This window comes from Kryptolebias marmoratus, linkage group LG11 (assembly GCF_001649575.2).
Source record: "Kryptolebias marmoratus isolate JLee-2015 linkage group LG11, ASM164957v2, whole genome shotgun sequence".
In the NCBI taxonomy this organism is placed as follows: domain Eukaryota; kingdom Metazoa; phylum Chordata; class Actinopteri; order Cyprinodontiformes; family Rivulidae; genus Kryptolebias; species Kryptolebias marmoratus.
In genome coordinates, this window is record NC_051440.1 from 17,025,575 (window position 1) to 17,095,637 (window position 70,063).

The window sequence follows — 70,063 nt, forward strand, 5'->3', positions numbered from 1 at the left end:
ATACACTATGGACAGGTCGCCATTACACAATACTAACCACCTCATCACCATGCAGCCCAACTACTGCCATCACTACCCCAGTAATAGAAAGAAATACCATCCATACCTGAGAGGATGATGGATTGCACTTGTGTTTGATCATCAATGAAAAGTGAACAAAAAGCCCTCTGTCTTTCACCTCTCCTACCTGATTCTTGTACAAGTACAAGCACCAATTACTTCAACCTGCCATCCAGATAATCTAATCTTGTACCTGCCAACAATGGCACAAAACAAAATTGTATAGCTTAGATGAGGCTGTAGTTCAATATTTACCTAAATGTTGTAGTTATACGTCACTGAGGGATTTCTGAGAAAGTCTTTAGATAAGTTAGTTATTCATCCGTCTCCTCAACCTGTTATCATCTGTCAAGACTGCTCTTCTGAATGTGTTTTGTGTGCATGTGTGTGATGTGTGGGTGTGAGCATTCAACTGATAAAACATGACTTTAAACTGGTAGCAGTAATAAGTATGCAAGCATAGTTCAAACAGGACAATGAGGCTGTGTTCTTTATTAAAACCGTAAAATCAATCATATATTCATAAAATGTCAGTACATGTATTCTAGTAGCCTCAGAAAGCCTCAGACCAGTTAGATACCATGGTCTGGAAACAATCCACAGCCATTTGCAAAAGACAGACAGTTGAGAATTGTCAGGATTTGGGTTTTCTTTGTGTTTTTGTATTCAGGTTATTGCTTTTGTTGTCTTCATGTTTGAGTTTATTGTTTATTTTATTCAGTTATCTTTGTTTGTCTTGTCTTTGTCCAGTTCTTGTTCCTCGTGTCTTTGTTTCCTGTCATCATTCACTTCTCCTCAGGAAGTGTCTTGTTTTCCTGCCACACCCATCTTCACCTGATCCTAATTGTTATCACTCACCTGTGCCCACTTCACCTAATTACCTTCTGTTTTAAAACCTGGTCATCTCCTCCACTTACTCGCTGGTTCGTTTGTCTACTTTGCCTGATGTCTGGTTCTGCTGATCTTCTGCCCTTGTTCATTCGGTTCTTGGATTTAGTTTGTTTTGTACTTAGTTTTCTTCTTGCTGCCTCGTCAGCCTTTGTTTTTGATTATCTTTTATTTTAATAAATTAGTTTATTTTTTATCATGAGTCTGCGCTCTGGGTTCACCTCCTTTTCCACCAACCATGACAAGAATGATGGCATGTTCAAATGTGTCATGGGATAGCTTTGGCTATATAACTGCTCTGTGTTTCTTTAGAAGTAAAAGTTAGTGGGCCGTTGAGTGCTGAACACAAGTCTGGGTTTAGTCATTTTACTCTGGGAAAGAAAGATGACATTTCAGGATTGGCAGCCGCAATATAGATGATTGACAATACACTTCTTGGCACATATCAAACATTCTTTTGTGTTGGTTGGACAGATATTCCACACTGAATAAACAAAGTCTGCTGTTTCATAGCATGCTAATATTTGTTTTAAATTTCCAATTTTGTCACACTCCCAACACTAAAAGAACCGCAAAAAACTGCATTTGCTGAAATAACCTTCTGTTTTTTTCTGATGGATTGGTTGATCTTCATGTTTGTTAGGTTATACACAGTTGCAACTTGCTTTTACAACACAAGTTAAGTTAGGCCCTGGAGTTGTTGTGATCGTCAATATAAATTAATGTACAACCTGTTGGACAGAAGCAGAATGGTTATTTGTTACCCAGACACCCAAACCTAATCAGAGGTGTACCTATGAGAAACACCATTGATATAAGTGACAGCTTGCTTTTATACTTGGAACATTTTACCTACAGAACTAAGAAACTTAATATCTTGCTGTTTGTTGGCCAAATTCGTTAGATTGTTACTGCTAACTAGTTAAATGTGATTATGTAACTTAGATTACCTTGTGTCTTCCTGTGTTTGGAAAGTTTTTTTCAATCCTTCCTAAATTTAATTTAGTATCTCCAGCTACCTTAACATGAATGTTTTTGGACTGTAAGAGAAAACCAGAGTATCTGTAGAAAACCTATGCGTGGATGAGGGGAGCATGCAGTCTCCACAAAGACAGTTTGTTGATTTACTGGCAAATGTTTCTGTGCTTTGAGCTAAATCTGACTAATTTTGATGCATTCTGTGATAAACTAAATAACTTTTTTTAAATAAAATAATAATAATAATATGTAATATCCAGTATGGCATTAATAACCTCATCACCAGGTTGGAATAATGTTAATTATATTTGATGAAGATGTGATCCTGTTGGAGTGCTCTTTGTAATCCTTCACTACTGAGTCTCTAGCTGCCTACCACAATGGGATGCCATCTTGAATCTCAGGGCTCTAAAGGCAAGTTAGACTGTTAATGAGAAAGACTGAGCTCCATGGGATTTTAAGGGGAAGCTGGTAAGCCACTAGCAATCCCACAACTTTGAGCATGAGGAAGACTGCCAAAGGTTTAGAAATTTTGATTTCCAAAAGCTGATTGCTTAGACTTGTGTCAGAGAATTTAGTTTAAATGTGCTATATAACACATAGACATGCATGTACAAACAAATAAAACCTACTAAACATGTACAGTGTGATAGTTTGTCCATGGATCATGCATTGTTTTTGTGTGTGAATGTTTTTCAGCTGTTACAAAGGTTTGCATTTGCACAGCATTTTCTTGGAGTAACTGGTTGTCAGCCAACTAGTGTTTTTATGTATTTTACGATTTATATCAGTAGTTGTTTTTTTTTCATTGAAAAAAGAATCTTAAATCATTCAGATAATGTAATTGTTTGAGCTTCAGCTTCTGCCTTATTATGAGGTTTCTTTATTGGATCTAAAGTTTCTTTTTTCTTTTTAACTTTTATTTCTTGAAAAGATGGTTCAGATCTTTTGAAGTGGTGTTCTGTTAGTAGATGAATATTTTATCTGTTTTTGATATTGTAGCTCTTTGTGTAACCTCAGAAATAAATTTCATTTCTGACTTGATTGACAAGCTAATAGTTAGTCCAAGTGGGGCTACTGAAAAGAAAAAGCGATCAATTTAAAATATACATTCATGTGTTGAAAACATCACTAAATGGTTTATATTTTAGTCACCTTCCTTCAGTCTATCCAAGCTTCATTTGATGTCCAACAAAGATCTATGGACATGTAGCTCTGTGAAGGAGAGTGACAGAGGGCAGAGGAAAATACAAAACATATATTTACAATTTATAAACTTATTATTGATCATCAAACTGCAGATCTTGTTATTTCCTACATATCACCTTGGTTAACAGACCTTGAGTGGACCACTTAATGTTTCCTCATGAATCTATTTATGAGAACACAATGCCAGAAACCCAATGAGTTTCACTGTTAAAACAGTCACCACTTTGGCTTCTGCTAATTAGCATGCTGCATATTTAGCATACCCAATTTACTATTTAATATTTATCATCTAGGTGTCAGCTGTCAAGGCTGCAGGTGTTTTTGATTACAAGCCCTCAGTCTGTGCACATGCACGTTTGGGTGTGTGTGTGGCCAAAACACATCATCAAGCACCACCTGTTAGGGCGAAAGGTAGCAATGTGTGGCCTGTCACTCATCACTGAGCCATTTGGAGGATGGGAATGGATCCAGAATGAAGTGAAAATGTCTTGACAGTCAAGACCTCTGTGATAAATGCTTGAAGAATTACTGTATGAATGGTTTTACAGAACAGCCTCCATTCAACCCATTTAAGGACGAAACTGTATTATGGCATTTTATATCTTCTCTTCCTCAAGGACAAAAACATATTTATCCTTTAAGGATGGCTTCAACACAAAGATTGCCTACTCTGTCTTGCCGCGATGCATTCCTAACCCTATTTTCATTTCTTCAAGCAAAACCTTTCCATCAATCAAACGCACACACATTTGTCCCTACTCACAAAGGTGTCATAAACAGTTTTTGCCTGTTGGTGTGGGATGAAATCTCTTTGTTTTATACAAGACAGGGATTTATAACAATTCCCAGTGCTTCTCCACACACTCCTCCTCTCCCTCCACATACTTTATGCACCATCACCATCTGTGTCAGTTTGAAATGAAGTGTCTTGACTAGCCAGTGATCTGTTGTGTCCATTCTAAATCTGTGCCCAACATGTTGGCCCCAGTGAACGTCTCAGTGGGAGCGCCGGTGTGTGTGCAAGCTTTCATGTGTGTTAGTGATGCGGCAGTGTGTATCATGAAAAGGGCTGTATCTCTGCTGCCTCACACAGGACAAGGGTTGCAACTGCAGATGGTCTCATGTCCTCTATCACACCCAGCACATGCAAGAGTGAATCTTACACAAGCAGTCCTTTGGTTTTCCTCCCCATCCCTCGAGAAGGCTGATAACAGTAGGACAACAGCTGTGTTTTCACTTACGCATGACATGCATGGACACTTCTGTGAACACACACACATACACAAACACACTAACAGACCCCAGACTCCCCGTTAAGAAGGTGGAGAATGAGAAGATCACACTGACAATTTCTCCCCATGCAGTCCCAGCTAGGTCACTGCTGCAGTACACAGCATAAGGGGAGAAAACAAGTAAAAAAAGAAAAGAAAAGAAAAACAATGACAGGAAATGTGTTTGTGCTGAATAAACTAAGAAATGGGAAGCTTTTTAAAGTTTTTGGCCATGAGAGTTTTCAAAAATCTTTAGTAACAAGAAACTCACCATATAAAATATATGAAAGATAACTTTCTTTGCACTAAATCCTGAATACCGTAGATGCAAGTGCCTTGTGCCTAAAAGAGTACTGCAGTGAGCAGCAGCCTATCATAAAGCTTAACATTCTGCTGTTCGTGCCTCTTGTGGTGGGCTGACAGCAGAGGCTTAGCTTTATAGACTTGGGTAAATATATACAGCAGCTACAAATTATTTTGGGATTCTGAATTGATTTCAGATTCAACATCTATAGAGAGATGTTTTGTTCTCTGATGCAATGATAAAATGTTGTAAATAGACTATCCAGTGGCTCGTTACTGTAGCACTGTGCCTGGTCAAGCTCTAACTATAGGTTTAGTGGGGTTTAGAGTTATTCTGTTGGAAAAAATTATCTTTTCTCTGCAGTGAAGTTGCAATGTTTTGAGAAAGTTCCTTGGTGTCATCATAGAGTTATCTTAGAAGTAAAAACAGAAGTGACATTTATATAACTGCTTTGCTCTGCTAATGACCTCCAGTTACCCATTACAGGGTAACACAAATCATCTGAATTTAAAAACTGAATTTAAACCACTTTATGTGTGGTAGCTTCTAATACAAATCAACTGAGTAAAGATCTCATTATTAAGATTCATATTTAAGGTTCACAGTTTACTGATGTGATAGGTCGGTGTTTTTAGTCAAAAGGCCTACAGTCATAACTTCATCCCATAGGCTAATAGAAGTGATTTGTGTGTCATAACACAAATCTTAAACTCAATTTTACGTTTGGCCACAGAGACTGACCAATCATATAGCAGTGCACCATTTTAAGATGTGTCCCTGCTGCAATACACCTGATTCAAAATAAATATTTATTCCAACAACTTGTCAAGAATTACAGAAGCCTTTTAATGACATATCATTTAAACCAGGTGTAGTAAAAAAGGAAAACAGCTTAAAACACACAGAACTGTTTTCCATAAGAAGCATAAGCCATGAGAAAGTCTTTGTAAAACAGATAATGCTGCATTCCCAAATATCCCTGCTATATTTTTACCTGCACCCCAAACTCATATCTTTTTTTTTCAGTGATCTCATATTCCCCACGATAAAAAGTTTGACTTCTTTTACTTTGCTCCTGCCCTAAATCTGTGATGTCTCCTCTTCTGCCAGGATTTTCAGTCTCACTCCAAATAGTAGATCTTTCAAGAACCACTCCAGCAGTTGTCAACAATGTTGCTGTTACCATGGTTTCTAATAAAAACAGATGTTGAAAAGTTCCAAAAGTACCTGCAGATGTAAATTAGGCATGACAGCATCCACACCAGTGAGAAAAATACTTCTACAGTTCACCGTCTATGTAATATGTGAAGACAATACATCACATACTCATTCTAACATATGGGTTTTATCACCGATATCAAAGAAAGTGCAAAATAAAAGCAAATACTTGATCTACACACAAACACAATATATAGGAGTGGTTTCCAGGGAGCAACACTTCTGACAGAAGTATGCTGCCGTTTTCTTTCTATTAATATGAGCAGGCATATTCTCAATAGCTTTACAGAAAAACAAACAAACAGTTTTGAGAGAATATCAATTTCCCCTTTCTCCCTCTACAGTTACCATCCTTTGGGTGTTCCAGCCTCGTTTGCTGTTTTCCATTTGTACACTTTTGCTTTTCAGGCCAGCGTTTCATCATCTATCACCCTGCTAGAAAGAATATAAAATCATTCCATCCTCTGCTTGACAGAAATCTTCCTCCCTTTTCCTCTGAGTGATGCAACTTTATCAATATTTGCAGAACAGTGGGACAGTGAATGCTCTTACAAGGGATGATATATGATATTGCCATAATATTGCTGAGAAGTGATTTACGCTGCCTAAGTGGATCCTGTTTTTTTTCTAATCTACTCAGCAGGTAGGCAGTGTAGATAATTCAGACAGAACCAAGGTGCTGGAAAAAAATCTTGATATGTGTGCCTCCATATTTCACCATCCTATTGTTTTTTTGATTGTTTGTTTTTGTTTTGTATTTGTTTTTTAGTAAATCTAAGTGATTCCCTAGATATTTTTAATGCTGCACAAGTCATCTCTATAATTCTCTCACAGAGAAAAAGCTCTACTTTTTTAATTTGTTTAGGATGAATCACTGGGACAAAGTAACCTGTGGTGATACGGTTCCATCTCACCTGTTTGAAAAAGTAAAATGACAATTGGTATAATTGTTAACATATCAAAGAAGACTTCAAATCCAAACAATACTGTGAAAAAAAACTTTAACTGTTATAATAGCAACGTTAAGGAAAATATTGCTGATGCTTAAGTGTGTCACTTTTTTCTTCTTTTTCTTATTTTTTCTTATTTTAAGTATTGTGTTTGTGTGGTTTAATCCCTCAAACAGAGTGTAATGTGCATTTTTTTTACCAATGAGCAGACTAGTCATCTTTTGTGAAATTGCATTTTTGTTTTTATTTAACAATATGAATCTATTCTAGTTTACCCCAGAATTCACAGTAGGAACTTGTAAATAAGCCAATTACAAGGTTTATTAATACAGCTGCAATCCCCTTCCTGCTCCCAACCTCCCGCAACATCTACAGCATATTTTGGTATTCCTGTTCTCAGTATATTTGTAGGAGCAGATTTGTACTTTGTCGGGAACCACAAATTTAAATAGAGTGCATCGTCAAGTTGTGTTAAGCAAACAGTCTGCAGACAGGAAGGTATTTTATGGTTAAATTTATCTTTTCTTCATGATTGAAGTTCTTGAGGCTGAGGAGCTTGAGGTCATCTTTCCCATTTTTTTCAACATTTACATGGTAGTTGTTGCTTTCAACTGACAAAGCCTCAGAATATCTTGTCAACTCACTGACATTTTACAAATTTAATATGAGGATATGAGCAAAGGTTTTCTGAAAAGTATCTCAAATGTAACCCAACTTATCTAAATTCATTACAGTTATGTTTACACTTATTTTTATATATACATTCAAGTTTAAAGTAAAATGGCGGTATTCTGGAAGATTCTAAACTCACCATTTGCATTCATCCTTCCCATATCTGCAGAACAGTTTGAGTATTTCTGCAGACTCTGAGCTGTACTCTGAGCCTGAAGTGTACTGATGTTTTACCAATAAAATAAAAAGTTTGACCTGATGCACCAAAAAATGTTAGTGAATTAAAAGTCCAGCATTCCTTGAAAGAATCCATATCATCTGTCGCCTTTTATGCCAGAGCATTAAACTAAGGTCATCTTATAATGAGAAAGGATGGAGTTATAGCTGTTTTGGTCAAACTTTGCAAATGACAGCATGTGCAATTTCATGCAATATTATGAGCATTTTGTTATTGTTAGCATTTTGAGTATGTATTGAGGATAACAATTAGCTACCACTACTATCTGTTTTTGAGCAAAATAATAGCTTTTGTGTTGGCTGAGGTCTATTAGCTGTAGTGGCCATACTAAATTAACTTGATTCCAAAAGCTAATCAGTGATTACTTTCTGACAGTTTCATTAAAAACTGTCCATTAGTTCATGGGACATTTGCCCAACAGGCAGAGGCAAACTTTTAAGAACAAATTTTACATAATCAATTTTCTCTCAGAGTATAAGCTGGGGATGCATATCAGCTAATACCACACCAAATATTATCTCAGTATCTATAAAATTATAAAATTAAGTTATAGCCAATTTTGCGTTTTAAATGGTCGGTTAGCCTTGAATTAGACTGACTACAAAGATTAATCAGTTGTAGCTATTTAAATAAAATCCGTCAAGTGGTTCATTAGAAAATTTAGCACAACAAACTTCTTCGGTAGTGGGCATAGATAAGGATGCATATACATAAGATTTATCTCAATATGTTTAAATCCCTCAGAATAACACTCGCCATTGTTTATTGGTCATATGTTTAAACTTTAACCAAAATAATCACGTCGGTAATGTGACCAATATAAACTGTAAACCTTTCATCATTTCCTGCAGCTTGTGCCACCCCTACTGGCTGAGCTATTTTTAAATAATCATTTTTTTGCTAGTCTACACTGTGGAACTGTAGGGCCTCTACAGGGTTTTCTTGTCAGTTTATGTGTTCAGTATCTCATATCTGAGTCTGCAGGGAGGAGCTCCTTTCTGTGTGCTGTGGATGTTTGATTGTGTTCCCATTGAATCTGTAATGTGCAGAAACAAATGCACAAAGCTAAACAAAGACCCACCAAATGCAATTGCTAAACCACTGTGGCAAGTGTTTCCCAAACTCAACACCCTGTAGTTTGAAGTTTCTATCAAGATGAAGCTGGTCGGTGTGTGTTGGTGCCAGTTTGTTGAAAACACTGCAAACTCAGCAGATCCCAGCCTTCACAGGCTATTGGTTTGTACAACAACATTACCCTCTTCTTTAATATCTTCAGTTAATGTGAGTCTCAGGCTAATTGAAAATGAACCAGTGTATGCCTCCCTGCAGAGTCTTTACAAAGCTGTTAAAGAGACACACACACACCCTTTTGATGCAGGACAAGCATCAGAGACCCCCCAACAGTATGTAAAGAAAACTTACTTTACTGAATGACTTTTGCACAGAGCCACTCCACAAAATGAAGCTGATGGGGCACTAATTTTTCTCTCCCAAAAAAAGAAAGTACCACTGATAAATCAGGAATATGTGGAGATGAAACCACACAAAAAGCCAGTGCAGAGCCCATGTCTACGGTGGCAGTGATTTACAGCAGGCTGAGCTAAACTGCTTACCGTCAGGAGCTGTAATGGATGCCAGCGTCTGCTCTTAATTTCTGAGACTGGGGATAGATTTGCGGCTGTTATTTTCTCCCATGGCGTATTCACTGAAGCCTCCCAAAGTCCCCTGCTGAGTTCTATTTGAACCATATGGAAGCAAAATGGTGCAATTAAAATGCAAACCCCTGAAATTGATAACTAAGAAAGGCAATTTGAGGAACATAAACACTGTAATATACACAAAGTTCACTATTTCTGCTATTGCAGGGTTTCACAATGAGTCTGCAGGGATAAACTTCCGTAAAAGACAGAGGAAAAAAATGTCCAGAAACTATTCATAGAGGTTGCATTTTAGTTATTAACAAATGAACTTTCTTGAGATAAAACAACACATATGGTCTCACAAGGGTAGTGTGTGTCTTCCTGTTTTTATGTTGTACATAATGGAATGCTTTCTATGTCAGACTACAAAGAGATATATATCATTGTATAAATTTCATGAGGATTAGGGCTACAATAACCTCAAATATTCACAGACTTATTTACCAATTGCAGGGACTGAAGGTTTGGCAGTAGAATAAAGTCTTACATAAGTCACATTATGGATGTGCTGCAACAGGTTGGCCTTCAGATTATGTTCCCTCCTGCCACCTGCTGTTTATGAAGCCAACTGCAACTCCTTCAAGTGATTCTTAATCCCAAATGATCTGATTCTCCTCTACTTACATTATTTGTATTTTTTCTGGTAGATCATTTAATTTGCTAATGCTTTGTGTACGTATGTGTGTGTGTATGTGTGTGTGTTTAATCGACAGAAGGTAAGTGGAAGATCATGTCTCTAGTTCAGTAATTCTAACACACCAAATCCCAGTGTGTTACCAAACTGCACCTGCTGATCTGGAAGTGAAAAAGGCCTCTCTACCTGCACTGCCTATAGTGTTGATGCAAGGATGATGCAACCATATTTTCTCCTTCGTGCAATTCTGTTAAACAACCAGTAGATGGCATCATATGTTTAGGATTAAAATTAGTGGGCTAAACACATCAAACAGGAAAAATAAAAACTATTATATTTTACTATATTTTTATCAATATATTTAAGTGACAAAAGGGGGGGGCATGTTTTCTTAATATGTTTTATGTTTTAAAAGGGATGAATTGTAGCTGATATTTGCAGGTTTTAACAACACGTTTTTGTTAATAGAAGGGAGAAAGTAACAATCCATCTCACCTCTCATTCAGTAATCTGTGATCTGAAGGGTCAAATAAGATGATCAGGAGGATCATGATGATGATCATCATCATCACGATGATTTAGTGGCCAGATGCCATATTTGTAATTCAATATGCAAATGATGGAGGCCTTGTATCAAAATGATCCCATGATGTTCAGCAAAATTACTATTATCATTTGTAACCTCTGACTGACAAGCCGGTCCTCCTATTTTAGAGGCTGTTGAGTTTTTTCTTTTTTTTTTCGTGGCCGTTAACTAGGTTCAGGGTCTTGCCTCTCCTCCCACACCCCCACTGCTGGCTGACCGCTCTTATTGCTATTTTTATCCCCGTGGTGCTGTTTCTGTTTCCTAGCCAGCCAACAGAGAGGAGAGCAGAGGTGCGGGCGTCTTTCATCACACCCACCTCTCTCTCTCTCTCTCTCTCTCTCTCTCTCTCTCTCTCCACCCCCCCCCCCCCCCTTTCCTCTCCCTCTCTTTCCAAAAATAGCCGTGAGTCGTGATCGGCTCGTCCTTGAGAGTGTTGAGAGTGAAGCAGTGAGAGGGAGGACTGTATTATTGCTTAGAATCAGAGGAGGGGTTATGGATTGATACAAATAGTCGCCCCCGCCAAGCCAACCCCAGCGCAGGCTGAATTAATGTGTTGCTATTTTTGGGAGCCCCGTGTTTCCAGGGGAGACCTAATGACGCAATGACGTCAATGCGGGTCAGTCGCAGACTGGAGGAATTGAGTGGCTTCCATTTGGAGCTTTTGCAGTATTTCCTACAGAAAGGATGGAAACGAGTGCAAAAACCGAAGCATGTTTCCTGACCAAAAGAAAACAAAATGCATCGAAAACAGAAAATGAAAATGCAGAAGTGAAAATGATCCTGGTGCCATCACGTCGCCCCAACCCTTCGAGCATCAGCGATAGTAAGGGAGGTGTGTATGTATGGATGCTTCTTTTTTTTTTTTTTTTTTTTTTTTCTCAACCACAACACATCTGTGGGAGGATTTCTAGCAGTGATTGTGGAATAACATTTTGGAGATCATTTCTGTGTTGATTTGATGCAGGCTTCACAGTAACCGACTGTTTGCTCTCCGTGTGTGATCTTTATGTGCGTGTGTGTGTGTGTTGTTTTTTTCCTGCTACTCTCTGCCATCAGATACATGTAATAATAATGTTCTGTTTAATTTGCGTTTTCTCTCTATTTTTTCTTCTCCCCTCCCCGCCTTCCAAGGGCTTTACACAACCCCGACCTTATTGCAAGTGCTCGCATCCAGAACGCACAGAGGTAACGATCACCTTCGCCCCTCATCTCATTAAATCACAGTTTTTCTTTATTTTGCCTATTTCTGCTTAGATGTACTCTTATTTATCCATGCGCCAGATTTCATTTTTCTTTCCAGTCCTGCTAATTGTTGATTAGGTATGTGTACGGTGTGGTGACAGACAGGAGTATCAGCTATTGTAGCTGGAAAATTTGTGCGCGTCATGGTTGCTTACAGCTTGGCGACCTGCCGACGCACACAGCCAAATTTTCTCTTTTGCAAAACTTTCAATTCGCCCTTAGGTCCGTCTCTTTCTACAAGGGGGGTGGGGTGGGGGAGTTTAAAGTGTCTATCAGGTGTTCATTTTCTGCCAGTTTGTTTCGTAGTTTTTAGGAGCACTGGATCAGTGGCGGTGGCGGGTGGGGGGTTCGTTGGTTGGTTGGTTGGTAGTAAAGCAGGCTTCTGGCCAGGTGACGTGGGTGTAAACAGAAGGAATTGACAGTGCAATCCCCCCCCCCTACAAGAAAAAGCCCAAGAGAGATGCTTGTTGAATGTAGACTTTGAATATTTTTCACCAGGACAAAAGATTTCCAGCCACACTTGCACTTGCACAGTGTCGTGAGAGGGGTGTGGGGTGGTGGTGTTGGCGGCGGTGGGGTGCTTAGGGCGTTTACCGGATTTCAGCACCACGGACAGCTCACGTGAAGCTCCAGCCAGTGTTGTCTTTCCTTTCTTCTGTCCTCACTGACTGCATCAGCAGGAGCAGACATGCCTCCCAAAATCACCCTGCTTTTCACTGCAAAGCATGTTTTACATTTTCATTTATTTTATTCTTTTACTCTTGTTCATATATACACCCAAACGCAACATCATTTTTTTCACCTTTTCCTGCAGACGTCACGTTTTTGCCAAATTGGTGTAAGATGATGTCAGCAGCTGTGCAATATTTTAGTACTAGGTGTACTAAGAGAGGAGGGGGGAAAGATTTTAATCATTACTCATATTATATTCATTAGATGACTAGCATCTCTGTGGTGATTTTATTCAGAAAAGCACCTTTATTGTCAACTTGAAACGTGTGGCCACATTTAATGTTCCACAATCCCTTCAAGCTGTACTCCTATATTTGCTTTAACATACAATTTCACCAATAGTTTTTTTTCTACCATTTTCAGCTTTCCAGTCCACTGACAAAATGTCTTTTTTCTTTTTCTTTTTTTTTTTTTTTTGTAAGAGGGTTTTAAATGACTTCTGGTTTCAGTGGGATTTGACAGTGATTTTATGGAAACTCCAACTGAAATCTGTTTAGAATGAAATAAATTCTAAAATGCTTTCCCAATTATCACCACTGATACTGCAGTGCATAGATCCTGCTTGTTTTATACTGTGGAAATAAATTACAAAAAATGTTTTTTACACAACTTACACCCATAATTTACTTGCAGGTATTTTTGTTTATGAGATGGTGTTTTTTTTTTTTTAAATGGACGAGATGTAAGATATTAGGTGGGTTTTGTTATGTTTTTTTCTGTCATGTGTACTCATGGTAATTTAAAAGAAATGTTATTACAAAGGTACATTTAACGTCTCTGTTTATATTAAAAACTAAGAAGATCATTACCTCAGCTTTCACATGTTTCACTTTCCATTGGACTATTCATTAACGATTTAGATGTATTCCTTCTTAATATTCAAACTTCCATTAAAAATCAGACAATCACATACATATTTCTGTCAAATTTACAATTTCCCATGTCTTCATAAGTCAGATTTATTTTTTTTAATTGACAGTTTTTTAACTCATAACTTTGAATGTTTTAAGTAGAAGAACTGTGTTCTAGAGACAGAAATTGTCATGATGTAATGACTGATAACAGAACATTTTGGATGATTTCAAGCTGGCTCTGATCTGGTGGGGCACTTAATAAAAAATACAGTAAAAAAAACTATAAGCAAAATTTATGTATGTTGCCCTTTTTTGTCTCTGACATCCGACATCCCGCCTGTACTGTTACATCTAGAGGATTTAGGACAGAAAATGAATAAACCTGTTTGGGCAATAAATAATTAAATACATTTCCTCTATTTTTATTATTTCTAGCTTCAGTGAACATTTATCTAAACAAATTAAACAGATTCATACTTGTGAAAGTCATATTTTTTGTAGAAAAACTTACAGTTCACGGCTATTGTTTTTAATGAAAAAACAAAACAGTCAGAAAAAGATGAAATTCAAGCACTTGATGATTCTTACGTTTCCACCTGATTTTAGCTAATGAATGTGTATCTGTATGTTTCAGATTCTGGACCAACTGATTTTGGTGATGGCCATAATTTCCTCTGAGGAATCTTGTTCTTTTCAGATCTTTTTGCGGTCTGGGCTTGCTGTCAGTTGACTATCCAGGAAGCCCTTACCCCAAAAAGCATCTGCAAGGGATCCTTACAACTTTAGTGATGTACAGTTCCTTTTTAACACATTATGGACGTCAAGATCATTTAGTTGTGAAATAGTATGTTTTCCTTTGTCCTGTTGAACACAGAAACTGTGTGGCATAAAACAGTCATTTGGCAACAGAGTTGTGTAATGCATGATATGAATAATAAAGGTCATGCTTGGCTTTGACTTAGAAGTTTCCAACCTGTTTAAAATGACCAAAAGAAATGCTAGAGTTAAAGTCAGTTAAAGTGATTAATTCAAACATTTATGTAATATTGAAATCAGTTAGTATGATAGAAATCCATAACTATTTATGCTCTTAGCAAACTTTTTCCACTTGAACATATATATACAGCAGTACAAACTTTCTCCAGAAGGTGGTAGCAATCCTAAAGATTTCTGTTTTTAAACTGATTTCATTGCTGTCTGTGTTTGTAGTAAACCCAGTTTTATACATTAGAAATCAACATTATAAAGTGAAATGTAATCAACATTATAAAGTGAAATCTATATATTGTTGTGACCAACATACGTCATAGTTTGATCAACATACGTCATAGTTTGTAACGTCTAAAATCAGAAAAAAAAACGTGAATGCAACTTCCTGTGAAAATTGCCTAAGTCAATAAACCAGTTTTACAAAAAAAAATTGTCATTTCCATTGCATTACTCATTTCTTTAGAAGAAGGAATAAGGTCACTGCCATTGTGTAAAAGAAGACAAATAACCTGATTACAGTTGCAAAGCTTTCTGTCTAACATTTATACATCTGTAATGTATTTTGCTTCCATTAAAACATGCTTCAGCAAAGCTTGAAAAACAGTTTTCTTAGTAATCTTATTTTAAAAAACAACATTTTCTGGTGTTGTTTAATTCATCTTAAGATTTTAAATATCAAAAACAAAATCTTTTATTTATTTATTTTTTTAATCACTATTATTTTTTGGTGTTTTCATACCAACAAAAACCCTGGTCCAGTTGTTGTTTGTTTGCTTGTATGTTTGTTTGTTTTTTTCTTCATTCAACTTCTGTCAGTTTCAGCTTTTCTTAAAGACTAAGTATAAAACAATTTTTGTTTTTTCAAAAATATTCTTCACTTATATACAGCTTGTGGTTTTCATGTAACAGTGATGTGAACACAGAGTGGACCTTTAGATGATCCATCACACAAGAATTGTGTGTGATGAGCACCTTATTCAATCTAGAGTAAGACAATAAGCCAAAACAGAAAACCAGACTCTCCAGCCATCTGCAGCCACTAGAAAGAGTCCTGCAGCAGTTTGTATTATCTTAAAAGGTAAAGGCCACATTTTTACTAGCATCCTTGTTTTTGCATCGTTCTCACTAATGTTTGTATATGCTGATTGAAAACAGCTTTGGCAGTGAATAAACTGATGTAAAGCCATGTCATTACAAACATGGCATATTTATATGCTTCAGCACATTAAAAAAGGCTACTTAAAGGGGATAGTCTTCAACTGATTGTGTTAAAAATCAGGATGAGCATAAAAATAATATTTGTTCATACAACAAAGGATACCTCACTCCACAGGAGCAATTTCATGTTCTTAACTTAAACTTTAAAAAATCACTGTAGTTAAAGTTGGAATTTCTGGGTTACATATATATACATATTTGTCACCATAATTTGTCATCTAAAATTGGAAACAAAAGAAGCAAGAAAGGATCAAGTTAAGTCTAGGATTCAGTGAGTTTATACAGTCATCAACAAAAACAGCAGACAGTGCAGGGGCCGGACTTTGATTACACATGCTTCTGGTAACCACATCCCGTTTAATTAATTTGCAATGCTCTTTAATTTATTTTCCACTTTTTCTTTTTACAGCACAATATTTTGTTGTGACTGTGCGTATAAATTAGTGTTCAGAAATGGGAAATGCAAAATAAAAACATAAGTACAACAATGACAAACAGGAAAATGTGAAATAGATCAAGTGGCATGATAGTTTTGAGTTTGACATCATTTCTGTTGTCAAACACCAGAAGCAGTGTGTTGTTAAAAGTTTTATTTTAGATTCACTGAAATACCACACAATGGGTTCCACAAGTTGGATATTGGGCACAAATACAACAATACAACAATTATTTTGACAGTTTACCCATTTGTAGTGTAGTCCTGCTCCAACTGCAAAACAACTTCACAGAAAACTTCACAACACTTGTTAACATTATCCTAAACTCTGATGATTGAAGCGAATTTCTTCTTATTCTTATGAACCTTTTTAGCTTAATCTATCACCTACTGCTGTATCTATGTTCTGATACTGACCAGTTGTGGAGTTTAGCTAACACAGGATATAAAGTTTACAGCATCCTCTTCTCCTGTGTTTCAGTGTTTGTGTCAGGCCTAATTAAATGCTGTGAGCACTCTGATGGCCCGTGGTCCACCAGTTTTTGATCACTGCTTTAACTGACAGAGAAACGATGATGCAATTTTAATTTCATGTATAAACCAGCAGAGCCTGCAGAATATTACATTAGATGAAGGAATTCAACCTCCGACTTTCATGCCAAAGTTTTATATTAGGGTCATCTTATGGCTGTGGCGGTCATCTTAAACTGGGTTGACTCCAAAAGTTAATCACTTGCAGATGTATATCAAATGATTACTTTCTGGGAGTTCCATTAAAATCTATCCTGTGGTTCATAAGATATTCTGCTAACAGGCAGACCCAGTTGATTCCAATAGTTAATGTCAAACTTGTAACCCTCCTGAAGCCCTTATAACTGAAGACAGGAAGAGAAGCTCCTGTAATTTCAGGTCCATTTGACACGAAGGCCATGGGAATGACTCTCAGATGCTACCACACCAAATGTTATATATTTTGCTAACACTACAGACACGAGACTTCCAGAACAACATCCTTCAGACAGACATGATCAAAGTGGAGATGTCCAGCCATGATACACATCACTGTCTGTGGTGCTGGGCTTGCTGAAAACCAAAAACCAAACATTGGCACAAGAACCTCATAACAGCTATCAAGCACAGAGGTGAAAGAGTAATGATTTGGGCTTGTTTTACAGCCACATTGATTTCCAAAATGTTTTGGAGACGAAACAAGACAGTGACACTCTAAAACCATGACAATCTTAGTCTTAGTGTTTTTGACCATATTAATTAAAATAATTAATTTATTAATCTCTTCCTTAAAAGACATTGTTATTTGTTTGTTTTAATTACAGCCATTACTATGATGCTGTTATGATGTGCAGGTCTGTGTTGTGGACATGTGATAAACTGAAAGGGAGTTTGCACTGGGCTCTATGAAATCTATGAAATTGTTTTGTGTGTGTTTCTGTAAAATAAACTGTTCTGTAACTGAAATTAAATATTATTTGTATACTGATGTACACACAAAGAAATACACAAATAGAGCACATGAATTAAAGGTGAGAGTCAACTTCTTGACATTAACTTACCCTGCCAGAAACTTTCTGGGTTTCTGGAAGAGCCATTTCCCAAAGACTCTTTGAAATGTATTATTAAACACCCAGAGCCATATTAAGGCTGTTCACATTATGCTGATGCAAAAGAGCTTCAAATTCCGGTAAACCTTAAATTATTTTGAGCATTGCGTAACATGTCCCAGGTTATATATTTTATGAGTTAACCCACAGGTTCACTTTGTCAGTCGCTTGGACCAGGTCATAAAACAACCAGGCCAGTGCTGCAAGTGGCGGCTAAAAAATTATTTTCATAAAGATTTTGTTTGCCATGACTGCTGCCTTCCAAGTCACGCAGAACTTGCCTTGCATGTGCTGATTCAGGTCTTTTCAATTCAGCTTTAAGCTGTTAACGTCATTCCATAGTCTGGAAGTAAAAAACAGAGCACCATCCTGAATGGCAGTGCACGCAAGATAGTGAATTCAAATTCCCATCATTCCTGTGACTCACTGAGGCAAATCCAGTTGAGTGAAATTCCTGGCTCCAATGCTGCTTACACAAGTGATCTGATATTGCGTAAGGGCAATAATGGCCCAGGCAGCCACTGTAACGGATCAGTAAGACTTGGTCAACCTCACAGCCTGCGTGTTTTACTGTGTCATTTACTGGTAATATAATTTCTTATTTCCCCTAACCTTTAATAGATGTGCCTGAAGTTTTATTGTGTGTTGAAGTGTACAGTTTGTTAAAACAGAACCATACACCTCTAAAAATATGACTCACAAGCTCCAATAAGTCATGTGACACAAAGTGCTCATAGAATAATAATGAAGCTGTGCAGGGTCCTTCTGACAGACCTGACAGACTTCTTGTCCAGGAGAGAGATGAAGTGTGACTGATTCCAACAAAGAAGTGGCGTATTGCAGTTTTGATTTCTAATAAAGCCACAACAGCACATGTGACCGTTGTTTGGAACCAGTTAGAATGAGTTGACAACCATGAGATGAGTACTATTGAGCAAAAGGGAATTACCATTGAATCAGTTTTTTTCCAGATAATTTTTTGCATCATCAAAATATAAATGACTTCCAATTAATACCACCGCTGGAACGACAGATCTCTGAAAAAGAACACACGCAAAACAAAGTTCTGAACTTAAGAAAAATTACTGATAAAAAATTTAAGTGGAAAAATACATGCAAATAAAAAAAAATGACCCCCCACTTTCTTTTCTTCTAATGAGATGTGATTACAGTATGACTGAGACATCACGCTCTGGCAGACAAAAACAGAAAAAAGGCCAGTTTTAGTCATTCCAGATGTGAGGAAAAATACTCATTTCTCGTCATAAAACGTGCTTTGTTCTTAGTGCGAGATCTCCAGAGCCACAGCAGGGCTGCTGTGAGAAAACTTTTACACACATTTAAGAGCCAATGAAGCAGTTATATGTGTTATTATTATTATGTGAGTTTTGCTTTACTTCAATTGTAAATACCTGGTAAGGCACTATCACTTAGTTACTTCTTTAAAACACATTCATTTATTCATTTGACTTATTCAACAATTTTCAGATCCTATTTCTTTCCTGTTTGTCCTACCCACAGTGTGACACGATGTTTGGCTGCTCTACAAAACTGATGTGGATGAAGTAGTTTACAGTACGCAGGAATTACTGTAAGTTACTTAGAAAAGAACTGAATTTACCATCATGGCTCAGCTGTTCCACATGGACTCCATCAGTTCTGTGTTTCTTGGACACAGATCTGGCGTTGCTTCTCAGAAACAGAAACTTGCTCTGCATCTGCACTGATGCTTCATGTCAGCAGTCAGTGGTATCTAAAAAAGATGCATATGTCTCTGACTGAGGTCTGCTTTGATTCTCTCAGCTGTAAGTGTGACCCTGCTGCTATCAGTTGGTCTTAGGAAGGTCAGGCTCCTTGATTTTTTTCCACAAAAGATCATCCAGGATGGTTTTCACCATTAATAATACAAACGTTTTGGCAAACACCAACTGAAAAGCAATCAGCAGCGGACATTCTGTTATTGTTGAAAAAAAAAAAAATCACTTTCTTTACTCATTTGTTTGAATTTCACTATGGTTGTGATGTACTGCATGAGTATGTTGAGTCACATGTGGAAAGCGTCTAACTGAATACATTGAGTTATGTCAAAGTAAAAGAGCTTCATAAATGCTGCTTCTTCAACAAAACAAATAAAAGTAATCATTTCAATCAATTTTTTTTAATTTATGAACCTAGAGAACTTTCCACATATATAAACATTTATGTTTTTGTTCACTTCTTAATACTATTAATTTTTGTTTTTAATTTGCATTTCTGCAATTTGCAAAAGTATTTTTTTCCAAGTTTGTATTTTTTGTCATGTCATAATTTCATAAAGACAACTTTAAGCTACTTGAGATTAAAAAGAATAAAAACTTAAATATATAACATGTTTGCTTTGCCTTTACAAATACTTATTTCATTAGTATAGTTAATCTTTACATTTATATATGACTTCAGTTTTGTATTTGTATTTGTTGCCTGAAAACTGTGGGAGGTTAAAGTACACAAACTTTAACGGGTTTATGAAAACAAATATTGAGGGGAAAAAAGACACTGTTGGTCAACAACAAACCAAACCAAAGGATTTACTCCATTCAGCTATTCCTAAACAAATAAATAAATAAAGCTTCATTTATGAATGTATCTACAAAAACGAGGAATCACCGAAAAATCCAAGTTTGCTCAGTTTTTAAACCATGTAACGCTCACCTCCTGTCATCGCCCCGCCGGGGATTCAGGGGTATGAGATGGGCAAAAGTAAGCAAGAAGGTGGGTGGGAGGCTTTGGGGCGGGGGTGAGTAAGAGATGACTCAACCATCCTCTACTATAAGATATCCTGATGGAGCCCAACAGTGTCATACACTCAGACGCCAACCAAGGTAAGGTCAACTTTTCACTCCGTCTCTTTCTCGTGTGGCTTCTCAGCTATTTATCATTGCCATGTCTGGAATCATTTTTACATTTAGTCTTTGTCTGTTAAATAAAACAAATGTTTCTTTATCTAGTAATAACCTAAATGGATGTTTAAAAAAAACACAAAAAACTTCTTCAATAGGTAACATATGTGAAGGATGTCGTCACAATCCTGGTTGTTTTTATAGATATCTGCTGCATTATTTCTTTTACTGATGGGAAAAAAAAGGAGGACAGGAAAGACAAATACTGCTAACCACAGTTTGTGATCTTTGATCTGTTACACAGTCAGAAACTCACAAGTTTGTTTTTATCACAAATATTTGCTGGAAGAATTGTGCTGAGTAGATTACAGGGAGGTAGTGGGTGTACTGCACCTGTGTAAATGCAGATATGAACTCACGTCTGAATGTTTCATTACATAACAAACAAAAACCACAAACAGTAAATTAATTTGGATCATTACAAGCACTAATCTTGTTTTTTATGTAATTTCCTCCACTAGGAACTTGTGCTCTTCTGTGTTCTGCACATCCAGGGAAATCTCATCATTATGGACTACACCCTGGTGCTTCTGATTTCAGTCTTTCATGTTCTAAGTGTGGGGACAGGAGCTCCTCTGGAAGGAGGTTCTGTGGAATCGGAGCAGATTAAACAGAAAGTGGAAAAGTATGCTAACTTGCTGATAGCTCGGATAGTTAGGCTGAACCTAAACTACCAGGTATTATTTGGAATCCTATTCATGCAAACACAGTACGTTTTGAACAAGAGGAATTGGTTTGTTCTTGACTAAATGATGTTTTTATTGTTTTCCAGAACACTTCCCACGAAACACTGGAACCATCTATTAAAGAACTGGAAGGACCCTCCTCAATAGTGACGGTCCTGAAGGGCTACAACGACCTGATCTCAGACTCTTTAGAAGGTGTCACTCAAATCAAAACTGAACTCTACATCCTGACAAATTCCACCGACGAGTGGAGCCAGCAGCACTGCAAGCAGCCAACAAAGTCCTCGGAACCCGAACTGTTAAAAAAACTCCAGAAACTAAAGAGATTTACTCACACTGTGGGAACTAAGGCACTCATGAGAGTTAAGGAGTACCTCAGTCTGCTACGAAGAAACCTTGATCTTCTTGACATTTGTTAAAAGATGGACGTCGAGGCTAAGATATCTAAGATTTTGGCCTAATTTGGGGGTAAAACTTGAAAAGTCTGCACCGATAGGTGTGCCATTTTACTAAATGGCCCGGAGGAAATTCCTGAAACATGCACTTACTTTTTATACATATTGTATTTATTCACTTTATTTAAAAAAGTATTTTCTACCAAAGCAAGTTTACAACATAAATGTATTTTTCGTGGGGTTTTTTTCTTCTTCTTTTGCTGTAAACATATTTGTATTATGTCACCTCTGTCGAGTCAACAAAGAGCTCTTGGCGAGAGATATTTGTTTCACCGCCGTAAAGATGATTCAGCAAAATAATTCTGACCGGGATCAGAGGAAATGTGAGCAGGTCTGTCGTCTCTGGAAATTCCGTTGGCCCAGGCTGAAAAATCAGCAACACATGTGTTTGTTGGATAACAAACAGGAAGGAGAAAGGGAAACTCCTCTTATTGTGCAATATCAACGTGTTCTATGAAAAACCACAGAGAATGTGCTGAATATTTTTCTACTTTTGGTTGCCACATTGTTTTATAAAACTATTAATAAATATTAAACTTTTTTTTTTACTACTTGTCAGTGTTGTGTGATGTGTAAGGATGAGAGGAAAAATCCAGGTAAACTGGGTGAGTCTACAAAAACACCTGGGAATGTGTGGCAGCGTGGATTAATATGAGAAAATGAGGATCAACAGGAAAACACAACTTCGACATATATATATATATATATATATATATATATATATATATTAAAAGCCACAGAAACAAAAACTCCTTTCCGTATGTTCTAGTTGATTTTCCAAAACCAAAAACATCAACACTGATTCGAAAATTACAAAAAAAAACATAAATGAAGTTTAATAATTGAGAAAACTTCCTGTACAGTTTAACAAATATAAAAACTACTTTATGTACTGTCAAATCTCAAGATGTCAAATAGCTAACGGTACATTTTCCCCACTCAGAGTCAGAGATCTAACCATCAAACCACTTGCTCCTTTTTATTGTGGCGTTCTTGTCGCTGTTGCCGATCAGTTTCTTCTTGTACTGCTCCACCAGAGACTCAAAACGATCTCCATCCCTCTTCCTGACCTGCTTCTTGGAGGCTTTAGCCTTCTGGAAAAAAAAAAAAAAAAAAAACACATCAAAAGTTACGAGAACTGAAAGAAAAACAAAAGCAGTGCTTTAAATTAAGCCACATGGTGGGTTTTTTTCCATGCAGTGTGCATACATTTTTTATTTCTACTCTTATTTTTTCTTTGCAGGCTGACAAAAAAACAGCCTCATTTATTAACTTTATTCCAAGCAGTGGTTAACACAAACCAACCCAGTGTTTTTCATGAATCAGTGCACACAACAACAGCACAATAAACATAAACCTGGTTTCTGGGCTGCGTTGGCTTCTCAATTTGTTGTCTTTGATACTTGTTCCTTTTCGATCCAGGCTTTGCTGTCTTGACAGGTTGAACCTGCTTCTTTCCTTTGTCGCGCTTTCTGCAAAGGATAAGAGTTCAAAACCTGTAGTTTATTTAAATAAATAAATAAATAAAATCAGGTTGTGCTTATTCTGATGACTGTCAGGGCCGAGAAAAGAAAAGCAACTGAAGATGAGACCCTGATGCTTTGACATTTCTACAAAAAAGGAGAAATCTGAAAAGGAATAAAAGAAAAAACTAACGGTACCTGATCTTAGGTCCCCGGTGAGAAGGAAACGGCAGAACCTTCTTTCGCTTCTTTCCATTTTGTAAATCTACGTGCTCAACCTCAGATTTGGTCTGAAAACCTAAAAACTGTTTGGTTCGTTTCTCCCCTTCAGGAATGCATGTTGAAGAGAGGAAAAAAAAACATTTATAAATAAAATTGAATAGTAATGGAAAAGAACTATTCTAAAAAAAATTATATTTTTATCTCATCTTTGTTGCATTAAACCAGTTCAGTAACACAAATGCAGAAACTAAACAAATCCCAAACCCAGGTAACAGCTGTGGTTTCTTCTAATCACCTTCTATCCCTAACTTCCAATTTAATGTGAAAAAATATGGGGTAATAATCCAATTAAAGGTGAAATGTAAAACTGCCTCACTACTAGATGTGTGTGATTAAATGTATTCATTACTATATATTTATTAATTATATAATACTGTAAAACACCCAACCAAGCAGGTAGTTTTTACAGCATCATATTAAAAACAAATTGAGACATGTTTAGGGAAACAGTAACTCGTTTCAGAGTGTATGTATTGGATTTATATATTTATCCTCAGTAGATGGTAAAAAGCAGAACTATTAATCCTTACCCGTCTGCTCTGAAGAGGACTGCGCTTCATTTCCACCCTTTGTTGGTCCTTTACACCCTGCAGATATCTGCGACTGTTTCGCTTTCCCCTTAAAAGACTGGTTTCGTATGAAGTCCTGTCAACATAAACCATCTTTTAAGACAACTTTCAACTGAGAAAAAAAAAACATTCTTAAATTTTAACAAAGATTCTAACTTGCAACTATCACACTGATGAGTACAAACCTTTTGTTTCTGTTGTCGCAGTTCTTTAACTTTCAGTTTCCTGGAGTCCTCCAGAGAGAACTCAACAATGGGTCTCTGAAGAAATACACAAAACATGAAAGTGACGCTACACTCCAACAACTTTCTAAAGTAACCAGAACATATAACATATTCTAATCTACCTTACATAACATTTTTATAATCATTTCTTGTTTTTTATTTTAAATTCTTTTAAAAAGTTAAAAAAAAAACTACTTACTTTTTGTGATTTAATTAAATTTAATTATTAGCGTAAAACAAGATCACTGATATTAAAAACAACAAGAACGTGTTTTATAAAGGATTTGAGCTGGTAAACCAATTAATGAAGTGGCAGCACAGTCAGAATAAGGTTTATTTTAATAACAGCATTAATGTAATCCATTATTTAAAAAAAAAAAAAGAAAAGTACCTTTTGTGGGCCAAAGATATCGGGGTTGTTGTTAAGGTACCGCAGCGTGCTGAGAGCCTGCTCGTGGTCCCGAAACTGAACAAAGCCGTAACCCAATGACTGCCCCACCGCCTGGCCCTTCTCTGGCTTCCTGTCATACATGACTCGGCACTAAAAGGAGCAGTACAGGATCATGATACATGAATAAAAACTGTAAACTGTAATAAACACTTGGCTCACCGATAAAACACTCATATCTGATTAAAGATCATAAATAGGACTAACACATTACAAGCTCAAAAATCCACTAATAATCTATTAAACACCTTTTTTTTATAAATTGTCATCAACAATCTCACCTCTGTGATTTGCAAACGCTTGACTCCTTTTAGAGCTTGGAGGCAGAGAGCTTTGAGTTTTTTGTTGTCCACCGATTTCGGCAGGTTATGGACGCACAGACGAGTCTTTGACACGAACACGCTAATGTCCCGAAGCTTGGCCCGCTTTACGCTCTCAAACTAGGAGTCAGGGGTAGGTAGGAGTTATTTAAAAGATATCACGCACAGAGAAATCATTTTCTTAATGAAGCGATCTTTGAAGACTGTTCTCACTCTGGCTCTTTTGGTCATGTCTAACTCTGATACGCCTTCGGCAGCCTTGGTTCCAGCACGGATCACTGAGGGTTCAGAGGAGAGTAAAACAGATTCAGGAGCATTGCAGCATTAAGAAAGAGTAGAAAGGATTTTTACTTTAAGAATGCATTTTAAAGAAAGGCTTCTTTAATATAATGCTGATATAAAGACAAAGAAACAAGTGAAACACTCACATCCTTCTCTGGCCAGGTACAAGTTTCTGCTGCCTGTCTCCACTTTTTTCTTACTGTCTTTCAGCTGTGTGGCATCGTCTCTGCTCACTGCTGCAACAATAAACAGCTTCCTGCCGTCCACGTGGATGCCACAGCTCTAAAACAAACGTTACAACAAGGCAGCAACGTCAGCTGGTGAAGCAGGAGAACCAACAACGTTATAAAGTTGAAGATGCAACAGAAAAACGTGATTAATCATTCAAAACTTACCTCTGCTTCATCCTGGGCAGCAACTATGCATTTGTCTGCAGCCTCTTTAGTCTTAAACTGAGCAAATGCACAACCTGGGGAAATTTTAAAAGGCAAAAAGGTTTATTGAACTGGTTTTCTAAACCAGATTAAGGAAAGAATGAACCCAAAGCTGGTGACTAACCTTTAGAGAAGTCTGTGTCTGGGTTGAGAACAATCTTTACATAGTTGAGCTCTCCGTATCGAAGGAGAACTTCCTCGAGGCCCTCCTCATCCGTGTCGAAGGACAAGTTTCTAAATGTGAGATTAATAAACAATGATAACATGTGTTTAACTGCACAGAGAGAAACAGGTTAGATAGTTTACCATAAGCAAAAAGGAGTGTAGCAGAATAAGTAAAGAGAAAAACGACAAACCTGATGAAAACTGTTCGACCCTCGTTCACGTCTGAAGGCAGAAGTTTTTTGGGTTTCTTTTGAGCTGGAGATTGAACAGCAGATGGGACATGTCAAGTCAACTTTCTTTAGTACAAATAAACCATTACAGATAAAAAGAAGGAAATTATCAGTTCAAACCTGGCTGAGTTTCTTCATCTTCACTCTCTTCATGATCATCATTTGAATCAAAGCTATCGTCATCATCAACCTCATCATCATTATCATCGTCATCTTCTTCATGATGACTTTCATTTTCATCCTCCTCCTCACTGTCTTGCTCCTCACTGTCATCTTCATCACTTGACTGAGCCTCATCTGCCCGATGCTCAGCTGCTTTTAACCCGACTCTGTAAAAATAATCATGACATCAGCAGCTTTATAACACTCAGAAAAAAAACAGAATGTTAGGGTTCGCACTTTTTCTTCTCTGGAGGAGTTTCTTTCATCGGTTCACAGTCGTCATCAGTATCACTTCCCTTGTCCGCGCTTTTCTCCTCTGAAACTTTATTGTCTAAGAAAATATAATAATAGTAATGTTAGGAGCAGTTCATTGATCAAGAATCTGTGGGTAAAGGTCTGCAGATACATGCATGAGAATAATGTAACTTCACGTCCAAACAAACCCTTTGGTAAAATATTGCAGAAAGCCAAAAATGGTCTCCTCACCGACTGATCACATTGCAAAAAAAGCTGATTGAATCAGGAAGTCAAACTTCATAGTTACTACTTATTCCCAGTGTTATAAATATGTGAGAGCTCATATCTGTGACCATCTTCTGTTTTTCTATTGGCATCAATAAAGTGATGGGAATTTATTCACCTGAACTTGTGGACTGCTGTGCGGTAGTATACTTGTCTTTTGGCACAGCCCAGTCTACCGCTACCTGTCGACCTGTCAACAAAAAATAAAAACGTATGATACAAAGCGAATTAAAAAAACTTTTACAGCAAAAACTGTCTTGCTCACTAACCTTTTATTTCCTTCAGGTTCATGGCTTCAAATGCCTTTGTGGCACCAAACAAATCTTTGAACTGAACAAATGCGAATCCACGCTTCTTTCCATCTATTCAAGAAAAAATAATAATCATTTTAACATGACTGAATTTCTGAATTAGTTGTACATTTTATAAATTATAAAATAGTTTGTACCAGGCTTAAGGGGAATATTGGCCTCAACAACTGTTCCAAACTTTCCAAAAGCTTCTTTAAGGTCATCTTCTGTGCACTGTAACACAAAACCATAATTAGCATATATTTGTGTGGTATTTTAATTCATCACCAAACAGCATACTGTACCTTAAAACTGAGGTTCCTGATGATAAGTCTGGATTTTTTAGATATTTTCTGCCTGATGTCTTTAGTTTTCTGCTCCGCTTGAACTGGTGCATCAGATGACTCCTTATCCTTATCTGCAACTTGAAGTATATTTGTGAATAAAGTAGACACAGAAACCTTTTATATCAACTTGTTGTAATGCGTGTTTTTATATTTTACCTGCTTTATTTTTGTCTTTAATTTTCTTCTTCGCCACAGACAGGAACAGCTTCTTTCCGTCGTAGTCTTTTATTTCTTTCAAAGCTCGCTGTGCATCCTCTTCCATGGAATATGTGACAAAGCCAAACCCCCGACATTTTTCTGTGCCTGGTTTATAACAAAAATGACTTACCGACGTGACAAATGTCGCACAACAGACTCAAATGTCATGTTAGAAATGAGTGTAATTTGTTACATTTTAAACTACGAATGTCAGCGAAAGCAGTACCTTTTTCTCTGACCACGAAGCACTGTTTTACCGGACCAACTTCTGAGAATATTTCCTCCAGCCGCTCGTTTGTAGCTGAAGCTGGCAACGAAGTAACGTATAAAGTCTGCGCTGGCATGACGTCTCTCCGCTAACAGCTAACTGCTAACAGCTAACTCACAAACCGAAAAAAAAAACTCTGCGCCGGAAGTTACTGTGAAACTGCTCGGTTCCTCCCGCACAAAACGGTGGCGATAAATAGACACCGTGAAACTGTTTTACTGGAGTACAATAAACGAACAGATTAAGTCGCATGTTTACATGTGAGCGCAGCCATGTTCGAAAGCGTGGAACTTCTTCTTTTCTTCCTCTCGCCAAAAAAAAGGGTCTATAGCGCCACCTGTAGTCTCGGAGGTTTCAAAAAATCGACATCAGACCCAACTGCTATTCTTCAGTTTTATTTACTATATTTGTCTTCTGTATCAATTTTTAAAAAACGCTAATAACCTTCCAAATTATTATTTTTAAATTATTAACCCAATACAGCAAATTACTATAATGGTAAAGACAGATTTAGATTACATTTAACTTGTAACCCATCCCATTAGTAATACAAAACATAAGCATTATTAAACAGAAATTATATTTTGCTTATCTTTGCAGTAATATAACTTCTTGTAATATTCTTTTCCTTATATATATTTATTCTAACATGTTTTATATAGAATTTAGAGGTGCTGCACTTATGATTTCCACCACCAGGTGGAGCCTTGAACAAGCCACGCTGTTTATGGAGAAGAGACCACTGGCAGCTTATTATCATCTCATCGGTTTCCTTCAAGTTTTGGGCTATTTTCAATCAAATGATCTGACGCTTTTGATGACAAAATATATCAAAAGAGAGGTCAGACAAATAATGGCTAGCTATGTAAAATGTAAGTTTATTTTTCTGCTTGTGTGTTTAAAACACCCACTGCTTATATGTCACATGTTTGTTCTTCAGTTGGAGTTGCTCTGCAAAGAATGCTCCTCTTGTGTGTGTTTGGGGGGAGGGGTGTGTGTGTGGGTGTGTGTCGCTTTTTAAATGGAGAAAGAGTCATAGCATAATCCCTATGATCTGGTCAGTCACTGTTTAACAGTACAAAACAACACTTCATTTAAACTTAACTAATTAAAAACAGGAAACGACACAATCATCAACAAGGTTTTGAAAACTGCACAACAGGAAAATGTTAAAATTTATTAATAATAACATTTTGCATCATATAAATGTCCACAAAAAAATAAGGCACCATTGAACCACTTTGAGTAAATTATGCTGTTTACAGGAATAATTTACCAAACAATGAAGAAGCCCCTTTGATTAACTCTTCAGAATAAACTAATTCTATAAGAATGTAGTTTTTGTAGTGAATGGTGGAATCTTATTTAATCATCTCATCACTTACACTCATCATGTAAACAGAAGTAAAAAATACTTCTTACAAATAGAAAGTCTGAAGGCCGAATGTGATTACAGTACATACCCAAACACATGCATCTAATAAAATACAGAAAACATAAAAAAAAAAAAAAACTACAACATTTAAGTACCAAAAACCTAAGAATTGTTAGCACTACAATTCTAGCACCTCAGTTTCATATAAACTACATGTACAGTTGAAGAATCACTACTGGACAAGAAGCTGCACACAAAAAATAAACCATCAGTTAAATAACTTGTTACTGAAGGAACTTAGCAGCAGGTAAACCTGGTTATAAACTTATTGTGGCGACTGTTGGAGCAAAAACTTCACTTTCGTTGAAAGAATGCACATCATCCTCTTCCTTTTTCCATAAAGAAACAGTTTTAAACTCAGATCATCTTATGATGAAACTAGAGCTGTTTTGTTCAAACCTGGAAAATAACATTATACGTAAACTTCATGCGATATCTCACAATCCGTCAGTGCTTGGAGTGTTTTGGGAATGACTCTCAGCGACTAAAACCATGTTTGTGTTTGTTAAGGTCGATTCGCTGCGGTGACCGTCTTGAATCAGGTTGACTCCAAAAGTTAATCAGTTAAAAACATTCATTCAATGATTCCAAGAGTTTCATTAAAGTTAATCCCCGGGTTCATGAGCCGTTTTGCTGACATGATAAACACTTACTGAAATATGCTAGACAGACTTCACAAAAATGTTTCGTTACAGTACACCGTATACGCTGGTAAATTTGTTTAAATAAAACCCGCACACCTTCATTGTTAAAACTGTGGCTGCGCACACACACACCTCCAACATGAGTTATGAAGAATAGGAAATATGTTTTACAAAACGAAATTAACATCTATGAATCGAAAAGAAAAAAACAAAGACAACAAATTCCTTTGCCAACCTTATGAATTTAAATGCAACCTGTAACAATGTTGTGTCTGAAAAAAACAATGTGCTCATGAACAAATGTAAGCATGAGGACACAAATATTCTCACTGCATTTTCCTTCTTTATTAATCCCAGAGAGTGTGTGTGACAGAGTGAAGTAAGTCACTTAAACATGGCACACTGTGTCTGTTTTCTCACCAGAACTAAAATAAACTGACAGTGAGGATACTTTAGCATAACTGCAATCCAAAAATATCTGCATATACATTTATTTTTACTCTTTAGACTAATCTAAGGGCGGCATGGCAGCACAACTGTAAGAGCTGTGGCCTCACAGCCTTTCTGTGTGGAGTCTGGTGTTTCTCCGGTTTCTTCCCACAGACCGAAAACATCCCTGTTAGGTTAATTAGTAGCTCTAATTTGTCCCTAGGTGTGAGCAAGAGTGTGAATGGTTGTGATTGGCCAGTTTATCAAACGTATAAAGGTCCTGTGTGGAACACTGAGCCTTGTTTTGTGATCTAAACTGTTATCTTTATCAAGTAATAACGGACAAATGTGTTGTAACTAATCAACTCCTACAATAACTTACCATAGATAAACAACAGTTTCAGGTTAAAAACAGGTCATTCTAATTGCAACAGGGATGATGCCATCTTACATCTTGGCCTTCAGCGGGGTGATTTGGAGTGACTGTAGGAAGGTGTCCAGGGAAGTCAGATACTCCTGTGGGTGTCTCCTCAGGTGCCCCGCATGGGTTGAAACCTCCCACTTCTTTGCCGTGACGTCCATCCCGTGCTTCTGCCAGTAATCGACCAGATTCTCCACAGTCTGTGCGTCACTCAACGCATCGTTCTCACAAAAGAAGAACAGTGACGGGGCCGTGACTGGAGTATTCCAAAACACGTCGATGCTCAAGTTGAAGTAGTCCACCGTTTGGTGTTTAAAAACACTGAAGTATAGCAGGCTTATCCGTTTCACCAGCGAGTCCCAGCGAGGAAACATCGTTTTACCCAGACCTAAGTGGAGAAGATAACACACTTTAATCACCTCCAGCAGAAAACATGTAATTAAATGTTACTGATAATAATGACATGAAAATGTCTTAAATCTCACCTACGGCCATGTGATCCAGTGACCCCACTACCAAGCTGTCATAGACTTGACCTTTGATCCTATTTGTTACTGACTGGTACTTTTGTTTGTCCTGGGACATGTGGACCAGCAGCTGAGCAAAAGTGAAGCCACCGATAGAGAAGGCATGAACAAGCAGGGGGCGGGTCACGAAGCGCTCGCTCTGGAGCAACTCCAGCAACAGTTTGCAACGATTCAGACCCCAGCGAGGCCACAGGAAGTCTTTCACCTTGTTAAAAACAGAAAAAAAAAGTAGGTTCCAAGTTGAATACACCACTGTATAATTATACTTAATAAAAGAACATCAACAAATCAAAATAAACAGCCTATCACCCACTGACTGCTGGAAGCTACACAGAATCTGAACCAGCTGACCAAATGGCCCATATCTATCTATTCTATCTATCCATCTATCTATCTATCTATCTATCTATCTATCTATCTATCTATCTATCTACAGAGTTGGAGTAGTAAGATGTATACAGGTATACATAACATTCTGTTCAGTCCTGTTTACATGTAACAGAGCACAGTGTAAACAATGTCCTATCAAGGTCACACATTCTCCTACAGCACTGACAGGCCTGTGATTATTTATATGTAATTACATCTATTATACCTCAAAACAAAAAGCTTTACTTCTTTGTTTTGTTTTGTTTTTTAGCTCAAACCAGTTTTTCCAGAAGTCGGGACGCTAACAAGCAACCTGATCTAGAAGATCAATAATTTGTAGAAGTGGACCTGACAACCCTGGAGCCAAAGGAATGCATCGTAAAACAATCACAAGAGGTCACCGAGGACACATTTTACCTGCAGGTCTGAATGAGCCTAAAATCAAAGTGCAGCGCGTAGTTCAGTTTGATTGCTGCTCACACTAAAGATCCCTTCGTTCAGGTTCAATATAAATGCTATTTACAAGCCTGCCTTCTTCACAGAGAAGTCCTAATGGGGTTTTATTTGAATTTCATGCATCAGTATTATAAAAGAAAACAATGCATGCTGTCTTTACACTAATAATCAGTTAGAAATTATAATATAAACGAGAAGTACAATCTAAATAAAAGTCCTGGTTTACAAATAACCCACAGCTGATATGTTTTTCCCCAACTAATCTGAAACTCTACAAGAACATCATGTTAAAGAGAATTGAAACAAAGTGCAAACTTTATCAATGCTCTCTGCAGGAAACAGTCTTTTAAAGTCCCCTCCTGGAAATCTGACTGTGACTCATTCCTTGTTGTGAATTCAAGGTCAGGTCGAGCAGCAAAGCAGGCCGGGAACATTATTTAAAAGCTTAAACGCTCTGCTCTTGCTCAACTCATGCAGGTTTACAACGTATGCTTCATCTTGTTTACACATAGATGGGTTTTAGTGAATCCTGATGCCTGAAACAGGTCATTGTCCTGTATGTTTAGCGGAGTCATGTGAAGGGCAAAATACATTTTTTAAATTTCTACGCTTCTAAATAAGACAAAACAATAAAAAGCCACCTTTCTTTAGCTAAAACCAGGTTGCATTTAACTCAACAAAAGAGAAGTTGCAGGGATTATTTGCTCCCATGAAGGAAAGGAGTTGATGAAATCACTCGGTCCCTGATCTGGGTCGCCCTTACCTCACTCTCCACAACAAGGATGTCAAAGCCAGTGCGAAAGTAGATCTCACAGTACTTAGCAACAGCTTGAGGACGAGCTCCCAACCAGGGCAGCATCAACATAAGAGGTTTACGGTCCTCGGAGATGTGACTTCCTGCTCCCGGAGACGTCAACTCGTTCATGTAAAAAGTGACGTTCTTGCAAAGGCGATGTGCAGTGATGCCTCTGCTCAGAGCCATCCTGGTCAACATTATAGCTGCTGGTCGTCAGAGTTCCGTCCCTGTCCCCGACAAAAGAAAAAGAAAGAGACGAGAACGACAGATATCAACAAGACGTCGTGCTAGCAGAGCTAACACACGCGCGTGTAAACGCTAATAAAAAAAAATAGCTTTAAAACGCTGGAAACAGGCAAAGCTTTTAAATGAATCCCGGCTGAGTTACTAACCTGTTCACAGTTTGGTCTAATTATTTGCTCTAATTATTATTATTTTTTTTGAGAATTCTTCTGGATCATTACGGTACAAAGTCTAATTTAGGTCTGTCTGAAGACTAAAGTAGTAGAGTCCGGCTGGACCGCAGTAAAAACTTCTGTCCTGTTTACTTCTCCTCTGCTCTTTTTTCTTCAGGTGTTATTCTCAGTGGAGAGCTCGTCTGGAGGAGCATGTAGCGCCACCTGCTGGACAGATCGGCGCAATACTCTTTATTTTCTCTATTGATCTTTAAGATATGACAAAAAATAAAAAATAAAACAGAAAAAAACATACCTCGTGAACCACTGGACGGATTGTAATGAAACTTTTAGAAAGTAACCATTAGATGTCCATCTACAGCTAGAGTCAGGATGGCTGCCACAGACTACTAAACTAAAACAACACACACAAAAATGGCTATAACTCAGTCAATGTTACAGACATTGAACAAAAACTTGGTGTGGTAGTAGCTGAGACTGATCTCCAATGCTTATTCTGAGGGCTAACAGATTGTGCAAGCTCTTTGTTTATTAACTATTTGGAGTAAACTCTGTCTGGTAGCATAATATCTCATGAACCACTGATTTTAATGAAACTTTCAGGAAATATTTATTGGATGTACATCTCCAATTGATTAACTTTTGGAGTCAACCCAATTTAAGATTGCTGCCAAGACTGGTAGCACATTTTTGCCTGGGGTAGCATGGACATGTTCACCATCCATCCATCCATTTTCTTTACCCACTTCTCCTTTCTGGGTCACGGGGAGCTGACGCCTGTCTCCAGCAGTCATTGTATGAGAGGATACCCTGGACAGGTCGCAAGTCCATCACAGGGGGATTTAAAGACAGTTGACCATTCATGCTTTCCCACTCACCTAGGGACAATTTTTACAGTTGCCAACCTAACTTGCATGTTTTTGGTCTGTGGGAGGAAACCGGAGAACACATATTCACCACACCCTGCAAATCATCAGATAAGACCTGGACTCCCACCTACCCAGGTGATCTTCTACCCAGCGAGCCCCTTTCTCCCTTCCTGGCCCTCATCCATGACCTCCTGGTGCCCCTGTATTCAGACTGGAACTCTGCACTCGGCACAAGGGGATTTGCATGGGAAGCACACATCTACTGCCTGGGAGCTGTCTTCACTCTGTTTGGCCTGATCTCTGTAGTCTGATTGTTAAGCCACAGTCAACTCAAGCTAGAAAACACAAAAATGGCATCAATTTCACAGATATTGTACCAGATATTGTAATGTGGTGTGGTGGCGGCAGATAATTATTTACAACACAGTCGAGCCTGGGATATTGCACAAGATAACATTGTTTTGAAGGTTTGACGAAAACAGCTACTACTCTATCATTTTTCAACATAAGATGATTTTAGTCTAAAATTCATAAAAGGCTTAGCATTAAGGAATGCTAGGCCCTAAAATTTTATAGAAATTTGTTAACCATGAGCAGCACTTTTATTTACACAGAATAATTTGTTGTACCTTCATCTAATTTTATCCCAGAAATAAAGAAATTTAAAGTCCATCAGTTTCTAGTAAATGAAATTGTTTACAATGTAAAACTTTATCTTAACCCTATAACCTTCATCCCGTTCAGGGACATGGCTTTCTTTAGCCTTTCTATTTGCTTGTGCAGCTTTTGTTTCTGTGCCTTGTCCTGACTGTCCTCATTCCCAGCTGGAACTCAGTCCCTGCTGACTTTGTTGGAGGATGATTTGTTTAAACAGAGAGAAGTTGCTCAACATATTCAGATAGCAAGTGTGAGGCGGCAATAATCTGGCCATGTCCCTCACTGAGCTCATATGTTTGGGCTGTCATTGTTCCTCCCCAGTCCGTTTAGTTACGGCTGGCTTGATGCTTTCCTGTGTCCTCATCAGACACCGGGTTAATCACACCCCTGTGGAAGAAGTTCCTATCTCCACTGACTGAATCATCTAATTTAGCTTCACAGTCTCTCAAGATGTACATATTTATGTGAATGCCATCATATACGCAAAAGTTATAAGTAGAACAATGTTTATTTAACCGTGTTGCTTTCACTATTCTTGACATGAAGAAGGAAAACCTGTTTAAATGTTTTATTTGTGTCACATATTGTGTTTGTTCTCTAGACAGTTGTGGAATGTTTGTTCTCAGTTCTCTCTATTTTTTTCTTTAAATAGAAGAATAATTAGTGTGTTTCAGCAAAAATGGTCTTACTGCCATAACAGCTGAAACAGACTTCATTAAAATAAACTTTAGCGAGTCTTTTATCAGCCAGACGGAGAAAGTATACAGTGTACTTCAGAGTCAGTTTCCAGATGCTTCAAAAGGTATGTGGATCAGAGTCTATTTTAGAAGTATCCATGGAATTAAATTAGCTCACGAGGTTACTGGATTTTCCCCACTGGGTAAAAACAGCTCGCTGAGCAAATCTGATAACATTATACATAATAAGATGACACACGTCATCAAATCTGTTTTTCTGTGTGTGTGCGTTTGTAGGTCGGTGGGTGCTACAATAGACTTGTGCATATTTACATGTCTAAATTTTGTAAAAAAATTAAAAAATTAAAAAAACACACAAAACACAAGAAATATAACAAAAACTTAACATTACTTACACCATATTTCCAATGCACTATTTATACGGATGCTGGACTTTACTGCAAGTATGCAAGAAATAACTTGCTCAAAATATTTAAATGTTTCAATTACTTCCTTTTTGGTTGTTTGTGATAGTGAAAATGTCTGGTTAAAGTGTAAAATGTAAAAAATAGGATTTTTTTTACAATTAAATGTAAGTTTGATGCTTCTTGATAAATTTATATTTCATTTGTGTTATTGTTGAGTGTTCTGCCACATTATGAGACATATGCTAACCTAAGCCTAACATGAAGATAAATTAAATGTGAGGTAAACAAAACCTAATGACTGTATTTGTTTGCGCATATTGGCTAAAAAACTCCATGCAAGTTACACAACTAAAGTTTGTTTGTTTGTTTGTTTTTTAATTCCTTCAGCTCCTGTAATTTTCTTAAATTAATGAGGATTTTTCTATGCTGGAGAAAAACTCCCTGTTGAGAAAATCTTTGTGGAAATGTTTATTTTTACCAATGTGTTAAGTGCATAGACACACAAGTAACCTCCCACATGCATTATGAATGTATGCTGCAGAAATAAATAATTCTGAACAGAGTTGTGTGTGATGGTTTATTTGAACCAGAGGCTGTAATCTATGCTCAGTAGCATGTATTAATCTGTGGCACAGGTTGGTGAAGAGGAGGATGTCTGATGGTTGCCTGAAGACTACTCTCTTAGAGCCCTCTTTTATTCTCTTTTCTTCTTCTTAAAGCGTTTCCTGAATCTACAAGGCAATACTCGTAATGATGCTGCAGCAAACAGCCTCACTGTCAGATCTGTCCAGCAGCATCAGCATGTGGAATGGTGGGGGGTTGTCCAGAAGAGGTGGGATCTGTCCTGTGTGTCGACTGCCTGATGGAGAGAAGAGGGGGCACAGCACAGTGAGAATGGAAAGACACAGAGTGCTGCGCAGACCGAGACTGCAGACACGCAGCAGCAGCCACACAGAGTGACTTAAATGATTAGAAAGGCAGCAGGAGAAAGGGCATCTGACAAGGTAAGACAGCTGAAATCAAGAAAAATGTATACACTATTATATTTATAGGTTTTTGCATTCTAATTTTAGAGTAAAAGTATGTCACAAGACTTTCGAGTGTTGCTGCAGATCGTTCACAACATTATTATCTTCTGTCTTACTAAAATTATTCACGATTTCCAATTTAAAATTCCTCCCACATGCTGCAGTTAAACCTCTTTAATACAAATACCTTCATAATTTGCATTACGTGAAGAGTGTTTGCACTAATCGTGTTTCATACATGATCTATTCTTCATTTTTTTCCAGGGTTGCCTCGAATGAAACCTAATATTTCTGAGTTATTCACCATGTGACTGAACGACAATCCTATATGACTTTGCTGTTAGGATTGCAAACCCTCAAAATGGCATTCCCCTGGAACATTTTCGTCCTCCGACCTTTCTTATTGACTCTGTTACTTTATGTCATACTTTTAACCGGAGAAAATGCGATTGAAACACAACAGACAGACAAAAACAGAGTAACACAATCCTTACATAAACCTCACGGCTCACGTTTGGCACAAGGGAAGCCTATGTTTGGACCTGAGAACATCAACTTCCTGGGTCAACCTTTGAGTTGGACCTTGATGTCATCTGAGGATACAGACAGACAAGGTGTGCTTGGTGAATACAGTGAGGAGAGCACAGAGACACCCCTTATATATCTTAATGAAGGAGGACTTCTATCAACACACACAAAGAGTGGAACAGAGGATACTACCAGACAAACAATATGGTCTTCATCAGGAAATGTGCCACAAAATCCTACTCAACAACAAACATTAAATGTTTTGTCAGCCGAGAGCAGCACTGTATCTGTTTTGCATCCCACTCAGAGCAAAGAGAATGAACCGACATCTGACACACTGCAAAAAGAGGTGACAGAGAACCATTTACCTTTTCTTCTGTCTGGCTCACTTCCATCACACAGACCTGACCAGAAGTCATCTTCTCTGGAGTCAGATGGCTCTGGACCTAACCCTGAGCACCATACTCCATCAGCAGGTACAAACAGCTTAGGATGGACTGAAGGCATGTCTATTAACAAAGAGGAAAAACAAAATGGACTGGATGATGTCAGAGATTATGCTTTACACAGAGGAATCGTCAGCATAGAAACAGCTACAGGTAAGAGTCATTTTTAGAGTTGAGAGTAATGCTTTTTATTAAACATGTTTGTCACATTTTACCCTTAGAATTTATTCCCATTTTTATAAATTGTAAAATTTGTCTTCCACATTGTCTTTAAAGACAGATCACTGCAGTGTTTGTGATAAGCATTCCACAGGCAGACAAAATAGTTTTGCATTCACCAACTGGTTTTTGTCATCTCAGTCCTTCAGGCTTTTATTTAAATAAAAAGTTCTCCTGAGCGTCCTGTTTTCCTTGAAATCCTTCTGTTGCAGGCTCCTTATCTAATCTTTTACTCTCTTGAAACTTTTCATTCATATTGATGTCTATGACAATCACTCACCTTTAAAGCTTAAAGATAACATGGTGCACACATGCACACCTACAGTACTAATATTTACTGTACACACCCACAGTGGCACTCACTTGTTAAAGTAATGTTGTGTCCACAAACACGAGGGAGGTGGACTTTGACAGACCTCAAAATTATCCTTCTTTCTGCTCCTATGTGTCATCTGGCTCCATGTTAACCAGTTTGGTGAGTAAATACACAGAATATGACAGAAATCAATGGGTCGAAAAAAGCAATTAGACTTAAATGTTTTGACCATGTGTGTTTCAGTGTTTGCTGACTTTGTGCTGACACAATGGGTTTACTTCTAATGGAGGTTAGGAAATTGGATGAATTCTGTTTGTAACCAGTAAGCTAGGATCCAACATTCAAATAGCTTGATACGTTTGTTTAATCTGAATATGATTTTATCAAGAGAATAAGAAGCCTACCCTTTCACAGCTGATTATTGGTTATTCAGTACCTTTTCAGATTTTATAGTTAAAATAACAGCTTTTTGTCATATCTTACAACTAGACCACCAAATGAACAGCAATCAGGTCAATACGGGCTAATCAACACACACATCTCTCTCTCAGTCACGTTCACATGAACACACATACGCATGCAACTTGTTCTTGCTCCCATTTCTCACTGTGTGACCCACTTAGAGCTTCCCAGTTGCAAGCCAACTCTGTTTTATTATGGATTAACTTCACACAGAGAGAATGTTCAACCCTGATCTTGTTTTCAGAGCTAAAGACTGTGGTTATAAAAGACTTTAGCTTGCATTGCTTGGATTGTTTTTTTAATTTTATGGGTAAAATTAATAATTAGGCTAGTAATCAATAAAACTGAACTAAAAAGTAAGCGTACGGTGTCACCCAAGCAGTCATATAAGGTTGTATATTTGAGTACAGTTAGCATATAATGGGTATTCTAATATGTTTATGAAGCTGATGTTCTACAAATAGCCTTCTTGTTTATTAGTTTACAAAGTTATCATGTGTTAAAACCTGTTGATTTTTTGGGGGCTTTTTATTTTTTTCCTGTAACAATCAATAATAATGTGAAAATGTCTGACATTGTCACAATGTGATTGCTTTCCAGATGAATCCAGGAAAAACAGCCTGAATGTCTTCAAGACCAGTGGCACATTTTTACTTGGGGATAGCTTGGACATGTTCACCACACCCTGCAAAACATCGGACGAGACCTGGACTCCCACCTACCCGGATGATCTTACGCCCAGCCTTCCACCCTTTCTGGCCCTCAGCCCTGGCCTTCTGGTGCCCCTGTATTCAGACTGGAACTCTGCACTCAGCACATGGGGATTTGCATGGGAAGCACACGTATACGGCCTTGGAGCTGTCTTCGCTCTGTTTGGCATAACCTCTGTAGTCTGCTTGTTAGGCTTGCCCATTCGATGTCCTCCTGGATTTCCCTTTTTCACAATGCTGCACTTTTTCATTCTGACATTTGCTGGGATCCAAGCTTTCAGTTTGGTCTATGATGCTTACAATTCTCAAGATCGTCTTCCTCCTCTGGTGGCTCAGCTGCTCTCTGAACTGCCATTGCCATGTTTGATATCAGCCTTCTCCCTGGCCTTCCTTCTTTTATCCTTGAGCACACGCAACCATCTCTCTCTTCCTCTTGCTATTTCTACCTCATTTTCAGCCTTGCCCAAACCTTGCCTTTTACTATGCATGTGTCTATTGCATTTTGTAGTCTCTCTAGGGTATGTTGGCCTCCTTCAGCTCTTCCAAAACCTTCCTACTGTAATCCTTCTATTCCCTCACGGTGTATTTGTCTGTCTCACCATCTTTTTGTCATGCTCCTACCTCATCTTCTACTGCTTAAGACTAGTGAACTCTAAACATATTTACAGGCTGAATGACAGTGGAGAGACTGGAGGATCACCTGAAGTTACACGACCCCCAATTTGTCCCTTTTCCAAAGTAGAGGACTGGGATAGGGCAGCAGCAGCTGGATTAGGAAGTTCAGTATGTTTGCTGGGATGTGGAGGTCTTCAACTTTATGGGATACTACATGTCCTTGGTTTTGGAGGGGTAGATGGCTTTGGGTTCCAGCCCTGGCTCTGGTGGGGCTACCAGATAGGGTGCAGACTCTGTGAGATTGGAGTGTGTCTAGGTTTGTCTATCATTGGCGCACACCCTGTTTTCTGTAAAAACAGCTCCACCATCAAGACCTTAACTACCCCCCGACCCGGATCTTGGTCTCGTCTATTCTGCAGTTCCCCTTTACGAGAGCTCAATGTCCCTTCTCAAGATGGGATTAAATCTCCTGTCCTCTCCTCTCATGAGTCCTGGTCCCAGGCTAAGCAGGAGAATCCAGTGGTGTGTGATGTTGTCACCAAGAGGCAGTCAGAGGCGCTTCCTCTTTGTTCAGTGGAAAACCCTCCTGCAAATGGAGTAAACAGTGCCAACAAGCTCAGCCAGAATCAAAGTACTTTTCCTCTGCTTACACCTCCAAAGCCACTGAACAAACCTAAAAACATGGATCAGTCTCAGCCATCATCTCTGGAGAGTGTACGTGCAGAGACTGACTCAACTGGTGACCTACGTCCTCCATCTCCTATAGACTTGTCTCGCAGTATTGACCAAGCTTTATTCAGTGACTCTTTATTTTCTCACAGTATATTTGGTCCACAAAGATTGTTCCATGGGTCCTCAACTGTTTCTTTAAGCTCTCCTAACCAAGGTACCCTGAAGCAAGGACCCTGCTCAGTTGGAGATAACATTTACAGAACCTCCTCTTGTGGAAAAGTGGATCAGGAGAAAGCTGTGTCCAATTTCAGAGCTTCCCAACCACACGGCACTTTGACATCTCGTAGTAATCCAGTACCGGAACAACTGGATTGGAAGGGGAGCATTACTGGCTCAACCCACGGTTTGTGCAGTTATCCCAAAGAAACAGGAAAGTTACGTTCGAATTCTTGGACTAACAGGGGTCAAAACTTTGCACAAAGCAACTTGCCAAGAGCAATTCCCCACCTGTCTTATCACAGGCGATACCGAACACTGAGCTTGGCCTCCCAGGACAGTCGGGGCTCCGGTCGATTAGCAGGGACTAAACAACTAAGTGAGAGCAAACAGCTGGAATGGGATACGGCTGTGCAAGCAGAGTTTGTTAATGTGTGCAGACAAATTGATGCCCTGAGTGTTTGCAGTGATACAATTGAATTGTAAGAAGGTATAAAGGTTCAGTAGTTCATTCTGATAAGATTGCTTAATTTAAAACTACACAATAAAAAAAATATACAATGAGATATCACCTGATCTAAAGATCTTACTAATACAGTATGACCTAATATTTTTCTGTAAATACTGGTAAGCTGTTTTTCCACCTCATTACGTTGTTCTTGGTCCAGATCCAGACATTAACTATCACAGTGCTGGGTATCTCTTTTGTATGAATTTTTAGACTGCTTAACAATTGTAATAAATTTCAAAAAGTTATTTAGGATAAGAATAATGACATAAGACTTTACTGTTGGTGGGGTTTTTGTGTGTGTTTCATAATAATTAGGAAAATGTAAGCCAGTTGAGTGTTTTTATTGGGATTATGTCTGACATTTACTCAAGGATCACAACTCAGGTTGTTACCTAAGTGGTTACCTAAAAACTAAAAATTAATTTAAAAAAATAATATGAATAAAATAAGGCATGGTCAACAAGAAGCTTACCCTCTTGACTTTACTTTTACAATAAAATCTGTTTTGTTCATCCAGAATATTTTCACAAAATTCATATCTTAGAGATAAAAAAAGAAAAACAAATAAATTACTCTTTGACAACAATAACAGCCTGTAAATATTTCTTGCAACCATTTAGAAGATTCTTGCACATTACCCTTCCCTTCATTTTATTCACTCAAACTTAAAGCCAGCAAATAATTTTTTTTAACCTTTTTTATGACTGTCATTTTGTAAACATTCAGTAATGCAATATTGCATTAAGCCTTGAAAAATTCTTGTAAAGTCACAATTCTTTTCTTACTTTAATCATCTTCAATACCAGAAATGAAAAAGAAGCTCCAATGCAGAACAGATAGTTCACTAATGTTTATTTTTCTGATTTTTTCCTATTTTTTGTTCATTTGCTTTATTTTATTTTTTTAGTTACCTATAAACATTTTTTCAGACTGACATGAAGTCCTTTAAATGTTTGATGGTGTTCTTTCTACAACCTTCCTGTATTTTCACCAACAGGTTTATTGTTATTAGTGCCACATCCCATGAGCATAGCTACAGTTTTTATAGTAAAATCAATTATTTAGGATTGTTGAAAACTTTAAGGGGCTTTTCAATATACGATTTTAATAGCTCAAGTCAAACATTTCAACATGTTAAATCAATAACATTAATACCAGTACTTGTCTCAAGTTAGCTTGTTTTATTTTTGCATTTGTAGAGACATTTTGATATCAAGAACTTATTACTGTCATTATAGCAAATATTATAAACCAAGAAAATTGGTTCAGAGCATGATATCTGTTTATCTTTGTTATTTCCCCAAAATTTCTGAGGAAATACCATCACATTATTTAAAGAGTGAATATTCAGGGGAAAAAAAAAAATATATATATATTAATCAAAATGTTAAATGAAAGCGTAAAAAAACCTTTTACAAAAATCAAGAAGCCAAAAGGTTGATGTTCTTTATTTCTAAAAAATTCTGTACATAAAAAATAAAAACAATAAACAACAATGTCTGACTCTTTTCATAAAAACATTTTCTCCCTCAGTGCTATTTACAATAAATATATTTAAATGTTTTGGAGGGAAAGACAATCATAATAGCTGTGATTTACTAACTGAGGTTGCAAATGAACAATAAACTGCCAAATCTGTCAAACAGACCTAAGGCTTAATGAACTGAACTTGACCAAAACGTTTTGCGAAACATGAATAAATTATTTAACTTTTACAGATTTGTAAATGTGATTTCAAAGATTTCAAGAACTGGAAAAAGTAAAATGAATACATGAAATTTAAATTAGCTTCTTGCTGACAATCAAAAGAAGTATATAAATCTAAAGTTGATTATTTCTTAAAATCTGTTTTTACCAACTTAATAATCTTACTTCAGTGACTCACTTTGTATTTATTTTAATGAAGCTAAAATGACAAATGACCACCTGTATTACTGTTTTATGATGTTAATAATGACATTTAGCAAAATAAAATCATGAATGATGTACACTAATACGTGTTTTCCCGTGGTTTCTACCCCGAACAAGGTTAGCGAAGGTAATTTCAAGCTAAGATCATTCGATCATTATTTCAGAAGTGTTAAATACAGAACTCTGTGCAGCAGTGCAGCACAGAGTTCTGTATTCAGAAAAATACAAACTTTTAAGTGTCAGAGAAGTGACACAAACATTATAAACAACTTACTAGCAATATAAGAATATATTGACAACTTGGTATAATTGTATGCACTGAATGTGTATATATCTCTATAGAAAAAGATACATTTTATAACAGTAACTGTCATAATTCCAAAATTTATTGTAACTTTGACTTTAGATTTTAGATCTCTTATGTACCATGTGTCATACACTAAGACAGCTGAACAGAACTTTTTATATAAAAATAAATAGTAACTTCATATGTGTGGCTTATTAAAATGGCCCAGCAAAATAAAATCTATAAAATGTCAGCCTTTATCTTTGCTAGCGAAATAAAAGGCAGAAAATGTGACCAATAATTATGTTCATATTAGCAATTTGATCTGGTGTCTATTTGCTATTTGATCTGGTGTAAATGCCTGTATGCAAGGGTGACTTTGTGGTTTTGATCAAATGCGTCCATTGCATTTGTTCGTAGCAGCCGGGGATGGGACGTTCGGTCCGGGTCGTGTGTTTCCTCTTCCTCCTCCTGCTTCAGTAAAGTTGCTTCTTGCAACTACAATTAAAACAGGGGAAAAAAAATGTGTTTACAATTCATTCGACCACCAAAAAGGGTGGTCTTAAGTGGAGATGAGTCGATGAATGAAGACAATAACCGCATGAATGTACTCACATGGCACAAAAGAATATCTAATACGAGAGCATGAGTGAGAAAAAAGAAGAAAGAGTTTTGATGCATTTAACTATAACTAAATTACTTTCCTTGTGACAAAAATTAGTTTTACAAATGCTAACTAAAGAGACAAAAAGAAATAAGAGATGATAGTCGTCACTAAATTGTCATCAACAACATTTACATGAAATGGGAAATATAAAAACATAAACATGAATAAATATTTATGGCACAGGAAGCATAAAGGTCATGCATACGAGTGGAGGCCATGAACTCCCCCCTCCATCTGGGCAGACATGGTTCTCTTCTCAAACTTTAACTCTCCTGAATACATCATGGACCTGAAAACAACAAAGACTTGATAAAGTGCTGCAAAAAATATCTTTAGGAAGTAATAGTAAACATATTCACACAGTTTCACACTAACCTCAAGATGGACAAACTCTTGGCTCCTATGTCCTGACAGCCATGTTGTATCCCAGCGATGAGGTAAGGAACAAACTTTTGGATGGAGCCTTTGTCTTGGACTGATCCCGAGACTCCCTGAGCCACTTTTACCTTATCTCCCTCACTGAAAAAATTCAGTCCATGTAGCGCAAGAGGTAAACATTTTATATGTTTTTGTTTGATTTTTTTTTTTTTTTGAGAGCTTACGTGTTTTTACTCATACCTAAAATAGCGTTTTTGACTGTTGTTCTTCTCCATGGCATCCAAGGAGCCCATTCCTCTGTACTTTTTGAGACGCACACCGTCTGAAAAGAAATATTCTCCTGGAGCCTCAGTGGTTGCTGCTAGCAAGGACCCCATCATCACTGAAAACAAAAATTATTAAACAAAATTTTTTTAAAATCTTGATTAAGTGTTTGCAAATGAAACAAAATATGCAGGAAAGGGGGAAAAATGCCATAGAATTAGCTAGTTTTGTTCTGAAAGAGAGTTTTTCTAGGAGGCCACATTTTTATATTGACTGATCCTAAAGTAAAGTAAAATAGATTCGCTCTGCTCTTTTTCTACCTGTAGATGCTCCCAGAGCGAGAGCTTTGACCACGTGCCCCACAGTCTGAATGCCTCCGTCGGCGATGACTGGGACTCCGAAGCGCCTGGCATACTCTGCGACCTTGTAAACAGCTGTACCTTGGGGGCGTCCACATGCCATCACTAAGGAACAAAAATGTAACGTGAGATTGAAACATCCTGTCTGTGTCCTTCTGCACAAGATGCCTTTTTAGATGTGCAAGACTGAATCCCGAACGGGCCAACATTCAGCGCTGCGCTCTTATTTCTACCTTCCTGAGTGATGCAGATTGAGCCGCAGCCCATGCCGACCCTCAGAGCATCCACACCAGCATCTATGAGGTTTTTAGCCTGAGCAGCTGTCACCACTAGAGAGAGACATAGGAGCAGAAAAGAGCTGTCTGAGGAAAGCAAAGAGAAAAAGGTTGGGTTTTTTTATGCAAGACAAATGTAAGAAAAGGTGGACACACCATTTCCTCCAACCACTTGTAGATCAGGATACTTCTGTTTGATGTAGTTTATCATGTTGATTTGATACACTGAGTTTCCTTGAGAAGAGTCCTGAAAGTAAAATAAATTTGATTAGAAATGGTTTAAGGCAGAGGTTTACATCTGTAAATGCATTAAACAAGTCAGGTACTGTAGAAAAAGCACAAAGCAATTAGAACTTGTGTTCCTAATTTATAACTTTAAAATCAGATCTAGTGCCTTCAGTGAGTGTAGAGAACATTAATTTCACCATGTAAACTTTCATGCAGTGAAAAAGTGGATCATGGCTGCCAAGTGATCTAAATCCTGGACATTTGAATTCATTTTCTAATTTGGCAAATGTCACAAGTTGACATTATCATCATTTATTGAGCTAACAGCAATCAAAATGTTTGGAAGTTTTAAACAATATGTCTTCTGGTTTTTGGTGTGTCATCTCAAAAGACTGGTCAGGTTTAGTTTTAAAAAATTGCATGTATGCAGTTGCAAAGATCTTTAATTTTGTTTTGAATCAAAGCAAATTTTTAAATGCTGTATGACCTATTTTTAATCCAAATTAATTAAGTTGTAAAACTGTAACTAATATAATGAGCTAAATTTCCTTCAAAGCCTAAAATGTCTTAATGATCCTGATTTCATTTTGCAATCACTTGTAGGTTCTTCATTTTCAGTGAGATTTTCAGTAAGAAGTTAAAAACAGCTTTTCAGGAAAAGGGCAAAACACATTTTTAGAGCAGTTGAAATAATGAGAATTTATGCCGATGAAAATTAAGCAAATTGTTTGACTAAAGGCCAAACCATTTAGGAGATTTTAGGAAAACAAAAATGTATTTTTTATATCACCACCTGTGGGTAAAACGTCTCAGGTTTGAAGCTTCACTACATGCAGAAGCTGAATGGTATAGTACATGAAACTCACCAGGACCACGACGTCCACTCCAGCCTGGATGAGGAGGTCCAGTCTGAACTTGTCGTCCTCCCTGGTACCGATTGCAGCTCCACACAGCAGCTGTTTGCGGGAGTCCTTGGAAGCCAGAGGATAATCTCTGTTCTTCTTCAAGTCAGTTCTGGCAATGATGGCCACCAGCTCATCGTTGTCATTAACAATGGGGAGCTTACCTGAGAGAACCAAAATGTAAAATGAGTAAAAAGAAAAACAAACAGTCGAAATGCCACGGCTTTTTGATTTACCTTTTTTGCTTCTTTGCAGTATTTCATTTGCCTCTTTTAATGTAACTCCAGCGGGCGCAACAACTAGGTCTTCTCTTTTTGTCATAGCCTGGATCAAACAATGAGCTGTGACTTGTAGGTTTTCTAAATCAGACAGCATTATGATTTCTCCAACTTTAGTTCTCACAAATAGAACGTTTTTAGAAAAGCATTAACTCCACACTCACTTCTTCCAGAGGTCTGTCGTAGTCCTTCTCAGACAAAAAGTCGATATCCCTGGAAGTCACTATGCCGACCAGCTTGCTGCCCATCTTCCCCGTCTCTGTCACTGGGATCCCAGAGAAACCGTGTCGTCTCTTAGCTTCGAACACATCTCCGACCGTGTGACAAGAACTCATCACCACCGGGTCTGTGATGAAGCCCTGCTCGAATTTCTGACAAAAACAAAAGCACAAGCTATGAGTGAATAAAAAAAAAGAAAAAAGAAATCGTCCGCACATTGATTTTGAACTGTGCAACTTATAGATGCTGATGATGCCCGGTGTTTCAGTGATTTTCTATCTGTTGTTGTAAATTCACGTCTGTGCTGATTTTCTGTCTTACCTTGACCTTCCGGACCTCGTTGGCCTGGAACTCAGCAGAGCAGTTATGATGGATTATTCCAATCCCACCCATCAGCTGAAATCAGACACATGAAAGTAAAGGAATGAAAATCATGGTTTTCTTCCACAAATTGTAGATCTGAATAATTGTTAATTGAGTGGATAATTAGGAATGATGAGTGTCCGTACTCACTGCCATAGCAATAGCCATGGATGACTCTGTGACTGTATCCATGGGAGAAGAAATGAGAGGTGTCTTCAGAGTAATTTTTCTTGTCAGTGCAGAAGTCAAATCCTTTAAAATAGGATGCATAAATGTCAGCCTCACACTGGACAACAACTTCAATTTGAAAAGTCCAACACAATGTGCTGAATAAATTAGTGATGTCACTGCAAAGAAGCAGCTTCAGCACAGAGACAGTGTTTCTAACTAAATGGTTGTTTTTATTTTTTCTATGCAAATAAACCCTAAAAGCCAGTTTGGACATATTAGAGGCTGACTTGCTATAATCACCTGTTGAGTGTGAAAGATGCAGGTGTGTGTGTGTTTCTGTTTTGAGCACCTGCTAACAAGCAACCAGCCATGTGACCCAGGCTAGAAATTAATTTATAGTCCCAGCAGAGTTATAAAACAGAACAAATAATCCTGTGATCATATGTTGTTTTTAATGAAGAACACAAAACTACAAATGTTAATATCAACTAAATAAAATCTGTGTGATTACTAGATTTTTTTAATAAACAAAAATAATAGTAAACATATAGTCTAAAGACCATAGTCACAAAAACCTTTCTTGTTTTCCAGATGACTGAAATTGTAGCAATTAGGAAGGCTGCAGCTGTAACTTGACTTTAAAAAAAATACACTAGAAAACGTGAATTTTTGAAACAGTATGCATTAACTACACTATGTATTACACTGTGATAACACTCACCACCTCATCAGAAGTGAAATCAATAAAACCAGGGAGAATGAGGAAGTCACTGAAAGCAGAGAGGAAACAGATGTGGCCAAAAAAAAAATCATGATTTTTGTTGGATTCATTAACCATAATGAACCACCCACTGAGTTATTCATACAGTTTTAGGGTAATTTGTAAGCACAGACAACATAACCAGTTAGCTGCTGCACTTCTGGTGCATTCTGGTGCACTTCCAGCACAAATATTGGAATCACGATATAAAATAAATATGGCAGCAAAGTAAGGGTTTCTAAAACAAAATTCACATTAACTGTTGTGAAATTTTTGTGATTTCAGACAACAGCAGCAAGTTACTTTGATCATGGCTCTGCTTGAACTAGCTGTTAACTCATCAGACCAGTCAGAATTAAAAACAAATCATTAACTAAAACAGGTTAAATATTATTCTTGATAACATTTCTAGATAAACCCCACTCCAAAATATATGAACCATTGCTTTAACTATAAATATGCTCTTAAAATATTTCAGTACATATATGGCAAAGTCAATTTTATGATTATAATATCATACTTATAATTAATTTGTTAAATATTATCAGCACTTATCATACTGCTGCAGCTTACAGTTTTATACCAAAAAAGAAAATCTGTAAAAATAAGTTCCCCGTGCACCAAACTTTTAAATCCAAGAAATGCTTTTCAATCTTTTTTCTGCAGTCTTAAAGGCATCCTGTGATGCTTCTAGATTATTTGGAGAACAAGTCAAGTTTTAATCAGGGATATGCTTTTTGTGCAAGTCAGTGAGAAAAAAAAAGGTGAAATAATCTGTCAAGAGCTCAACCTCCTAAAAGGCTCAGCATGTCGTCTCCGCTCACAGATAAACCCAACACACATAGGAAACTGCATGACACCCATTAACACACTGTCACCTCAAACTCCACCCATTTCCCCACACCTCTCTACACACATGCACAAACACACACAGGCACACTGCTCTTATGTTTGTGAAACCACTTAGAATCCCTGAAAGTAGTGTTACTCACAATAATCCTTCATTTAAGACCTAAGCTGATGCGTCATCACTGTAAACATTAACAGTAATGGGAGTCCTTGCTTGACTCTGTCATTTTTGTAGGTGCGTGTGACATTTGTGCATTTGCACCTGTCTCAACATATTAACTACATGTTTGTTTCAGGAAGAAAAAAGAGGAAAAAAGAGGTTTCTTACTTGTATGTCAGCCCGTCACCGATAGCAAACAGCTGTTGTGCCGTGAGTCCATCTTCAGGAACATAACCTGTCCCTCCACTGATCAAGTAGTCAGCCATGCTTAAACATAAAAAATGCATACATGCATGAAAATATCATCTGTAAGAGCATAGCATGCATATTTCTACCTGTGACCATTATTTAAAACTCAAAACCGGATCTAGATTTTCCAAGAAATTAAGGAATCTTTGTAGAAGTTTTTTATTTCTTTAAATATTTGATTTATTTTGATTTTTAAAATTTATTTTTTGTTATAATTGGGTCTTGCATTCCATGTAAATTCATATTGCGTAGCCATTAATAAAACTTCCATTTGTCAGTTCTTTAACTTTTTGAATATGTGTTGTTTATCTTATCTACCCCCTGTTTGACCTCTGCTATAACCAGATCTGGAGAGCAAACAGGAACTGCCAACAAAAGGAGCACAACCCTGTTAATGGAAACTCATTATATCTATGATGGCAGTGTAACAGGTAAGAGGATTTGGTTAGCTGCCCAGGTCAGTAAATGGGCTTGAAAACTAACAGCCGTAGCTAATATAAAGTAAAAATGTGTCAGTTGTTGCCAGAGACACAGTTGGTAGAACGTTTAAATTCTTACACTATTACCCCAGCAGAATAGTTGGATTTTGTGGTGGATAAAAATAGTCTGGTGTGAAGACTGACCTCTCTGGTTCGTATCCAGCTTGGATACGTGTGGCGCTGTATCTCTGGGCTGCAGTCTCATGCCCATGCACATGTGATGTTGAATGGGCTTGAGCCAGGAAGGAATGAGGCTGCTCCCCTTCTCTGTTTGAGACGCGAGGCCACGCTGGCTCCATGTCTCCCACAATCCTTCTGTAGTCAATCTGGTAAGTGTCCCTCTCGCTGTCTCCAAACCGGTCATAACCATGACACTCCATCTCTGGGAAATCCAGGACTCTGACCTCCACAGGGCCACACACCTTTCACTCTCTCTCTCTCTCTCCCACACACAGACACACTAATCAAGCTCTTCTTTTGCACATGAACAAGTAGAATCACACCTTGCACTCCAAGTAAACACTGGGCTCAGCAGATCCCAAGAGACACTATCAATTCGCTGCTCACTTGCATGCACTCATGGGCACAAGATGCTTTGAGTGCACGTCCACATCTTTTTTAGACACACTTGATATTGAAATAAGCTTTCTTGCATTCTGTTTATTTTTATTTTTTTACCTGAGCTGTAGTTAAACCAAAACAGTCAGGAATAAAACATAAATTCAGGTTCGCAGCAATATACTTTCAATTTAAAATCTCCCTTTAAAAAATTTAGAAAACTCAGCAGCAGTAAACGATCGTTTAAAATGCTTTTCTTGCCATCAGAAGAGATCATATTCCTGTGACAGCACCCATGCTTGGAATGAAAGCCCTCAAGCAAAGGGAGGAGTTTTCAGTCAAGGTAACTCTCATGGCACACAGATTTCAGAATTCCCTGTATGCTCTCCAGTCCCATAAATGAGATGCTGTTGAGAAAGTGAGTCTGGTCTAGTTTAGGCAGCAGAAATTCATTCCCAGTGTGACTCACTCCTGCTTGATTTTCCCCAAGGCTGGGAGCTTCTCTCCACTTCGTTCTCCTGGAGGCTGCTGAGCTTATCTCTGTTTCTGACAGCAGCAGACGTCACTCGCCCATCTCACAAAGAGGATTGGGAGCATTAAAGCAGGATGGGTGGGGTGAGATGGATGTGTAGGGTGGGGTGAGGAGGGAGTAGGAGTGAGGGGGAACGATGGGTCAAGATGACACTTGAGCACTTTTACCTCGAAGGATTACAATGGTGGGACTGTGTGTGTGTGTGTGTGTGTGTCAAAGAGACAGAGTTGAAAAAGACACAAAGGTCAAACCCCAGTGTGATCTTACACAGCATGGATGACATACTGTACAGACTTATATAAAGACTTTACACACGTAAAGGCAGCCTCACCTTTAATTCTGAATGGTAAGTAAATGATTTATTGTAATTAAATTCATCTCAGGGAACATGCTCAATATTTTCTACAAATATAAAACAAACCAGGCTACAGAAATGTTGCTCATATAACAACCATACTTTGGCAATATATATAAACAGCATACATAGAATATTACTTCCCACAATTATCACATGTTTTACACTTTTTCTTTTAAGCTTGAATCCTCTACCAGGGTCCTGGAGGTTAAATGGTTCTGTCCAGTATCTTAGCTGTTTTCTCAAACAGTGCTTATGAAAACAGAAAAAGTGGCGAAAGCTCAGGTTTACTCCCCATTAACTGTCCGTGTCCCTAAAGTTAGTTTCAGTACCTGGGAAGAGTTAACATTTTTTTTTTTTGGTAAATCAAATACTATTTCTTACAATGTAAACAACTTAAAAATAATAATTGTAAAAAATCCATTTTCCTTTTTATATTAAAAAATTTAATAAGATGATATAAAATGGAGAAGGACCTCAGCTGCGCTGGAATTAGGCACCTAAGGGAAAAGAAAATGAAATGAAAAACTTGGCAGAAATAAAAGCTCGAAGGTTTAAAAGCATCCAGTCATACCAAGGTCCTCCATCAGATCTGGCTCGTGTTTTTTCAAGGCATCATAGAAGGCAGCCTTGGCTGATTCGCCTGAACGTAATGTCGTCTCATAGATTTGTCTCATTTTTTCCTGGGGAACTTTTTTTGCTTTAATCGTTGAGTATGCCTCTGGGTGGACTCTCTTTCCAAGCTCTTCAACGATGGCCATGATTTGAGAAGTTCGTTGTATTAATTCTGCTCTCTTGTCGTCAACAAACGTCGCTGGTTTAAAATAGAGAAGAAAAACAGACATGTAGTTAAGAAGAGTGATAACGGTGGTTCCTTCACCAATCTTGAACTCATTTTTATGTCATACAGAAACAGCACAGATAAATAAAATAAATTGATACCTTTTTCTGTTTTAGTCAGATTTTTAGTGCAAACACTGTCAGACATCTATTGACAACAGAATACAAAGACTTTAGTTTCTACTGTGAAACACCAGTCATACAAAAATAGGTTTAAATAATAACAAAAATAAAGAAATATTAGTTAAATTAGTGAGCATAAAGTGACCTTAGGAGTGAATGTATCTGGTTGTTTGACTTGAGTGTCTCTGTGTTGGTCCTGTGATGGACTGGCAGCTTCTCCAGAGGGTGTCCCCACTGCCACTCCAAGATCCTGAATAAGCATTAAAATAAAGGAAAAGAATAGTTAGGTGAGTGAGAAATGATTGCTGTTATAAAATACTAGAGAAATATTTTTTAACATATACTTGTCCTGACATATTTTATGTTCTAAGATATCCTTGTCACTTTGTGCTTAAATTTTGTACATTTGAAGAATACCTGTGTTGTAAATCTGGGATGATCCACAATATCGTTTGACTTTGCATTTTCTGAAACGAAAAACATATTTACTTTTTGTTTTTAGGCAGTTAGGTATGAAAAGCAACATAGTCAGAGTCATAAAATCTACCTGATGGGTGTGAAGTATTGCTGTCTGCCCCACCTGTCAGAGGGAATTGATCACTAGTGGGTGAATCCTGAAATAGAGTAAAGTAAATATCAGGTGAACAAAAAACAAAACAACAAAAAAAGAAGAAGATTACTTTCTGAGTTGTCAGTTTGTTTGTTTTTTTAGTATTCTGTAAGGATATGTCATACCAACTTTGATAAGACTTCAAACACGGCTGCAGTAACTTTTCTCTGGTGCTTTGAGAACATTTTCTTCGTCTCTTTCATGATTTCTAGAAAGAAAGCCAAATGTTTCATTTCAGAGGGTGGAATTAGTAGAAAATAAACAATCTGAATTATTGAATTCTAATTATACAAATAATGCATGTATTGTGCATACATGCAGCCCATTTTACTTTGTTTTGTGCAAAGTAGGAAACAATTTTAAATTATCACAATGAACATGCTCATTTCCATGATAAGCACATGCTCATACCTTCAGATTTAGGCCTGTTTTCTGGATTCTTATCCCAGCACTTTGTCATCAGTGTAACCAGTTCTTCCATCCCTTCAAGTTTGACCTCAGGTCTGTCTCCTTCTGGGATCCTGAGTTTCACTAGGCTATCATTTTTGCCTAAGGTGCATTCAGAACAATAAAGACATGAACAGAGCTGAATGCGGATGTGAAAAAAGGATGTTAACTTCGCTCAGTGATCCGTTCTAAGTTGATAAATTAGGAGAAACTGATAGTAGATGGTAATTTCACTTCACAAAGGTTTGAACAATTAAAAAGAAAGTTGACAAAAAAATCTGTCGTACCTTCGTAAGGTTCTTGACCAGTAAAGATAGACCAGAGTAGGATACCATAACTGATAACAAAAGAGTGAAAATTCTAGATAATAGTAGGTTTTTAACTTTGTAAGATTTGCAAAAGTGTAATTCGGTGTGTACCTGTATATGTCAAAAGAACGAGCAGGCTCGTACGATACATTTTTAAGAGCTTCAGGTGGCATGTATTTAAGTGTGCCTCCAAAGTCTCCTTCTGTTTTATCACTGGTCTTCAAAACACTGGTGGTGACCCTGGACAGACCAAAGTCTGCCAGCTGCAAAAAAACAAAGACAGCACCACTGAGTTTAACTTTACATTTCACTGAAACGTAAAGGTTTAAGTGGTAGGTACTTTACCTTGGCATTAAGTTCATCTGTCAGCAGCACATTGCTGGGCTTTAGGTCTTGATGCAGAACGTTTTTCAAATGGAGGAAGTTTATTCCTAGAGCCACTTGATAGGCCAAACGGAAGGCCAGTGGCAGTGGAGGAGGGCCAGCCAAGTTCTTTTGCAGGGTCTCAATGGATCCCCTCCTCATGTACTCCATGACTATACCTCGCTGACTGGATATTCCTTTACGTGGAGGAGTTCCATCGTAAATTCCATAAATTCTCAGCACAAAATCAAATTCCAAAATTTTCATATTATTGGCCTCGTTGACCAGCGCTTTCTCCTCAGCTCGTCTAAAATGAGAAGGTTCACAATCAGCTGTAGAATTTATTCAATGCAGTGGAAATATGACATATTACCTCAGGAAAATTATTTATTTGTATTATATGTAAATTTACCTTGACTGAAGAGGTAGTTTAATAGCCACATCAAGCCCCCATGTCTTGTGACAAGCCTTATAGATGTCTCCAAACCCCCCAGAACCAATGTAATTCCATTCCTCCAAATCTGTGTCACGAATCACCACACTGCTCGCCTGTGCCATCTTCTGGTGAATTCAGGCATACAGTTTAAGACCTCAAAATCTATTAGAACAAGTTAAGTTACATAATTATAATTAAAAAGAAGGAAACGTGACTAAACTTGTTTCACTAATGCTTAAAAGTTGCTTTGATAAACTAAATTGCAGCTATTCTTTATCCTGCTCTTGTTTATTTACAGTGAGAACACTGCAGAGACTGACTGTAAATGAAAATAATATTAAAAAAAGCATTTCTCAAAAACACTATTTTAGTATTTTTTGATTATACTGTTAGATAGTTGACGTCTACTTACTTTATAGCCCCTAGACTGTGTCTACATGTGGTTTAAAGCACAAGTTCAACCCAAAGCGATGAGAAAAGAAGACAGTGTAAGTTCCAACTTCCTGTTTCTGTTTCTGTGCTGGCTAAAGCTGCATCTGGGGGTGGGACTTGAACTGTGAAGTACTTCAGCACAGTAAGCATAAAACAACCACCACCTCCCACCCCTTCCTCTTTCCCCTCTTGAAATTGTCGGGTTAAAATACTCAGATAGTTATGAATTATGTTGTAGACAAAATATGCAGAAAAGGCTGCATTGAATTTGGACATTTTTGACTTCCTTCACATATACACACAGGAACTTTGTACCTTTTTTGTTGATAGTGGCCATAATCTCTGACACACAGTTCCTTGCAGTTCTTGTAATCACAGCCACCCAGTGAGGATGAAAGGGTTTGTCAAGCCACCCCCACATAGTTTTTTCTAGTGGTGAGGGTGTGGTAAGATTGCAGATCTGGTCTGTTAAGTGTTGGCTTGTCTTTTATATTAATTGGAATTCATTTTCATCAGTGTAAGAAGTAAGAAGTAAGATGTGCAAAAGCCAGAGAAAGTCATGCACGGTGGCCATCTTGAATTAAAATAATCTCAAAAATAATCGGTTTTAGATGTATATTCACTGATCGCTTTCTGATAGTTTCATTAAAATCCAACCGCTGGTTCATGAGATATTTTGCAAACAGTACAGACAAACAGACACATCCATACAGACACAGGTGGGAAACAAAATCACCCTTTTACTTTTTGGCAGTGGATGATAATAAAGCTAAGGTAAAGAAGTGAAATGCAAAAATTAACATATACCTATGGGACACATGGAAGGTTAAAAAATTTCCAATTAAAAGTACAAACTCTTTTTCTGCTGATGTTTCAGTAAGCCTTTTAAATTGTAAATGCCATCATTTTCGTGATTAAGTGCTACTGTAAGCTCCTCTGCACCTACATTAAATTAATTGTATTGCGATCACTCACAGAATTTACTGACAAGCTTAAAGAAGAAACTTCAAAGAGATTGATACATGTATTAGAAAATGTATCCCAGGTTTAAACACATACGGATAGTTCCTTTTAGAGCCCATTTCTATTCAACTGTAGTTTTGACGATTAGCTCATAAAACTACATACAAAAGTGTGCATTAGTGATGGTGGAGACACTTTACCAATGACTAAAACAGGAGCAACACAGTCAGTCTTTGCTTAAAGGAAAATAAATTCTAATGTCAAAACCAGGGGCCAAAAAGACAATAGTTTGCTTTAAGCAATCAAAATGCTCATAACACTGCCTAAACACAGAAAAGTGTAAGGCTTTTGTCTAAAATGTATCTCTCCAAACTCAATTACAGGTCTTGAAGTGAAAAGAGACAAATATTGGGTTTAGTTTGTCTCTCCTTGAACAAAACAGTTTGAACAATTTGGAACATGGTGGTTAACATGCACAACATGCACATCTAAAAACACAACAGAGTTGATTACAGCTGATTGTACTGAGCCCTGCTTTCATTTCAGCTTGAACATCAGTCAGCTGGTAAAGTCTTGCTTCACAATGGGAACATTTAATGTCAGGCTCCAAACTCATTTATTCTTTTATGTTTGATCAATAAATGGAAGATTTTTGAATATAGATGGTATAGTAGAATTAAATGTTAGTGCACGACCACTTTTACACAAGGTGGTTCAGATGGTAATTTTGATGTAAATTATTAAGCAAATTAAGATGTTTAAAAAGCCTCCTTTATTGTTTATTGATCATGGAGATAGATATAGATAATCTAAAATGTTTGTCACTTTTGCATTATTAAGAGCCCTAGAATACATTTTATCAAGATACTGATTTTTATCTTTGTGTGTATCAGACATAGAAAAAAAATTATTTGTAATATACATTTTCTTCTTTGTTTACACTGAAATACCTTTTTCATATTGGTCCATCTTCCAAAAGAGGAAAAATAATTGAATTCAGTTTCATATCACTTGGTTGAACTGGAATGGAACTGATGCTTTTTACTGCATCTCTGCAGTGCTCATTTGCTTGCTTTTTTTCTAAGCAATTATTGTCAAAAAAAACACAAAGCAAAATCATTGCTCTGTGTCTAAAGAGCAGTTTCTTCTGAACATAGCACAATGTGTCTAAATCATAAGAGCACAATCACAGGTGTGAACCCCTTTCATAACTGAGCCTGTGAGTATTCATTCACATCTCATCCTGCCTTATTCCCCAGCCGGCATCAATAGGCGCAGTCTGCTCTCGATCTCTGCATTTCTGTCCCTCTCTCCCCTCCCTCTTCCCCACCCACCCTCATTTACGCTCAGTTTGGTGTGGACCTCTTTCACCAGTGGCTGCTCACCACGCCACATTTTTTCCTCCTTGCTGCTTTTTCCATCATTCTCTGCTCCACTCAGACTGAATTTTCAACTCTCCCTCTTTTGCTTCCCTCTTTGCAGGTGTTTCATGCTAATGATACATCCAGGGATTAAGGTGAAGGGGAGGTCTCTGTGCTGGATCTTGGAGTGGGGAGCTGAGGTGAACGTCTGTCTTTCCACCACTAAAGCAGGAGGAGCATCACTGATGCAGACAGGTTACATCCTCTGGAGCAGCGAAGGACAACCTTGGAAAAAAACAGTTAGACCGGAGAACCACGTGCTTGACTAGAAGTGCTTTGTGTTGTGAAGATAGTAGGAAGAGAGCGGACAGCAACAACAGAGGGAGGGGAGCTTTTAGTAAGAGGCGCCCCAGTCACAGGAGTTTGGGGAGGAGGGTGTGTGGTCCACGGGGAGTGTTTTAAAAGTGGGGAAACAAGGGAGTGAGGGGGGGTCTGTTTTGCTCTCAGATAAAAGAACTGGAAGAAGAAGGATTGATCTTTGCACGGTCTGAAGAGTCGCAGAGATTGGGGAGGCGCAGGCTCTCCAGAGACTGTGGAATTACAATTGGAGCTAAGAGACAATCTGCAGCACTGACTGAGAGAGGGGGGTTGGTTTGAGGACACAGAGCAGGTGGACCAGTTAATGATCTTCAGTTCTTCACCTGTACGAAGATAGGCTTCTGTCTTGTTTCCTGATTGAAGAACAAAGAAGAGGAGGAAATCTCCAGGAAATTGACAACATTTATTTGCCTTTCTACACAAATCTATAAGAGCATCCCATAATGGCTGTCCAACTCATCCCTGAATCAGCTGTCAGTTTGCTAATGGTAAGTCTCAGGGTTGTATAATATACAACTTGTTTTTGTCTGTTTTTTTTTCACTCTGCTCTCCTCATGGAGATAGTTGCCATTCCATTAAAAAGCACATATGTTGTGTGCTCCTCCCCTTCACTACTTCCTACAAACCTGAAATCCTCCTTGAGAAATTCAAATCCCTCTTCTATGCTACAGAAATGGGGATATTTTCTGTCGAGCCAAGAATTTCCTCATTTTTAAACTCAGTCGAAAGGTTACATTTGTGTATGTTCGCGACAAAAATGTAAAGTAAGGCAAACTTTTAGTAAGCTGTGTCTGCAGTTCAAGTAACTAAGTTGCTACAGGGATAAGCTTTTTAGTGCTAAGCAAAGTTTGCATTTAGTCATACTTTATATACAAGACTTAATAAATATAGGCTAATCTATGTAAGATAATTGTTGCACTGCAACCCAAAAACAGGATTTGTAAGCAGTTATTAGGTTAGATAAAACAGGTTGGCCTAACTTGCTGTGGTTCCAATAAATTGATAAAACAGAAACACGCAGCATGCTAAATGTCCCTTCTGTCCTAATGGATAGAGAAACAATGGCAGAAGGGCTACATGTGTAGAATACAAACGTAAAAGCTTCCTTTTACCTTCTTCTGATAACCTTTCAGCCTTTTAACTGTAAAAAATGTTGTGCTGTGCTTAACTGTGCTTGCTGACACTGTACATATGAGCATGTTCTGCTCATTTTTATTCTATAATGTTGGCATTTTGCATTCTCAGAGGGAGTCATGCATCGTTGCACTACCTGCTATCTCCACCTGTCATAGCTGTCTGTTACTATGGCGATAGGCCATGCAATCCATACTGCATTGAGGCAGCAGTGTTATAGGAAGTGCAGAAGAAAAGTGCAAAAGATTATAGACAGGGCATGAGAGAAATAATAAAATGAATCTGAGAAGGAGGGGAGGAAAGAACGAAAACCACATAAATGGAAAAAGACAGCTTCAAAGTAGACCGTTACTGTGAATAAAAGGTGGCTACCCACATAAAACGCTGTTAGGATGTTTCTCACCTGAAAAGAGTTCTCCTGAGGGGGTTCTTAGGACTTGTGTGGCATGGAAATATGAATGAATTCATCTACTGAGAATTGTGCCATCTAGCAGACAGTTTTGTGTCCCTTGAGTGCATTTTACTCCTTCACTGCATATGTGAGCATTTATATGGAGGTTGTTCTCCAACAAGTGCTCTTGTCAGAGTTGACAACCCTAAAATGCTTTGCTGTCAAACCGTTCTTCACAGCCACTGTTCCAGTCTTTAAATAATAGTCAGCATCTATAATTTTCTGCAACCATTTCAGCTGCCACTCAGGGCGACTCTGCATCAGCAGACAATGACAAGCTCACTTTAGTAAGGACAACGTTTGATCTTTTGGAGTTTTCCTGGTGGAAGCTTTATCCATAACAGTGTCATTCTGCACCTAAATTTCCTTTAAATTCACACTGAGCAGAACTGACATCTCATAGCCAATTTCAGAGCTCAGTGATTTGTTTGCTAAATCCATGGCATTTGCTTTCACATGAGCATGCTAGATTGAACCCATCTTAATTATTAATGGGGGTTTAGTTGGCTATGTGTGCGTGTGCATGTGTTTGAGCCTAGATTAACATTGATCAAGCTTCCTGCCTCTGTGTGCATTAATATTTTAGGCAAATAGATGATTACCTCACAGCAGTAATTACAGAAGCTGCTCAAAGATAGATAGATAGATAGATAGATAGATAGATAGATAGATAGATAGATAGATAGATACATACATACATACATACATACATACATACATACATACATACATACATACATACATACATACATACATACATACATACATACATACATACATACATACATACATACATACATACATACATACATACATACATACATACATACATACATACATACATACATACATAGAAGCAACACTTTCACTGCTCTTTAAATCTTTTGTTTTTCTTTTTCTTGTTGATGTTGTTGTTGGTAAAAAATATTCTGTTTAATGTCCTACCTGTAATTTGTTTTTGATCAGCATCAGCTTTAGCCACAAGCCACATCACTGAACTCATTTCATCTCTGCCTTTAAAAGATTTTTGCGCACTTCTTACTAACCAGGATATAAAAATGCACAAAGCTCTGTCTAAACAAAACCCCATTTAAATATTGATTTTATCCATCACTGATTTTATTCTAGGACTTTTAATATACCAACAATGATCAAAGACTAAGATCTGACAACGTCTCATGGGCTCAACTAACAACTGTTTTGATGCAGCTAATCCAGAAATTATTATGAATTGAGCACACACTGATAAAACATCACATGGAAATTTAATTATAAACGGGAGCAATGCTGACAAAGAAGGAACCACAGTTTGTGACAGTGTTCTGCTGTGCCATATGCTTATATTTTGCTTAATTTTATAGACCACTTGTCCACGTGGTTGTCTTTTTTCACATGCGGGAGTAGCTGATCAATGTACATTTTCCTATCTGTTACACTGAGCCTCGCACACAGCACTGATAGAAGCAAGGTAAACTGGGATCTTGACACACTCTGAGGCTAAGTGGATTATCCTCATAAAGCTGGAGGGTTTCTGTGCAGCGAAGGGACAACAGCTAACAGCCTCTCAGTTCCCAGTTTACACTAAAGCTTGCATATTATAGGTCATGACATTGTTGCACACACTTACAAAGTTGGACATTGGTGTAGAACACCGTTAGCATTTATAAGTCATCATGATAACTACATAGAAGCATGACTGAAGTGTACAGTGTTCATTCAGCTAAAGGAAGAAAAAAGGCAAAGACCTCATGCTGTCCTTCATGTTCCGTTGCTCTTCATTGCTTTTGTTTTTTTATTCAATTACTGAGGATGTAGACCAGATGACTCAGTGTGATCAAGCCAAGGGATTCATTCAGCACTAATCAAATCACCGTTCTATGATTTATTGTACCGAGTGGGTGTGTGTACATTTGACATATTTTTTTTTATGTGCCAGCACATATTGACTACAAAGATATAATAACATTGTGGTCAAAACAATAAAAACATAAATGTTGACACAGAATAATGTGGATGTATTTTATATTTACTGTTCTGATACACAGTGCAACAGAGCAGCCAGTGTACAAACGAAGGTGAGATGAAGAGTGTGGGGGGAGGGTTAGCAGAATGAGATCATACTGAGATAATTGATTACTGCCCTAACAATGGCAAAGGGAGAGACTCAGATAACACTTTCTGCATTTCTCTAAATATAACTGCAACAAGCACATCTTCTACTTCTGGGACACCTGGTTGGAAGATATATTGTAGATATCAGATGATAAGATATTCATAGAGTCTATGTCATTAGCATTTAAGAATAGTGACAAGCTGAACCAACATTTCAGTTATAAATATATCCCCACAATCTACAAATAGGGGTAAACAAAAACAACGATTTTACACAACTGATCTCATTTGTCTGCAAAAACCCAAAGCAGTTTTAAGCATCTCCCATTGAAAAACACATATCCGACAGAGATTTCTACATTTTATGTGATTACTAGGAAGTGAAGGCACAGATGGTATTTTATTACTGCCATTTCTTTTATAACGCCTCACTGTCTGATGCTGTTACGTTACTGTGCAGCACACTTTTATATTTTTCCTTTCCTTTTTTTTTTTTTTTGCTTTTGCTTTGTCTGATTATTGCTATAATGAAGCAATAATAAGATTTGTTTTACTGTTTTTCTTTTATTTTTCACAAAGCTGCAGTCTGCCTGCAGAACGGTCATGCTTGAGTGATGCCGGGAGCCAGCACTGCTGATGTCAGCAAACTAAAGCTCTGAAGTTGCTGCAGGAAAAAAGAAACACTTTTACTTCATATCAAACTAAAAGCCTTCTCTATGCCATGGCAGTTCAGTTTTTCTTTTTTTATGGTGATAAAAAACTGACTCCGACTTTTGTTGTGGAAAAAAAAAACCTGGAATATTACACTGAATCGGTATGTTACATGTGGCTCAGGTTCAAGGGTGCTCTGTTTAAAGAAAGTAACATTTAATGGCTTCATAACCACAGCAAAAGCGAAATGAAACATTTACAACAGAGCTCTGAGCTCTCCCACTCTGTGAATGAGATTCATGCTAATTATAGGCCCTTTGGACACCTTTTCTTACCCATGGAAACAAGTTCACAACTATTTACAAAAATGCACAAATATAAACGTACAAATAAATTCAAAAAAGGGTCATTCTATAGGTTTCACAATTTTTTTATACAACTGTGTAAAATACTTACATATGTGAACTGAAAGATTTTGTATAGAAAAGAATTTCAACATATTTTACGAGCATCTGAAGATAGATATGAAGATTTATTGTGAGTTTTTTTATTGTGATTTTTTTTATAATTCCTCATCATGTTGCAGCAACCTTTTGGGTACCTTTCATCAAAAATGGAACAATGGAGAGCAATTACAAAAGCCTCAGAAAACCATAAAAATTAAACTCTACTTGTTATACCTTTTTAAGCTCTTTTTTGTTGTGAGTGTCTTTTTTTCTCTTGGTAGCTAAACGATGTAATGCAGCAGCTAACATTAGCTAGCAGCATTAAAAAAAAAACTATTTAAACTACCGTATTAATATTTACAGCCTCTATTACACATTGTCATTTTTTAATTTGATTCAGATTCTGCAAACATTTATTAAAGTGTTTGCGTTGTATAATGAGTTTTTCAGGATTCAATTTAAGCCCATTCGTTAAATCCACATAGTCATGCCCACAGCCCAGGTTTGATATTGATCTGAGCTTTGATTTTCTGCCGTGAGGCTTTAAAAGCTGTCCATGATCACAGTATTGATCAATCTGTCCGAGATCAAACGAGCAACATCAAGAAATTTTGCTTCAGGGTGGATTTAGTTGTAATCTTTGTGTAGTCCATCAATGACAGAAGTTACTTTTTAGTGGGTTCACTAAAAATGCTAAGATTTAACGTCTTGTTTTAAGGTGAAAGAGATAATTTCCTAAAAATAAAACAACTATATATACAGGCAAGCTAGAGATATATTTTAAACATAACATTCATGAATCCATAAAGGCAGATGTATGGGCATGTGTGTGAGAGATTTAAGCATGTCCCTAAAGCTTCTGTTTACACTGCAGCCTGTGTAAGCACTATTGATCAGCTGCAGAGGTGAAGGCGCCTCCGTTCTAATTGACTTCATCAGAGTTCCTTCTGGCTTAGTTATGGTCTTTTGTGTGTATAGGAGGTCTCAGGTGTGACTGTGTAAAGGGTCTGCAGTGTGTGCGCGCACGGTGCATGTTAATGCGCACTGCAGTCTCTCAGTGACGGGTGACAGCATTCCCTATGAGTTTTAATGGCCAATGGGGTGTGAGACAGGTTATCGACTGAACTTATTGTGTATTTTGTCATCCAAAGAAGAGATTAATGAAACTGCCTCAAGCATCGCCGTGTGCACCCTGGCATATGCTTATCAGTGTACAAACAATTTCCTCCTCTTTGTTTTTCCTTCAGCTTCATTACAGTTCTCCAACTCTGCTGGTGCATTATTGTACACTAACATTGTTTAGATAATAGAAAGGTTTTTTTAATTATACTACTGGTGTTGCTGTACATGATTTTTGCGTAAGTGTTGTGGCATGGTATGTCCATTAAATTAACTTCAAATTGCCATAACAAATTTCCTTTTTATTTCTTTCATTCAGGCTCAGACACACGTCTACAATCATTAAAAACCAATATCCTCAAACAAGTGGTGTTCAGCCTGTGCTTTTAGAATAACTAAAATGTTCAGATAAAAGTCCTCCTCCAACTTTTAGGGATTTTGAAGCCTTGGAGGATATCGGTGAAGCTGAAGCGTGGCATCTATCTGATGGCTGTCCCCCGAACAAGGTCAAGTTACTAAAAAATAAGCCTTTCATGGCAGACAAATAAGGGTTTTCTGTTTCCTATTGGAGAAAAGAAAAAAAAACATGTATTTCCGTTAAATCAATTATGGCAAAACCAAAACCACCTAAAGTTAACATGCACCTTGTAGAGGAAGTAAAATATTATGAACAGGATTGCCTCTTTTTTTCTTTCATGGTTTTCTGCATATCGGCTGCATGTTTGTGTTAATGCTGTGAATACATAAATAATTTTCAGGGCTTTGGCAGTGTCACATTAGCAACATGTCACCTGTCTTCCGTGCCAGGATGCTGGGTTACAGGAGGGGTAGCAGGGTGATAAGAGGGGCGTGGAGTGGCAGAGGCACCAGGCGGTCTGATTGGTTCACCATCTGTCTCTGGGACTGAGCAGATGTCCAAGCAGAAAGACCAATCTCCATTTCCTTCCAAGTTCACTTTCTGTCCTGTCTTAGTTGCTTTGAATGTGACTGTGGTTGTAAAAGTGTGTGTGTGCGTGTGTGTGTGTGCAGCACTGTTGATGCATTTGACATTTCACACTCTGGCTGACACAGGTCCCACTGGGGCTGATTGTCCTCCATATGGGGTGAGTTAACACAGAACAGGTCTTAGTCATAATGAAGGCCTGTCTCATTAGCTGCACTTACAAGATTGGCATGGAGCAGGAAGTGAGTGACAAGCGAGTGACTTTGCACTCCCCAAGTGCAAGGTGAATGGATGGAATATTATTTAGGATAAAAATAGAATTTTAACACTTAAGTTTAGAGATTTAAGTGGGATTTAAAAATAATCAGTCTATAAAATAATTGACAAAATACCTGTTAGGTTAATCGAGCTGTCTTACATTTTTAAGCTTTTTGTTTTTCTCTTAAAAACAAAGTTAAATAGCTGGGGGGGGGTTTCAATTTATTATTTATTTATTTATTTTTGCTGTTGTATTATACAATTTTATTTACTACATTTTATCTACCTTGTTATTTATTGGCATTATCTGCATAATATTTTTTTAATTGGACACTGGCTATAACTTCTCCTGAAAAATGTTTTATATGGCTTTTTTTGTATTGTATTTTTGTATTATATTTTGTACATTCTCAACTTAAAACAACCACCATCATCCTGTTTGCAGCAGCAAGCAGGGGACCTTTCAGGAAATCCTTGTCACTGTGTTGTAAATATTAAGAACTTGTCTCAACAAACTAATGCTCAGTCAACACAACCTGTTGTGTTTTTATTTATTCATGACAACAGAATGTTTAGGTCTTTGTAAATATGCATCTTCAAAGTGTAATCCTACATACAAACAGAAAAACACCTAAATCTGCTCAGTCGAGGGGCTTTTTGTTCCGTCTCTTACCTTAACAAGCAGAACTGAGACCTTGGTTGCTCTGGCAACAACTGTCCTTCTGCAAAGCTGTTTGAAATGAACTGCATTTGTCTCTGTTTAACACTCAGCACTAACAAAATAACGTAATATAAATGTATGTGGAACTTTCTTTTCTTATAAACTATGAACTTAAATGTTGAGACATTACTTTATGTGATGACTCACATTAATCATGGCACAAAAATTCTTATTCAAGAGACAGTAAGTCAGCAGTCAGAGCACGCCTTATTATTATGGGATCCAACAAAGGATGCCTAAGAGAGGTGATTGTAGCTTGAGAGATTGTAACGTGCATGATTTATTTGTCTCTTTATGAGGTTGTGAGTTTCACTTCCAGTTGTGTTTGTTAAGTTTAAATTTTATTTAGGTCTTTGGGTGCAGAGTATTTTATACGATGCCTTTTATACGATATACTAATTTCGTCATGAAAAACTGCAGTTGCAGATAGGCACTTAACGTCAGCTACACCAATTTCTTCTTTCTGATAAAAGTATAAATGTTGTAAGTAACCAAGACAAATTGTCCTGAACTTTGAAAGTCAACAAAACAACTGAAAATGTAATATATTTCAGGAAAGTGATCACAACGTTTCATTGTGAATCAAACTATTTATTTAGCACAGATTTGCAAAAAAAAAAAGCCATCTCAAGTCTTGTGTTTAAACTATGCAACCATGTAATGGAGGAAAATTAAACTGCACAGTTGGGCACTTCCTAGGTCAAGGATGATCACCATTGATTTCAAGGTCATTAGGCAAAAGGTTACCATCACAGTTGACCTAGTGCTCTAACTATGCAACAGTGTAATGTAGGAATGGTAAACTGCACAGCTGGACACCTCATGCAGCAAAGATGATGTCTGTTGATTTCAAGATTAATGGGGTCAAAGGTCAAGGTCACAAGTAACCCCTTTGTTAAAAACTTGTCTATGATTCTACAAGTGACCCTTTTCTTATCTACGCCAAAGAAGCTGGTTGTGAATTTATTATTATTATTATTATTATTATTATTATTATTATTATTATTATTATTATTATTATTATTATTATTAAAAAAAGCTACTGATGTTGCTGTACTATTAGAGCTGGGTGACTGACACTGAATGAAAACGATGGTTTTTAATAAAATCTGTTTGACAGCATATATAAAAGGTAAATCCAATGCATACAATTTGCACATCATTCACTTCAGAATAAAGGACAAAAAGCAGGAAACACAAAGAGGGAAGGGGAGACACGTCAGCAACATTTTACTGAAGCTTCTATTGTCCACCACTAGAGGGCAATGCAGACTGTTTAACAACACCATGTGGAAATTTTAAGTCTATCAGAAGAAATTATGCTTACCACTGTATAACTGCAGGTAGTTGAAAGTATAATATATGACCAGAGCAGTGTTGTTAAAAATGTGCATACGCTGCTGATATGAGCAGGTCAGAGAGCAGAAGGTGAACAGAAAATGCTTCCAGGCAGCATGTTTATCTAAATAAATGCAAACCCCACGAGTCTACCTGTCACACACACAATCACAAGCTAATACACTGAAAACAGCTCTTTTGTTCCTGTTTATACAATCAGCTGAAAATAGATTAAAAGACTGATGTTGGAGCTGCTGATATTAAGCATTACAAGACTTGAGCCACATTATTTTATAAATTATTGCACATGGCTCAACAGATTTGTACACTGACAGCTCATTTACAGTATAATTATATTATCTAACAAAGTTAATGTGTGTAAAATTTAAACTATTATATGGGAACACATCATCCATGAACACAAAACACTTTTTTGTACACTTTCTGAACTAAAACACATCAAACTTTCACATCAAATACAGATTAAACATAAAAAATAATCCACAGTTCTTGGGAGCTAACCACTAACAGTTTTATGGACTAATCAGAAGTCAAGTTTCTCCCTCAAACAATCATTTTAATCACAAATGATGAAGAAGGAAGGTACAATTATAGATTTGCAAAATATTTTGCAGACTAATGAGAGCATAAACTCTTGATTTCTGCTCTCCTGTCATTCATGTGCTTTTCGATTTCACCTGATGCTCCTGACAACTTTAGAGAACATGGCTTTTTTTAAGGGTTTCATGATGTATCTGTACCTGCAGCTTGTGCATAAATGTTGCCATGAATGTTATGGCTAGTCCTAGGAAGTCAGGAATTTATTATACTCTGAGCAAATATTCAAGACAATAAAAAGATTACTTTGAGCAATTAGGTGTTTTTTGATTATTATATTTCAGTAAGAAATGAAATTTACCTTGTATTAATGTAAAGACAATTATTTTTACTGAGTTTTTATTCTCTATGTCATCCTTACTGCACATTTCTAGCATTTATTTTACATTATTCATTATTACCTTAGATTTGACAAGTGTTACATTATGGCTGATAGTATGTTATTCAAGTTTTCATCCAATTTTTGGCAGATTTTGACATTAAATTCCTCTTCTCTTGTTGTAAAAAGGTACGGTTTATTTATTATAATAGAAGCTTCTTTTTTGTTACATTTTTTCTTAGTCTTTTCAGTAGAGGGCAGTGTGTGAATATGAGTGGATGTTGTTTGAAGACTGTTCCTTTCAATCACGAGTCAACGACCATGATTTAGGCATCTGTGTGAGTGCACAGAGAGTGTGTGAATAATAAATGAAATAGGTCAGAATTCTGTGGGTTTTTGCTACAGACAAATTATCATCAGGCAAACAAGAAACAAATCAAAAAGATTGATTTATGATTCATCAAGTCATTGTTGTCACCTAATGGTATTTCGAATCTGGATAAGTTATAAGCTGATTGTCTTTTTGCAAACCCAAAGAAGACATGCAAACAGCAATTTATCCACGGGAAACTCTCATCCACGCCGTCACTCTCTATGTGTGTCTCCCCCTCTCTGCAAGGCTCGGTGTGCTGCCTGCAGAAAATGCTGGTTGCTACTAACGACAGTTGCTAGGAGACCATTTTGGAATGACTTCATGGCATCGGGCATGCTTATACCACGGCTCACAATGAATAAAATCTATCCCTTCCCACGTAATTGTGTTTCTAAATAAGGGATTTTTACTTTTTTTTTACATTAATATCACTTGGTAGGTGTTCTAAAGAAAATGCTAAATTGTACTTTTAACTGAATCAAGCTAAAGCCTTCGAGCAGCTTTAAGAAGTAATTCAATGCCATAAAAAAAGATGCACACATTTTTAATTAAAAAGACAACAAACGTTGTTTTGTTGGTGCTTAACAATGTGATATTTTCTTAGTTTTTGTTTTTTTCTCTCTTTTGCTCCTGCTGTTTTTTTACCATTTGGACACCGTCCCTAAATTCCATATGTTCTCCTGCAAAATCCTTCTCACTTAACGCACTCCCATCCATCTTTTTTTCTTCTTAATTCGCTGTCTCTCTGCTGTGGTGAGATAAGATGTCCCTCCCTCCGAGCTGTGGTGAGGTGTGAGGGAAGAGGGGCTTTCCCTCTCTGCCTTTAACAATCCCCTGGACTGCAAGCACTCATTGATGGCAACCACACGTAGTAAATGGACAAACAGATACAGGATATTTTCTGTATCTGTGTGTGTGTGTGTTTCTGTGTGGACATACAATGGCATATCAATGTACATGTGCAGCATGTTTCCTGGGACGGCTGTTAAATGAACTTTAGATTAGATGTCAGACAAATTCCCTCCGGCAACAATCAAAGCAGCTCTCTGAAATGTGGCCGGGACCCTTGGCTCTGGAAATGGGCTAAAGTGGTTTCACACTCCAATATATCACAGTAAATCTCAACCTTGGCCATGAGTCTTGACA

The 70,063-nt window shown here is 37.4% G+C and overlaps 6 protein-coding genes across 10 annotated transcripts; 2 read left to right on the top strand and 4 right to left on the bottom strand.

The window, feature by feature from the left end:
- The first annotated feature begins 20,116 nt into the window (after positions 1–20,116).
- Positions 20,117–22,455, top strand: LOC108229830 (leptin). The gene is made up of 2 exons (XM_017405508.3): positions 20,117–21,415; positions 21,511–22,455. The coding sequence occupies exons 1-2, from the start codon at positions 21,248–21,250 to the stop codon at positions 21,841–21,843; spliced, it is 501 nt and encodes a 166-aa protein (XP_017260997.1). The 5' UTR covers positions 20,117–21,247; the 3' UTR covers positions 21,844–22,455.
- Positions 22,456–22,689: 234 nt separating this feature from the next.
- rbm28 (RNA binding motif protein 28) lies at positions 22,690–28,394 on the bottom strand. 2 transcript variants are annotated; one of them, XM_017405507.3, is made up of 20 exons: positions 28,042–28,394; positions 27,774–27,920; positions 27,576–27,688; positions 27,429–27,504; positions 27,250–27,342; positions 27,099–27,170; positions 26,696–26,789; positions 26,417–26,625; positions 26,258–26,321; positions 26,026–26,135; positions 25,863–25,936; positions 25,614–25,749; positions 25,399–25,463; positions 25,147–25,305; positions 24,809–24,958; positions 24,379–24,453; positions 24,155–24,269; positions 23,541–23,667; positions 23,237–23,351; positions 22,690–22,973 (listed from the first exon to the last, which is right to left on the bottom strand). In XM_017405507.3, the coding sequence occupies exons 1-20, from the start codon at positions 28,157–28,159 to the stop codon at positions 22,833–22,835; spliced, it is 2,253 nt and encodes a 750-aa protein (XP_017260996.1). In that variant the 5' UTR covers positions 28,160–28,394; the 3' UTR covers positions 22,690–22,832. The 2 variants fall into 2 exon arrangements, with proteins under 2 accessions (XP_017260996.1, XP_017260995.1); XM_017405506.3 differs by having other exon boundaries at positions 27,576–27,694.
- Positions 28,395–29,239: 845 nt separating this feature from the next.
- Positions 29,240–33,730, bottom strand: si:dkey-5i3.5 (uncharacterized protein LOC565091 homolog). The gene is made up of 4 exons (XM_017405615.3): positions 33,553–33,730; positions 33,128–33,387; positions 31,498–31,744; positions 29,240–31,400 (listed from the first exon to the last, which is right to left on the bottom strand). The coding sequence occupies exons 2-4, from the start codon at positions 33,356–33,358 to the stop codon at positions 31,039–31,041; spliced, it is 840 nt and encodes a 279-aa protein (XP_017261104.1). The 5' UTR covers positions 33,359–33,387; positions 33,553–33,730; the 3' UTR covers positions 29,240–31,038.
- Positions 33,731–37,102: 3,372 nt separating this feature from the next.
- Positions 37,103–43,784, top strand: LOC108230194 (proline-rich transmembrane protein 4). The gene is made up of 3 exons (XM_017406210.3): positions 37,103–37,211; positions 37,500–38,362; positions 39,807–43,784. Exons 2-3 carry the CDS (start codon positions 37,564–37,566, stop codon positions 41,903–41,905), a joined length of 2,898 nt encoding a protein of 965 aa, XP_017261699.1. The 5' UTR covers positions 37,103–37,211; positions 37,500–37,563; the 3' UTR covers positions 41,906–43,784.
- A 596-nt stretch (positions 43,785–44,380) lies between these two features.
- impdh1a (IMP (inosine 5'-monophosphate) dehydrogenase 1a) lies at positions 44,381–51,898 on the bottom strand. 2 transcript variants are annotated; one of them, XM_017406213.3, is made up of 16 exons: positions 50,873–51,897; positions 50,169–50,267; positions 48,953–49,001; positions 48,211–48,312; positions 48,019–48,093; positions 47,643–47,849; positions 47,437–47,524; positions 47,165–47,364; positions 46,227–46,317; positions 46,029–46,124; positions 45,757–45,900; positions 45,413–45,554; positions 45,170–45,313; positions 45,000–45,083; positions 44,743–44,759; positions 44,381–44,625 (listed from the first exon to the last, which is right to left on the bottom strand). In XM_017406213.3, the coding sequence occupies exons 1-16, from the start codon at positions 51,106–51,108 to the stop codon at positions 44,519–44,521; spliced, it is 1,881 nt and encodes a 626-aa protein (XP_017261702.1). In that variant the 5' UTR covers positions 51,109–51,897; the 3' UTR covers positions 44,381–44,518. The 2 variants fall into 2 exon arrangements, with proteins under 2 accessions (XP_017261702.1, XP_024859552.1); XM_025003784.2 differs by having other exon boundaries at positions 47,165–47,524; positions 50,873–51,898.
- Positions 51,899–52,155: 257 nt separating this feature from the next.
- On the bottom strand, positions 52,156–55,827 carry LOC108230000 (receptor-interacting serine/threonine-protein kinase 3-like). Of its 3 annotated transcripts, XM_017405751.3 has the most exons (13): positions 55,713–55,825; positions 55,277–55,462; positions 54,847–55,171; positions 54,613–54,764; positions 54,481–54,530; positions 54,158–54,295; positions 53,872–53,954; positions 53,684–53,750; positions 53,554–53,603; positions 53,282–53,386; positions 53,116–53,161; positions 52,748–52,987; positions 52,156–52,673 (listed from the first exon to the last, which is right to left on the bottom strand). In XM_017405751.3, exons 2-13 carry the CDS (start codon positions 55,420–55,422, stop codon positions 52,666–52,668), a joined length of 1,410 nt encoding a protein of 469 aa, XP_017261240.1. In that variant the 5' UTR covers positions 55,423–55,462; positions 55,713–55,825; the 3' UTR covers positions 52,156–52,665. The 3 variants fall into 3 exon arrangements, with proteins under 3 accessions (XP_017261240.1, XP_024859525.1, XP_024859524.1); XM_025003757.2 differs by lacking the exon at positions 52,156–52,673 and having other exon boundaries at positions 52,680–52,987; positions 55,277–55,425; positions 55,713–55,827; XM_025003756.2 differs by lacking the exon at positions 52,156–52,673 and having other exon boundaries at positions 52,680–52,987.
- Positions 55,828–70,063: the final 14,236 nt, after the last annotated feature.

What these genes read in the sequence shown, in the direction of transcription:
- LOC108229830 (XM_017405508.3), top strand. Translation starts at nt 21,248, where the DNA reads ATGGACTACACCCTGGTGCTTCTGATTTCAGTCTTTCATGTTCTAAGT. An exon ending in GGCTGAACCTAAACTACCAG is followed by an intron (nt 21,416 to 21,510) that starts GTATTATTTGGA and finishes ATTGTTTTCCAG; the next exon opens with AACACTTCCCACGAAACACT.
- rbm28 (XM_017405506.3), bottom strand. Translation starts at nt 28,159, where the DNA reads ATGCCAGCGCAGACTTTATACGTTACTTCGTTGCCAGCTTCAGCTACA. An exon ending in CTTCGTGGTCAGAGAAAAAG is followed by an intron (nt 27,921 to 28,041) that starts GTACTGCTTTCG and finishes GTTATAAACCAG; the next exon opens with GCACAGAAAAATGTCGGGGG. An exon ending in CTGCCCAGGATGAAGCAGAG is followed by an intron (nt 25,750 to 25,862) that starts GTAAGTTTTGAA and finishes CGTTTGTTTTAG; the next exon opens with AGCTGTGGCATCCACGTGGA.
- si:dkey-5i3.5 (XM_017405615.3), bottom strand. Translation starts at nt 33,358, where the DNA reads ATGTTGACCAGGATGGCTCTGAGCAGAGGCATCACTGCACATCGCCTT. An exon ending in TCCTTGTTGTGGAGAGTGAG is followed by an intron (nt 31,745 to 33,127) that starts GTAAGGGCGACC and finishes GTTTTTAACAAG; the next exon opens with GTGAAAGACTTCCTGTGGCC. An exon ending in ACTGGATCACATGGCCGTAG is followed by an intron (nt 31,401 to 31,497) that starts GTGAGATTTAAG and finishes TTCTCCACTTAG; the next exon opens with GTCTGGGTAAAACGATGTTT.
- LOC108230194 (XM_017406210.3), top strand. Translation starts at nt 37,564, where the DNA reads ATGACTTTGCTGTTAGGATTGCAAACCCTCAAAATGGCATTCCCCTGG. An exon ending in CAGCATAGAAACAGCTACAG is followed by an intron (nt 38,363 to 39,806) that starts GTAAGAGTCATT and finishes ATTGCTTTCCAG; the next exon opens with ATGAATCCAGGAAAAACAGC.
- impdh1a (XM_025003784.2), bottom strand. Translation starts at nt 51,108, where the DNA reads ATGGAGTGTCATGGTTATGACCGGTTTGGAGACAGCGAGAGGGACACT. An exon ending in ATTTCACTTCTGATGAGGTG is followed by an intron (nt 48,313 to 48,952) that starts GTGAGTGTTATC and finishes CCTATTTTAAAG; the next exon opens with GATTTGACTTCTGCACTGAC. An exon ending in CCATGGCTATTGCTATGGCA is followed by an intron (nt 48,094 to 48,210) that starts GTGAGTACGGAC and finishes GTCTGATTTCAG; the next exon opens with CTGATGGGTGGGATTGGAAT.
- LOC108230000 (XM_025003757.2), bottom strand. Translation starts at nt 55,422, where the DNA reads ATGGCACAGGCGAGCAGTGTGGTGATTCGTGACACAGATTTGGAGGAA. An exon ending in TGGTCAAGAACCTTACGAAG is followed by an intron (nt 54,296 to 54,480) that starts GTACGACAGATT and finishes AATGCACCTTAG; the next exon opens with GCAAAAATGATAGCCTAGTG. An exon ending in ATCCCAGATTTACAACACAG is followed by an intron (nt 53,387 to 53,553) that starts GTATTCTTCAAA and finishes ATGCTTATTCAG; the next exon opens with GATCTTGGAGTGGCAGTGGG.